Here is a 72089-nt window from a genome sequence, read left to right on the forward strand (position 1 = left end):
AAGCGTTACTGGGCTGGCCTGCTGCGTTTTAAACCTCGCGGCCCATTAGTTTTCCCGCCTAAGCCCATTTCCCCTTTTTGAATTAATTTGTTTCAGCAATTAATCAATACTGGTCTGTCCTATAAATTGAATAGTTCAATTTCTACAAACTCAAATTTAGCAAATCAAAATGTTCTGGAAAGCTTATGATTTGCTCTAACAAACCACACTGGATTCAACCCTATAGGTTGTGTAGTTTTTGAATAGCAAAAATAACAAAACAGATACTTTTCTGTATTCAAATAAATCTTAAAAATCAACCAATTTGAATTTTGAAGTGAATCCAATTGCAATAATTCACATTTAACAAACTCTAATTTACTATGTAAAAATATGATATATGTTCTGTACATGATCATGGGCTAAAATTAAAATATTGGCTATGTAGTCAATACTAGCCCATTTAAACTATTTCAAATTTTAGGAATTTAAATCTATGAGGTGTAGCACCTCATTTAAAGCATTCTCACAAGTGATATGAAGTAATGTGTTGACCTTTAAATGCTTAGGCTCATACTTGCTCACTTGTAGAATTTAAACCAACATAGTATTTAAATTGCAAAGGTTATTTAAAACACATGAGATGATGAATCCCATTTAAATCCCTTTTCTCAAATACTAAGTGTGAAGTGTTGACCTTGGTCAACATGGGATCATCCCTGGTTATTTAAGAATATTAAATCACCTCAATAGTAGTTTTTATTTAAATTAGTTACAACTATGTGTTAAATCATATGAGAGGTATTCCTCTCATTTAAATCTTGTTCTCAAGTAATTCAACATGAGGTAGTGACCATGGTCTATATACTCTCATATTGAGTTATTTGGTGGCATTAAATCACTACCATGTTAGTATTAAATTGCATGAGGTATGGAACCTCATTTAAATCATTTTTCTCAAATGATAAGTATGAAGAGGTTGACCTTGGTCAACCTAGGTCATATACTATTCATAAGAGAAATTAAATCTTAAGAAGAATTCAATGAGAGGAAATTATTTCTCCAAACCAAAGAGAAACCCTAATTCCAATTTTCAATGAGAGGAAATTATTTTCCTAATGATTAAATAAATAAACCCTAGAATAATTTTTGGATAAATGTTAAGTAGTGATGCTAGATCCTTTGTGTGAGCCAATAAGGATAATTAAGATTACTTAAGTGTTGTTTGGTGATTGTATCCTCGTATTCGTTTATAGACGCTAGTACCGGAGACTATCAAGAGGAAGAGGTCTTCTACCAAGAGGAAGAGTAAGAAAACTTTGATCACATCACCAATCAAGGCAAGCTATTACCAATGCAAGCTAGACTAATGCAAACCATTTTGGTTGCAAGTTTATATTCTTGCAAAGTGCAAAGCTCTACAAGAGCAAGGCACCATTACATTTTTACCTTATGAACCTATCCCAAGTTTTTACCTTACAAGCTTTATTTGATTTTATTCATCAAAGTTACTTTTTGATTTATGATTCACTTGGTTGAATTATATAGTAGTACAAGAGAATCACACTTAGCCTAGCAAGCTCCAAGATACTTAGCACCCCTCATAACTAGTGGCTAGTGCTCAATATTAAAAGTGACTACTCTAGTTGGGAACTTGTGAATTGAAATGACTTTGAAAACCTTGGAATGATGAGTCATTCTATTGAGAGATTTTGAAGGTGAATATGACTGGTGAATGACTTGGTGAATTTTACAAAAACACTGATGGTTGGGTTCGGATGCGATACCATTCCAATTTTACAAGTACCCCCACTATACCTGAATCTGGTAAGGCTTGGCTGGAAACTTATGTATTTTAGTATGGGTTCCCTCTGAACAAGCGTCATAGGGGTTATGCCGAGGCTGCCTCCGTACTGGTGAAGTGATGTGAAATGACGTGAAATGAGGTGAATGTCCGGCCCAAGCCCTGTGCAGTTCCCAGGCTTACCGCGTGTCTTCAATGGGAGGCCAAGCTCATGGGGAGAGGTGCCTATACTAGAGTATGTAAATGAAAGGTTAGGATTGGTAGTTCGCGTACTGCGTACGATAAATCAGGGCCAGTTACCCCTGACGAACTATTGCAATTGTTGTGGCACAAGTGTACACCCTCTGCAGAGTTAAACCTATTCGAATAGCCGCGTCCGCGATTATGGACAGTTGGAAAGGCCATACTGTTCCGTCATCAGAACTTTTCTAAAAATATGAATGGTGACTTGTGATTTTGAATTGAAAGGTGACTTTGACTTTGAATCACAACTGAGTTGTGGGAATGACACTAATGTTCCCACTTGAGTTAGTTAAGCAAATGAAGAGGCTTTGATTATTAAAGTGTTTATGAAATAAAACTGGCTTTATGCAAATGAAACTAGAGCTTAGAACCCCCTTACTATAGTTGATAGTATTTACCTTAGTATTAGTTTGCGAGTACTTTAAAGTACTCATGGCTGTGTCCCTGGCTATTCAAATGGCCAGACTATGAAGAGGAGTACCAGAACCCGGAAGAAGGACAGCAGGACGTCTACGACAACTAGGATCACTCCTGACGTCAACAGTTGCCTGTGGAATAGATGGACTGCTACTACGCTACTTCGCTTCCGCTATGTGTTTTGTAATTGATCAATAGATCTTCTATTATTGTAAGGAGACTGGATCATGTGATCCTTTATTTGTAAGACGATTATGGTATGTAATGAATGATGTGTTGTGATATCAATCTATTATGTCTCGCAAAAACAATATTCCTGGGATTGCGATGAATGGCATAATAGGCATCTGGACTTAAAAATCCGGGTGTTGACAGCCTTACCCGTATCAATGTCTTCTAAACCTTCTGGAACTCATCTTCGCATCCTACTTTCACCCTGGTGCAGAATTAGGTGTTTAAATGATTTTTATCACGTCAAAATACCATAAAATGGTAGTTTTTATTAATATTTCATCATCTACTTATTTTTTGAAGATCATGTTTAGACAAGCATAAAAGGACGCGGTAGCGCGGTGAAATAAAAAAATCCTGTAACTACACAATGGTAACTTAACAAAATAATGGTGTAAAAATATGCTAAAAATGCACTCATCATGGAGCTTCTGAAGTGGTTGTGGAGCTTGCCATCTCCGGAGTGGAGTGATACGTCTCCGACGTATCGATAATTTCTTATGTTCCATGCCACATTATTGATGTTATCTACATGTTTTATGCACACTTTATGTCATATTCGTGCATTTTCTGGAACTAACCTATTAACAAGATGCCGAAGTGCCGATTCTTTGTTTCTACTGCTGTTTTTGGTTTCAGAAATCCTAGTAAGGAAATATTCTCGGAATTGGACGAAATCAAAGCCCAGGGGCCTATTTTTCCACGAAGCTTCCAGAAGTCCGAAGACGAAACGAAGAGGGGCCACGGGGTGGCCAAACCCTAGGGCGGCGCGGCCCCACCCCTGGCCGCGCCGGCCTGTGGTTTGGGCCCCCCGAGCCGCCTCCTGACTTGCCCTTCCGCCTACTTAAAGCCTCCGTGACGAAACCCCCAGTACCGAGAGCCACGATACGGAAAACCTTCCAGAGACGCCGCCAACGCCGATCCCATCTCGGGGGATCCAGGAGATCGCCTCCGGCACCCTGCCGGAGAGGGGAATCATCTCCCGGAGGACTCTACGCCGCCATGGTCGCCTCCGGTGTGATGTGTGAGTAGTCTACCCCTGGACTATGGGTCCATAGCAGTAGCTAGATGGTTGTCTTCTCCCCATTGTGCTATCATTGTCGGATCTTGTGAGCTGCCTAACATGATCAAGATCATCTATCTGTAATTCTATATGTTGCGTTTGTTGGGATCCGATGAATAGAGAATACTTGTTATGTTGATTATCAAAGTTATATCTACGTGTTGTTTATGATCTTGCATGCTCTCCGTTACTAGTAGATGCTCTGGCCAAGTAGATGCTTGTAACTCCAAGAGGGAGTACTTATGCTCGATAGTGGGTTCATGCCTGCATTGACACAGGACAAGTGACGAAAGTTCTAAGGTTGTGTTGTGTTGTTGCCACTACGGATAAAACATTGATGCTATGTCTAAGGATGTAGTTGTTGATTACATTACGCACCATACTTAATGCAATTGTCTGTTGCTTTGCAACTTAATACTGGAGGGGGTTCGGATGATAACCTGAAGGTGGACTTTTTAGGCATAGATGCAGTTGGATGGCGGTCTATGTACTTTGTCGTAATGCCCAATTAAATCTCACTATACTCATCATGATATGTATGTGCATGGTCATGCTCTCTTTATTTGTCAATTGCCCAACTGTAATTTGTTCACCCAACATGCTGTTCGTCTTATGGGAGAGACACCTTTAGTGAACTGTGGACCCTGGTCCAATTCTCTTTACTGAAATACAATCTACTGCAATACCTGTTTTACTGTTTTCTGCAAACAATCATCTTCCACACAATACGGTTAATCCTTTGTTACAGCAAGCCGGTGAGATTGACAACCTCACTGTTTCGTTGGGGCAAAGTACTTTGGTTGTGTTGTGCAGGTTCCACGTTGGTGCCGGAATCCCTGGTGTTGCGCCGCACTACATCCCGCCGCCATCAACCTTCAACGTGCTTCTTGACTCCTACTGGTTCGATAAACCTTGGTTTCTTTCTGAGGGAAAACTTGCTGCTGTACGCATCACACCTTCCACTTGGGGTTCCCAACGAGCGTGTGCTTTACGCGTCATCAAGCTAAATTTCTGGCGCCGTTGCCGGGGAGATCAAGACACGCTGCAAGGGGAGTCTCCACTTCTCAATCTCTTTACTTTGTTTTTGTCTTGCTTAGTTTTATTTACTACTTTGTTTGCTGCACTAAATCAAAATACAAAAAAATTAGTTGCTAGTTTTACTTTATTTGCTATCTTGTTTGCTATATCAAAAACACAAAAAAATTAGTTTACTTGCATTTACTTTATCTAGTTTGTTTTATTTACTGTTGCTAAAATGGCCAACCCTGAAAATACTAAGTTGTGTGACTTCACAACCACAAATAATAATGATTTCTTATGCACACCTATTGCGCCACCTACTACTACAGCAGAATTCTTTGAAATTAAACCTGCTTTACTGAATCTTGTTATGCGAGAGCAATTTTCTGGTGTTAGTTCTGATGATGCTGCTGCCCATCTTAATAATTTTGTTGAACTATGTGAAATGCAAAAGTATAAAGATGTAGATGGTGATATTATTAAACTAAAATTGTTCCCTTTCTCATTAAGAGGAAGAGCTAAAGATTGGTTGCTATCTCTGCCTAAGAATAGTATTGATTCATGGACTAAATGCAAGGATGCTTTTATTGGTAGATATTATCCCCTGCTAAAATTATATCTTTGAGGAGTAGCATAATGAATTTTAAACAATTAGATACTGAACATGTTGCTCAAGCTTGGGAAAGAATGAAATCTCTGGTTAAAAATTGCCCAACCCATGGACTGACTACTTGGATGATCATCCAAACCTTCTATGCAGGACTAAATTTCTCTTCACGGAATTTATTGGATTCAGCTGCTGGAGGTACCTTTATGTCCATCACTCTTGGTGAAGCAACAAAGCTTCTTGATAATATGATGATTAATTACTCTGAATGGCACACGGAAAGAGCTCCACAAGGTAAGAAGGTAAATTCTGTCGAAGAAACCTCTTCCTTGAGTGATAAGATTGATGCTATTATGTCTATGCTTGTGAATGGTAGGCCTAATGTTAATTCTAATAATGTTCCATTAGCGTCATTAGTTGCTCAAAAAGAATATGTTGATGTGAATTTTATTAAAAATAACAATCACAATGATTCTAGGCCATACCCTGCTAATGGTAATTCTTATGGTAGATATGCTTCACCTAATGAAGAAAAGATGCTAGAAATTGAAAGATCCACCAAGAGCTTTATGCAATCACAATATGAGCAAAATAAATTGTTTACTAAAACTATGAATGAGCAATCTACCTTGTTGAAGAATATAGGGAATCAACTTGAAAATCTGAATAGGGAGATCTCGGGGTTGCAAACTAAACTTGCTAATGCTGAAACCCGAATCTCATACATGTCTGCATCACAATCTTCTTTAACTAATAAAATGGATGCTAAACCTGAGGATTTAGATGATAAAATTACTACTACAGCAAATGCCATTCAAGTTAGAATTAATGAGAATATAAGATTAATGGCTGAACTGCGTGCTAGATGGGATAGAGAAGAAAATGAAAAACTAGCTAAAGAGAAGAATGTAGCTAAAGTTTGGACTATTACCACCACTAGTAATGCTAATGCTACACATGTTGCTGCACCTCCTACTAATACTAATAAAAGAATTGGTGTTAGCAATGTTTCCACTTCTAATGCAAAGCGCGAAAAACTGCCTGAAACTGCTAAAACTGCTGAAACTGCCTGTGATAAAGCTGCTGAAATTTTTTCCAACATTGGGGATGATGATCCCATTGCTTTAGATTATAATGGTTTGAATTTTGATGATTGCCACATCTCTGAAGTTATAAAGTTCTTGCAAAAACTTGCTAAAAGTCCTAATGCTAGTGCTATAAATTTGGCTTTCACGCATCATATTACAAATGCTCTCATTAAAGCTAGAGAAGAGAAACTAGAGCGTGAAGCCTCTATTCCTAAAAAGCTAGAGGATGGTTGGGAGCCCATAATTAAGATGAAGGTTAAAGATTTTGATTGTAATGCTTTATGTGATCTTGGTGCAAGTATTTCTGTTATGCCTAAGAAAATTTATAATATGCTTGACTTGCCACCGCTGAAAAATTGTTATTTGGATGTTAATCTTGCCGATCATTCTACAAAGAAACCTTTGGGTAAAGTTGATAATGTTCGCATTACCGTTAACAATAACCTTGTTCCCGTTGATTTTGTTGTCTTGGATATTGAATGCAATGCATCTTGTCCCATTATATTGGGAAGACCTTTTCTTCGAACTGTTGGTGCTGTTATTGATATGAAGGAAGGTAATATAAAATATCAATTTCCTCTCAAGAAAGGTATGGAACACTTCCCTAGAAATAGAATGAAGGTACCTTTTGATTCTATTATGAGAACAAATTATGATGTTGACACTTCGTCTCTTGATAATACTTGATACACACTTTCTGCGCCTAGCTGAAAGGCGTTAAAGAAAAGCGCTTATGGGAGACAACCCATGTTTTTACCTACAGTACTTTGTTTTTATTTTGTGTCTTGGAAGTTGTTTACTACTGTAGCAACCTCTCCTTATCTTAGTTTTGTGTTTTGTTGTGCCAAGTTAAGCCGTTGATAGAAAAGTAAGTACTAGATTTGGATTACTGCACAGTTCCAGATTTCTTTGCTGTCACGAATCTGGGTCCACCTCCCTGTAGGTAGCTCAGAAAATTAAGCCAATTTACGTGCATGATCCTCAGATATGTACGCAACTTTCATTCAATTTGAGCATTTTCATTTGAGCAAGTCTGGTGCCATTTTAAAATTCGTCAATACGAACTGTTCTGTTTTGACAGATTCTGCCTTTTATTTCGCATTGCCTCTTTTGCTATGTTGGATGAATTTCTTTGATCCACTAATGTCCAGTAGCATTATGCAATGTCCAGAAGTGTTAAGAATGATTGTGTCACCTCTGAATATGTTAATTTATATTGTGCACTAACCCTCTAATGAGTTGTTTCGAGTTTGGTGTGGAGGAAGTTTTCAAGGATCAAGAGAGGAGTATGATGCAACATGATCAAGGAGAGTGAAAGCTCTAAGCTTGGGGATGCCCCGGTGGTTCACCCCTGCATATATTAAGAAGACTCAAGCGTCTAAGCTTGGGAATGCCCAAGGCATCCCCTTCTTCATCGACAACATTATCAGGTTCCTCCCCTGAAACTATATTTTTATTCCATCACATCTTATGTGCTTTTTCTTGGAGTGTCGGTTTGTTTTTGTTTTTGTTTTGTTTGAATAAAATGGATCCTAGCATTCACTTTATGGGAGAGAGACACGCTCCGCTGTAGCATATGGACAAGTATGTCCTTGGTTTCTACTCATAGTATTCATGGCGAAGTTTCTCCTTCGTTAAATTGTTATATGGTTGGAATTGGAAAATGATACATGTAGTAATTGCTATTAATGTCTTGGGTAATGTGATACTTGGCAATTTTTGTGCTCATGTTTAAGCTCTTGCATCATATGCTTTGCACCTATTAATGAAGAAATACATAGAGCATGCTAAAATTTGGTTTGCATATTTGGTTTCTCTAAGGTCTAGATAATTTCTAGTATTGAGTTTGAACAACAAGGAAGACGGTGTAGAGTCTTATAATGTTTACAATATGTCTTTTATGTGAGTTTTTCTGCACCGGTTCATCCTTGTGTTTGTTTCAAATAGGCCTTGCTAGCCTAAACCTTGTATCGGGAGGGAATACTTCTCATGCATCCAAAATACTTGAGCCAACCACTATGCCATTTGTGTCCACCATACCTACCTACTACGTGGTATTTTCCGCCATTCCAAAGTAAATTGCTTGAGTGCTACCTTTAAAATTCCATCATTCACCTTTGCAATATATAGCTCATGGGACAAATAGCTTAAAAACTATTGTGGTATTGAATAAGTAATTATGCACTTTAGCTCTTATTAAGTTGCTTGTTGTGCGATAACCATGTTTACTGGGGACGCCATCAACTTTTCATTGTTGAATTTCATGTGAGTTGCTATGCATGTTCGTCTTGTCTGAAGTAAGGGCGATCTACACTGAGTTGAATGGTTTGAGCATGCATATTGTTAGAGAAGAACATTGGGCCGCTAACTAAAGCCATGATCCATGGTGGAAGTTTCAGTTTTGGACAAACATCCTCAAATCTCTAATGAGAAAAGAATTAATTGTTGTTGAATGCTTAAAGCATTAAAAGAGGAGTCCATTATCTGTTGTCTATGTTGTCCCGGTATGGATGTCTAAGTTGAGAATAATCAAAAGCGAGAAATCCAAATGCGAGCTTTCTCCTTAGACCTTTGTACAGGCGGCATAGAGGTACCCCTTTGTGATACTTGGTTAAAGCATATGTATTGCGGTGATAATCCAGGTAGTCCAAGCTAATTAGGACAAGGTGCGGGCACTATTAGTACACTATGCATGAGGCTTGCAACTTATAAGATATAATTTACATGATGCATATGCTTTATTACTACCGTTGACAAAATTGTTTCATGTTTTCAAAATCAAAGCTCTAGCACAAATATAGCAATCAATGCTTTTCCTCTATGAAGGACCATTCTTTTACTTTCAATGTTGAGTCAGTTCACCTATTTCTCTCCACCTCAAGAAGCAAACACTTGTGTGAACTGTGCATTGATTCCTACATACTTGCTTATTGCACTTATTATATTACTCTATGTTGACAATATCCATGAGATATACATGTTACAAGTTGAAAGCAACCGCTGAAACTTAATCTTCTTTTGTGTTGCTTCAATACCTTTACTTTGAATTATTGCTTTATGAGTTAACTCTTATGCAAGACTTATTGATGCTTGTCTTGAAGTGCTATTCATGAAAAGTCTTTGCTTTATGATTCACTTGTTTACTCATGTCATATACATTGTTTTGATCGCTGCATTCACTACATATGCTTTACAAATAGTATGATCAAGATTATGATGGCATGTCACTCCAGAAATTATCTGTGTTATCGTTTTACATGCTCGGGACGAGCAGAACTAAGCTTGGGGATGCTGATACGTCTCCGACGTATCGATAATTTCTTATGTTCCATGCCACATTATTGATGTTATCTACATCTTTTATGCACACTTTATGTCATATTCGTGCTTTTTCTGGAACTAACCTATTAACAAGATGCCGAAGTGCCGATTCTTTGTTTTCTGCTATTTTTGGTTTCAGAAATCCTAGTAAGGAAATATTCTCGGAATTGGACGAAATCAAAGCCCAGGGGCCTATTTTTCCACGAAGCTTCCGTAAGTCCGAAGACGAAACGAAGAGGGGCCACGGGGTGGCCAAACCCTAGGCGGCGCGGCCCCACCCCCTGGCCGCGCCGGCACGTGGTTTGGGCCCCCGAGCCGCCTCCCGACTTATCCTTCCGCCTACTTAAAGCCTCCGTGACGAAACCCCCGGTACCGAGAGCCACGATACGGAAAACCTTCCAGAGACGCCGCCAACGCCGATCCCATCTCGGGGATCCAGAGATCGCCTCCGCACCCTTCCGGAGAGGGGAATCATCTCCCGGAGGACTCTACGCCGCCATGGTCGCCTCCGGTGTGATGTGTGAGTAGTCTACCCCTGGACTATGGGTCCATAGCAGTAGCTAGATGGTTGTCTTCTCCCCATTGTGCTATCATTGTCGGATCTTGTGAGCTGCCTAACATGATCAAGATCATCTATCTGTAATTCTATATGTTGCGTTTGTTGGGATCCGATGAATAGAGAATACTTGTTATGTTGATTATCAAAGTTATATCTACGTGTTGTTTATGATCTTGCATGCTCTCCGTTACTAGTAGATGCTCTGGCCAAGTAGATGCTTGTAAACTCCAGAGGGGAGGACTTATGCGCGATAGTGTGTTCATGCCTGCATTGACACCTGGGACAGTGACAGAAAGTTCTAAGGTTGTGTTGTGCTGTTGCCACTAGGGATAAAACATTGATGCTATGTCTAAGGATGTAGTTGTTGATTACATTACGCACCATACTTAATGCAATTGTCTGTTGCTTTGCAACTTAATACTGGAGGGGGTTCGGATGATAACCTGAAGGTGTACTTTTTAGGCATAGATGCAGTTGGATGGCGGTCTATGTACTTTGTCGTAATGCCCAATTAAATCTCACTATACTCATCATGATATGTATGTGCATGGTCATGCTCTCTTTATTTGTCAATTGCCCAACTGTAATTTGTTCACCCAACATGCTGTTCGTCTTATGGGAGAGACACCTTTAGTGAACTGTGGACCCTGGTCCAATTCTCTTTACTGAAATACAATCTACTGCAATACCTGTTTTACTGTTTTCTGCAAACAATCATCTTCCACACAATATGGTTAATCCTTTGTTACAGCAAGCCGGTGAGATTGACAACCTCACTGTTTCGTTGGGGCAAAGTACTTTGGTTGTGTTGTGCAGGTTCCACGTTGGCGCCGGAATCCCTGGTGTTGCGCCGCACTACATCCCGCCGCCATCAACCTTCAATGTGCTTCTTGACTCCTACTGGTTCGATAAACCTTGGTTTCTTACTGAGGGAAACTTGCTACTGTACGCATCACACCTTCCACTTGGGGTTCCCAACGAGCGTGTGCTTTACGCGTCATCATGGAGAAAAGGCTAGACATAAGGGAAAGGCCTTTTTCCTTCGTGGTATTGGCTTGAGAAGAAGGTGAACCTTCGTGGCGTTCGAGATACCTTCGTGGTAGCCCTCATCTCTCCAACGTGACGTACCTCACCTTGTGTGGGGAACACGTGAATACATCTTCGTGTCCCTGTACCTAGGTTATCTCTATACTCGAGTTTACTTTTCTTGTGATAGCCATCGTGCTTGAAGTACATATATATCTCGCTATCACTTGTATTACATATATCTTGTGCCTATCTTGGTTATCTAAGTTGTTGATGTTGCACTTAGTTGAGCGTAGCATATTTAGGTTTTGTGCTTGTAAAATGAACGTTAGCTTAATTCCGCTTTCTTACAAGCCAAATTCGTAATAGTTTTTAAAACGCCTATTCACCACCACCCTCTAGGCGACATGTGTCCTTTCAGGTGTGGTTGCCGATGAAAATCGAGCTCCGACTCAGTGATGGTGGTGTATATGCGTCGTTACCTCGTTGAAGTCATCGTTTTTGCAGTATGCGTCTACTAACTCGTGTTGCTCTGAGGAAAACCCTAGATCTGGTGTGGTTACCCGGCATACCACTGCATGGTGTAGTATGCAAGTCTGATATAACACCAATGAAACATCGTTCCACTAGTATTACATCGCTCAGAGTGGTACAACAGAAACACATGCGGGTCCAAGGTATGTCTATAGAATTACAACATCGACTCTGTTACATAAGATCATCACAACCTCCTACTTTACAATGAGGTAAAACTGCAAATAAACTCCAGAAGAACGACTCGTAGTCTAGTCTTATCACGAACTCTTTTTGTAGAGTATTTAACTAGCTATAGAGGCTATGAATAGATTATAGCTAAATAGGAGCTAGGTTTAGGAATCTAGTTCCCTTCTATGGCTAAACTAGGTTTTCTCTTTGTTGGATGTGGTATCTGACTCCTCTGACAGGGTCCTGTCTCTTGAAGTAGTTGTTTACTCCTCGGTCTTCGAGTTGCACTGTAGATCCTCCTTCGATGCCTCCATATCTAAGCAGGGGATTTAAGAGTGGGATGAGTACGAGCGTACTCAACAAGTTCATTATAGGAAAGAGGTGTTTAATGCACTAGCTACGGCATTAGACCAGAAAGTCTAATACCAATGCAGGTTTTCATAATCATTTCTTCAAAAGGTTGCTTTTATTCAGAAGAACTATGTCCGTCAGCCTTCACCGGTTTACTAGAACTTCATGGAGCTCCTTTCCGGCCGCGTTCGCAGTTCCATATCCCGGAACAGGGAGTGACAGGTCACGGTTCTTTACACTCTACAGAGGTGTGTTGCTTTACCCATAAGAGATCTTAACCTTGGTGCCAACCGGGGGCGACCCGTCCACACTTCCTTTGGTGTGAGGCCCGGTATAAGGTCTAGCCAATCATGTTCCTCCGCTACCTCGAACACCCACCCGTTGTTGCATGCCCCGACCCTGGGTCCATGCCGGTCCCATTATTCCTGTAGATTTCAAGGTGGACCCCGACCACGACGACAGTGCTGGGCTCTACCATACACTCCTACGCCGGTAGCTGCAACCCATCATAGACCGCAATACCGTGGGGACTTAAGGCTTCCCCAGCCTACCGCTTGTTCTTCGAGCGACAAGTGTCTACGGACAGTGCCGTGGGGACTTAAGGCTTCCCCAGCCTACCGCTTGCCACTGACAGATACAAGTGTCTACGGTAAAGCGCATCCGTTGATGAACGAGAGGTGGAAACACTTTTGACTACTCCGTCCCACTCCGGATCTTATGGTTAACACGGGTATTACGGCACAAGAATCACTGGCGACATTTGTTGTTTAATCCTAGATGGATATAAACCCTTGCAATGGAACCTCCACCATATCAACACAATCCATGGTTCCATTGCCCACCACATAGTCATATTCATAGTTATGAAAGTAGTGGTTTTGGTTTTTTATGCAATAGTGATAATCATAGTACTTTGCAAGTAATTTGATAAAGATACTCAAATGACATGAGCAAGCGATGAACTTGCCTTTCTTGACTGCAAGATTATGCAGACAAGGTCTTCGATACGTAATAACTCCAAATTCTGAAATAGCATCATCGTCCGGTAAGGACGATGTTTAAAAGATTGGCAAGGATGCAATAATGCATAAGTATAAGATGCAATCGCTCTAAGCGTGTCCTAACCCCGATGATTTAGGATTAGTGAGTGGTAATGATTAGTGTAGGGTGTTGCACTTTTAGAACGATTCACAAACAAGGTTCTTATTCAGGGTTGTGTGGTTTTAGAATAATAAGCATGTGGTAAACTGTATAGTAACAATCATACACACCAAGGAATTGTAGTTGTATAATAAGTGAACAGCAGTTGTCAATTTTAAGTCCTATAGTGCATGGTTGATGATTACTTATTATATACTTCAAAAGAATAACTTTTGAAGAACATGTTCTTAAATAAAGACAAAGTATGATAATTAGATTGGTGGGGTTCTATGATTGACTATGGTTTCATCTAGTTTCTGAAGTTAGTATTAGATGGATCACAACCTAGTTGGATTCATCAGCTACTAGGCTTGTATTGTTGAATTAAGCCTAAACATCTTAATTACCAATAGTTGCTATCAAGGTTGATGCTACCTTGCTGGTGATAGATGGCTATTGTCTGTAGGTCCTATTAGGCAGGTTTGATGGTGATTCTTTATTTTCTTCAAAAGAGTAACTTTTGAAGAACATACTTCTTAAATAATAAGAAGTATATCAATTAGGGTTGAGGTGGTCTAGGTTTTACTGTTGGTTCTATTAAATAAGGAATAATTGGCTCCTTAAATAGGATGGTTCATAAGTATCTCACACTAGTAGGGTTTAGTGGAGTAGGGTATGTAATGTAAAATAGTAGGTATGGTTGCTATTAGGGTTCATCACACTGGTGTGATGCTAAATAAGGATAAACAAGGATGATGGCTTTGGTAATAGGATCTAGGGTTTTCACTTGGTTGACCCCACTTGATTAGTTAGGTCTGATGAGGATGAACACATGGGATACCCATATATTAGTGATAGGTCTTCTACATTTTATGTGTACAAGACAAGTATTTAGTTGCTACTATGGTTCTATGATTTGGAAAGAAGGTTCCATGATCACATGGTCTAACCTAGGGTTTAGGTTAGAAGCAAACTAGGATTCATATGAATTAATGGAGCTAGGGTTTGGTGCATAATTGAATTAGGGTTTTAGGGTTCCACATAAAATTATGAGGTTATCACTTGGTTTATAATGGAACTAGGGTTTCCTAATTAATTTAAGGTTTTAGGTTTCACATGAAATGATAAGTTCCTAGTTTTCTACCATATGGAACTAGGGTTGTAATATTACTATTAGTTCATAAGTTAATAACTTCAATAATAAAGTTGAAGTTATTAATAACTTCGGAATAAAATAATATTCAATTTGGCTTTTTATTATTTTTAAACAATTAATAATTAGGGTAATTATTAATCAGGTTTTAAATCCCTCTAATAATGATTTAATAAATAATAAATAAAGAAAATTATTTTTAATGTTTTCTTTATTTATTTACTGGTTTTTAGTTACTTTTGGAAATTTTATTAATTATTGAATTTTACTTGGATTTAGAATTAAAAGAAAAGGCTTAAATAACAAGTATTAAACAATTAAATTTTTATTAAAAATAAAAATTTCGTTTTATATTTTTATTGGATAGATTTTATTTTTAGGATCATTTTGATTTCTCATTTGTATTTTTATGAGTTATAATTAATTTTCTAAATTCATTCAAAGTTTCAGACATTATTCTGGTTTTTAAATAACGAAAATAATACTAGATGTACCCGGTTCTTATCTAACCGAAGTCATTGACAAGTGGGGTCTATGCCACCTCAGCGACAACGTGGCACAGACCAAGTCAAAATTTGACTGGCTGCGTTGCTCGCCACCGGCGACGATATGGTGACGGCCTCCGTCGTTACAGAGCCGTCGCGACCCTACGGCGCGCGCGTTCGAGCCGCCTTGATGTGGTGAGGCGAACGGGCGGCGCCAGTGACCAAATGGTCACCGGAATCGGCCACGACGCATGGTGCTGCGGCGGCGCTAGTCCGACAATTTTCAATCACGGCCTAGGGACGTCGATTCTACGAAATAGGGGATGCTAGGGATGCGTGGACTCACCCCAGAGCTGATGGAATGCTCGAGGAAGACGGGGGTGGTCGGAGTTGAGCTCGGGGACATGAATTCCGGCGGGCTCCGACGAAAGGGAACGGCAAATTCTTCCGATTGAGCACGCCGTTTCTCGATTCCTTGTGGGGGATGGGCAAGAAGAGTACGGCGGTGACGATGGTGACCTCAGCTTGACCTGAGGAGGTCTCCATCGCCGGCGATTGAGGATGGCTGGTACAGCTAGGTTTCCGTTTTGGGGAAAAATGGGACAGAGGAGGAAGAAATCGAGCAGCTAGGGTTCGTCCAGGGTTTTATACCGCGCGGCGGAGCACGCCACGCCACACCATCGAGCAAGGGAGAGCCGCCAGCGAGAGGGAGAAAGGGAGCACGCCATCTCGCTGTCGTCCATGCGTGGAGAAGGGGATGAGGACGAAGCCCCTGATGGCGTGTAACTCACACGTTCGTTGGGAACCCCAAGAGGAAGGTATGATGCGCACAGCAGCAAGTTTTCCCTCAGAAAGAAACCAAGGTTTATCGAACCAGGAGGAGTCAAGAAGCACGTTGAAGGTTGATGGCGGCGGGATGTAGTGCGGCGCAACACCAGGGATTCCGGCGCCAACGTGGAACCTGCACAACACAACCAAAGTACTTTGCCCCAACGAAACAGTGAGGTTGTCAATCTCACCGGCTTGCTGTAACAAAGGATTAACCGTATTGTGTGGAAGATGATTGTTTGCAGAAAACAGTAGAACAAGTATTGCAGTAGATTGTATTTCAGTATAGAGAATTGGACCGGGGTCCACAGTTCACTAGAGGTGTCTCTCCCATAAGATAAACAGCATGTTGGGTGAACAAATTACAGTTGGGCAATTGACAAATAAAGAGGGCATGACCATGCACATACATATCATGATGAGTATAGTGAGATTTAATTGGGCATTACGACAAAGTACATAGACCGCCATCCAGCATGCATCTATGCCTAAAAAGTCCACCTTCAGGTTATCATCCAAACCCCCTCCAGTATTAAGTTGCTAACAACAGACAATTGCATTAAGTATTGCGCGTAATGTAACTAGTAACTACATCCTTGAACATAGCACTAATGTTTTATCCCTAGTGGCAACAGCACATCCACAACCTTAGAACTTTCTGTCACTGTCCCAGATATCAATGGAGGCATGAACCCACTATCGAGCATAAATACTCCCTCTTGGAGTTACAAGCATCTACTTGGCCAGAGCATCTACTAGTAACGGAGAGCATGCAAGATCATAAACAACACATAGACATAACTTTGATAATCAACATAACAAGTATTATCTATTCATCGGATCCCAACAAACGCAACATATAGAATTACAGATAGATGATCTTGATCATGTTAGGCAACTCACAAGATCCGACAATGATAGCACAATGGGGAAAAGACAACCATCTAGCTACTGCTATGGACCCATTGTCCAGGGGTAGACTACTCACACATCACTCTGGAGGCGACCATGGCGGCGTAGAGTCCTCCGGAAGATGATTCCCCTCTCCGGCAGGGTGCCGGAGGCGATCTCCTGGATCCCCCGAGATGGGATCGGCGGCGGCGGCGTCTCTGGAAGGTTTTCCGTATCGTGGCTCTCGGTACTGGGGGTTTCGCAACGGAGGCTTTAAGTAGGCGGAAGGGCAGGTCAGGAGGCGGCACGAGGGCCCCACACCACAGGGCCGCGCGGCGAAGGGGGGGCCGCGCCGCCCTATGGTTTGGGCACCTCGTGACCCCACTTCGTCTCCTCTTCGGACTTCTGGAAGCTTCGTGGCAAAATAGGCCCCTGGGCGTTGATTTCGTCCAATTCCGAGAATATTTCGTTACTAGGATTTCTGAAACCAAAAACAGCAGAAAACAAAGAATCGGCACTTCGGCATCTTGTTAATAGGTTAGTTCCAGAAAATGCACGAATATGACATAAAGTGTGCATAAAACATGTAGATAACATCAATAATGTGGCATGGAACATAAGAAATTATCGATACGTCGGAGACGTATCAGCATCCCCAAGCTTAGTTCTGCTCGTCCCGAGCAGGTAAAACGATAACACAGATAATTTCTGGAGTGACATGCCATCATAACCTTGATCATACTATTTGTAAAGCATATGTAGTGAATGCAGCGATCAAAACAATGTATATGACATGAGTAAACAAGTGAATCATAAAGCAAAGACTTTTCATGAATAGCACTTCAAGACAAGCATCAATAAGTCTCGCATAAGAGTTAACTCATAAAGCAATAATTCAAAGTAAAAGCATTGAAGCAACACAAAGGAAGATTAAGTTTCAGCGGTTGCTTTCAACTTGTAACATGTATATCTCATGGATATTGTCAACATAGAGTAATACAATAAGTGCAATAAGCAAGTATGTAGGAATCAATGCACAGTTCACACAAGTGTTTGCTTCTTGAGGTGGAGAGAAATAGGTGAACTGACTCAACATTGAAAGTAAAAGAATTGTCCTCCATAGAGGAAAAGCATCGATTGCTATATTTGTGCTAGAGCTTTTGATTTTGAAAACATGAAACAATTTTGTCAACGGTAGTAACAAAGCATATGTATCATGTAAATTATATCTTACAAGTTGCAAGCCTCATGCATAGTATACTAATAGTGCCCGCACCTTGTCCTAATTAGCTTGGACTACCGGATCATCACAATGCACATGTTTTAACCAAGTGTCACAAAGGGGTACCTCTATGCACTTTGTACAAAGGTCTAAGGAGAAAGCTCGCATTGGATTTCTCGCTATTGATTATTCTCAACTTAGACATCCATACCGGGACAACATAGACAACAGATAATGGACTCCTCTTTTATGCATAAGCATGTAACAACAATTAATAATTTTCTCATATGAGATTGAGGATATTTGTCCAAAACTGAAACTTCCACCATGGATCATAGCTTTAGTTAGCGGCCCAATGTTCTTCTATAACAATATGCATGCTTAATCATAAGGTGGTAGATCTCTCTTACTTCAGACAAGACGAACATGCATAGCAACTCACATGAAATTCAACAAAGAATAGTTGATGGCGTCCCCAGTGAACATGGTTATCGCACAACAAGCAACTTAATAAGAGATAAAGTGCATAATTACATATTCAATACCACAATAGTTTTTAAGCTATTTGTCCCATGAGCTATATATTGCAAAGGTGAATGATGGAATTTTAAAGGTAGCACTCAAGCAATTTACTTTGGAATGGCGGTAAATACCATGTAGTAGGTAGGTATGGTGGACACAAATGGCATAGTGGTTGGCTCAAGTATTTTGGATGCATGAGAAGTGTTCCCTCTCGATACATGGTTTAGGCTAGCAAGGCTTATTTGAAACAAACACAAGGATGAACCGGTGCAGCAAAACTCACATAAAAGACATATTGTAAACATTATAAGACTCTACACCGTCTTCCTTGTTGTTCAAACTCAATACTAGAAATTATCTAGACCTTAGAGAAACCAAATATGCAAACCAAATTTTAGCATGCTCTATGTATTTCTTCATTAATGGGCGCAAAGCATATGATGCAAGAGCTTAAACATGAGCACAACAATTGCCAAGTATCACATTACCCAAAACATTAATAGCAATTACTACATGTATCATTTTCCAATTCCAACCATATAACAATTTAACGAAGAAGAAACTTCGCCATGAATACTATGAGTAGAAACTAAGGACATACTTGTCCATATGCTACAGCGGAGCGTGTCTCTCTCCCATAAAGTGAATGCTAGGATCCATTTTATTCAAACAAAACAAAAAACAAAAACAAACCGACGCTCCAAGAAAAGCACATAAGATGTGATGGAATAAAAATATAGTTTCAGGGGAGGAACCTGATAATGTTGTCGATGAAGAAGGGGATGCCTTGGGCATCCCCAAGCTTAGACGCTTGAGTCTTCTTGATATATGCAGGGGTGAACCACCGGGGCATCCCCAAGCTTAGAGCTTTCACTCTCCTTGATCATGTTGCATCATACTCCTCTCTTGATCCTTGAAAACTTCCTCCACACCAAACTTAGAACAACTCATTAGAGGGTTAGCGACAATAAAAATTAACATGTTCAGAGGTGACACAATCATTCTTAACACTTCTGGATATTGCATAAAGCTACTGGACATTAATGGATCAAAGAAATTCATCCAACATAGCAAAAGAGGCAATGCGAAATAAAAGGCAGAATCTGTCAAAACAGAACAGTTCGTATTGACGAATTTTATCGAGGCACCAGACTTGCTCAAATGAAAATGCTCAAATTGAATGAAAGTTGCGTACATATCTGTGGATCACTCACATAAATTGGCATAATTTTCTGAGTTACCTACAGGGAAAACATCCCAGATTCGTGACAGCAAAGAAATCTGTTTCTGAGCAGTAATCCAAATCTAGTATGAACTTTTCTATCAACGACTTTACTTGGCACAATAAAACACTAAACTAAGATAAGGAGAGGTTGCTACAGTAGTAAACAACTTCCAAGACACAAAATAAAAACAAAGTACTGTAGGTAAAAACATGGGTTGTCTCCCATAAGCGCTTTTCTTTAACGCCTTTCAGCTAGGCGCAGAAAGTGTGTATCAAGTATTATCAAGAGACGAAGTGTCAACATCATAATTTGTTCTAATAATAGAATCAAAAGGTAACTTCATTCTCTTTCTAGGGAAGTGTTCCATACCTTTCTTGAGAGGAAATTGATATTTTATATTACCTTCCTTCATATCAATGATAGCACCAACAGTTCGAAGAAAAGGTCTTCCCAATATAATGGGACAAGATGCATTGCATTCAATATCCAAGACAACAAAATCAACGGGGACAAGGTTATTGTTAACGGTAATGCGAACATTATCAACTTTCCCCAAAGGTTTCTTTGTAGAATGATCAGCAAGATTAACATCCAAATAACAATTTTTCAGCGGTGGCAAGTCAAGCATATTACAGGTCGTTTGGTATCCATCATTTGAGCCTAGAATCCTGGAATTCATTTTAAAATTCCATATGTGGGCTGTTTGGTTGCCACAGAATTGGGCCATCATTTCATTTAGGAAATCCAGCAAAGTGATGCCATGTGTAATCACAATTCCGAGTAGGAACCTGTCATTCACAATTCCTGTGGCAACCAAACAAATTCAATATTGAATTCTACTGTCATTTACAATTCATGTGGCAACCAAACAAGTGTCCATTTCTGAAATTACAATGTAAATGAAATGAATACATGTATTCATTTCAAAATGCTACAAATGAAATGAAAACCTGGCTTCCAAACGACTTTATAGATTTTCTTAGGCATAACAGAAATACTTGCACCAAGATCACATAAAGCATTACAATCAAAATCTTTAACCTTCATCTTAATGATGGGCTCCCAACCATCCTCTAGCTTTTTAGGAATAGAGGCTTCGCGCTCTAGTTTCTCTTCTCTAGCTTTTATGAGAGCATTTGTAATATGTTGCGTGAAAGCCAAATTTATAGCACTAGCATTAGGACTTTTAGCAAGTTTTTGCAAGAACTTTATAACTTCAGAGATGTGGCAATCATCAAAATTCAAACCATTATAATCTAAAGCAATGGGATCATCATCCCTAATGTTGGAAAAAATTTCAGCAGTTTTATCACGACGCTTTCAAATGATTTTAGCAGCTTTCAGCAGTTTCTCGCGCTTTGCATTAGAAGTGGAAACATTGCTAACACCAATTCTTTTATTATTATTAGTAGGAGGTGCAGCAACATGTGTAGCATTAGCATTACAAGTGGTGGTAATAGTCCAAACTTTAGCTACATTCTTCTCTTTAGCTAGTTTTTCATTTTCTTCTCTATCCCACCTAGCACGCAGTTCAGCCATTAATCTTATATTCTCATTAATTCTAACTTGGATGGCATTTGCTGTAGTAGTAATTTTATTATGATGATTCTCATTAGGCATAACTTTCGATTTCAAAAGATCAACATCGGCAGCAAGACTATCGACTTTAGAAGCAAGTATATCAATTTTCTCAAGCTTTTCTTCAACAGATTTGTTAAAAGCAGTTTGTGTACTAATAAATTCTTTAAGCATAGCTTCAAGTCCAGGGGGGTGAACTCCTATTATTGTTGTAAGAATTCCCATAAGAATTACCATAGCCGTTGCCATTATTATAAGGATATGGCCTATAGTTGTTACTAGAATTGTTCCGGTAAGCATTGTTGTTGAAATTATTACTTTTAATGAAGTTTACATCAACATGTTCTTCTTGTGCAACCAATGAAGCTAACGGAACATTATTAGGATCAATATTAGTCCTATCATTCACAAGCATAGACATAATAGCATCAATCTTATCACTCAAGGAAGAGGTTTCTTCGACAGAATTTACCTTCTTACCTTGTGGAGCTCTTTCCGTGTGCCATTCAGAGTAATTGATCATCATATTATCAAGAAGCTTTGTTGCTTCACCAAGAGTGATGGACATAAAGGTACCTCCAGCAGCTGAATCCAATAAATTCCGCGAAGAAAAATTTAGTCCTGCATAGAAGGTTTGGATGATCATCCAAGTAGTCAGTCCATGGGTTGGGCAATTTTTAACCAGAGATTTCATTCTTTCCCAAGCTTGAGCAACATGTTCAGTATCTAATTGTTTAAAATTCATTATGCGACTCCTCAAAGATATAATTTTAGCAGGGGATAATATCTACCAATAAAAGCATCCTTGCATTTAGTCCATGAATCAATACTATTCTTAGGCAGAGATAGCAACCAATCTTTAGCTTTTCCTCTTAATGAGAAAGGGAACAATTTTAATTTTATAATGTCACCATCTACATCCTTATACTTTTGCATTTCACATAGTTCAACAAAATTATTTAGATGGGCAGCAGCATCATTAGAACTAACACCAGAAAATTGCTCTCGCATAACAAGATTTAGTAAAGCAGGTTTAATTTCAAAGAATTCTGTTGTAGTAGCAGGTGGAGCAATAGGTGTGCATAAGAAATCATTATTATTTGTGGTTGTGAAGTCACACAACTTAGTATTTTCAGGGTTGGCCATTTTAGCAATCGTAAATAAAGCAAACTAGATAAAGTAAATGCAAGTAACTAATTTTTTTTGTGTTTTTGATATAGCAAACAAGATAGCAAATAAAGTAAAACTAGCAACTAATTTTTTTGTATTTTGATTTAGTGCAGCAAACAAAGTAGTAAATAAAACTAAGCAAGACAAAAACAAAGTAAAGAGATTGAGAAGTGGAGACTCCCCTTGCAGCGTGTCTTGATCTCCCCGGCAACGGCGCCAGAAAAAGAGCTTGATGGTGTGTAACTCACACGTTCGTTGGGAACCCCAAGAGGAAGGTATGATGCGCACAGCAGCAAGTTTTCCCTCAGAAAGAAACCAAGGTTTATCGAACCAGGAGGAGTCAAGAAGCACGTTGAAGGTTGATGGCGGCGGGATGTAGTGCGGCGCAACACCAGGGATTCCGGCGCCAACGTGGAACCTGCACAACACAACCAAAGTACTTTGCCCCAACGAAACAGTGAGGTTGTCAATCTCACCGGCTTGCTGTAACAAAGGATTAACCGTATTGTGTGGAAGATGATTGTTTGCAGAAAACAGTAGAACAAGTATTGCAGTAGATTGTATTTCAGTATAGAGAATTGGACCGGGGTCCACAGTTCACTAGAGGTGTCTCTCCCATAAGATAAATAGCATGTTGGGTGAACAAATTACAGTTGGGCAATTGACAAATAAAGAGGGCATGACCATGCACATACATATCATGATGAGTATAGTGAGATTTAATTGGGCATTACGACAAAGTACATAGACCGCCATCCAAAGATGCATCTATGCCTAAAAAGTCCACCTTCAAAGTTATCATCCGAACCCCCTCCGGTATTAAGTTGCTAACAACAGACAATTGCATTAAGTATTGCGCGTAATGTAACTAGTAACTACATCCTTGAACATAGCACTAATGTTTTATCCCTAGTGGCAACAAGACATCCACAACCTTAGAACTTCTGTCACATCCGTCCCAGATATCAATGGAGGCATGAACCCACTATCGAGCATAAATACTCCCTCTTGGAGTTACAAGCATCTACTAGTAACGGAGAGCATGCAAGATCATAAACAACACATAGACATAACTTTGATAATCAACATAACAAGTATTCTCTATTCATCGGATCCCAACAAACGCAACATATAGAATTACAGATAGATGATCTTGATCATGTTAGGCAGCTCACAAGATCCGACAATGATAGCACAATGGGGAGAAGACAACCATCTAGCTACTGCTATGGACCCATAGTCCAGGGGTAGACTACTCACACATCACTCCGGAGGCGACCATGGCGGCGTAGAGTCCTCCGGGAGATGATTCCCCTCTCCGGCAGGGTGCCGGAGGCGATCTCCTGGATCCCCCGAGATGGGATCGGCGGCGGCGGCGTCTCTGGAAGGTTTTCCGTATCGTGGCTCTCGGTACTGGGGGTTTCGCAACGGAGGCTTTAAGTAGGCGGAAGGGCAGGTCAGGAGGCGGCACGAGGGCCCCACACCACAGGGCCGCGCGGCCAAGGGGGGGGCCGCGCCGCCCTATGGTTTGGGCACCTCGTGGCCCCACTTCGTCTCCTCTTCGGACTTCTGGAAGCTTCGTGGCAAAATAGGCCCCTGGGCGTTGATTTCGTCCAATTCCGAGAATATTTCGTTACTAGGATTTCTGAAACCAAAAACAGCAGAAAACAAAGAATCGGCACTTCGGCATCTTGTTAATAGGTTAGTTCCAGAAAATGCACGAATATGACATAAAGTGTGCATAAAACATGTAGATAACATCAATAATGTGGCATGGAACATAAGAAATTATCGATACGTCGGAGACGTATCAGCCCCCTCTTCGTTGATTTTTTTTTTGTTACGAACAGGTATGGTGGGTTGGGTTTTGACGGTGGACTGGGCTGCTATTGGGCTGCTCTGTAGGTTGTGCTGTTGGGCTCGTTCGGGCTGTCAAGGTCCAGGTGAGGCAGGTAAGCCACCTCTTCTATTTTTTTCTCTTTTCTTTTCTGTTTTATAATTTTCTGTTTTATATTTTCTATTTGAATCAGATTTGGATTCAAATTTTTATTTGCAGGTTTCTTGTTATGTTCACTGAATTAAGATATAGTGCAATGACTATTACACCCTTCTTTATTTGAAACAAATATTAATATTTGATTATATTACATACTTGCGGGTTTATTCAAATTAGCCAATAGAGATGAGTTTATATTCTCATTTTGTAATTTCCTTTTTCTTGTGAATTAAATCCATTGGAATGATTAGAGTTAATACTTTGAACCCAAAGTATTTCATAGATGGTTTTTAGTGCTTGGTTTCTATTTGAAGAATTTGTCACTTGCACATAATTTTATGTGAGCACTTGCTTGTTAGAGTCTTGTAGGTTTTTATTATAACCATATTTCAAAGGTAGCACTAGGATTATATTTAATAACACCTTGAAATATAAATACTACTCTCATCATGGTTTGGTCTAATTATAAGGATAAGTGGTTGATCACACATATGGTTTGAATTATAGTACTTAGCATCATGTGAATCTTAGGTTCAATATTTGAAGCATAAGATTTAGCTTGTGATCAATTCTAGGATTTTAATGAGGTTCACCTAATGGCATGTGGGTGGGAACTCAAATGTGCACTAGGTTTATATTTGTGATCACCCAAATGATGCACCTACTAGGGTTAAGACATAATTATAGGTTGTAGATATGGAATGACACCATAGTGCATTGGCTAGGGTTTAATCTCCCCTAACCATGATAAGGTGGTGGCTTACTTAACATTTATTTCTTATGTGCTTCTCTAATTACTGAGGATTTGAGAATTGGTTTTATCTTCTACCAATTAACTTCTATTATTATCCCTAATTTATCATTAAAGTAACTACACTAGTTATAGTTACTTTTGTAGTTAATTTTGGTCATATGGATGTGTGGTTTCTCACCAAATAAAGTATAGTGTTTAACTCTAAGGTTTTCTTAGGTTCATTAATTTATGAAATGTAGATATGGTAGGATTCTAATTATTATCACCAAATGGTTCACAAGTTAAGGTTGGGATATATAAGCCTAGGTTTGCTTACTAGTTACCTCCCTATAATTTCATGTGGTGAATAATATCTACTTATCCTATTAGGGTTTAACTTATCCTCACCTATTTCCAAAGTATGTTCATATATTAGGCATGATCCACTTGTTCTTAATATCTCTACCTCAAGTTCTTAGGGTTTATGATTATCACTCAATTTATAATGATCAAGGTTTGGCTTCCTAAGGTATCTCTCATTAAATGGGTTTCTTACTTCTATGATCAAGCATTGTCTTGATCAACTAAGGTATAGTACTTCTAGTTTACCTTCTTGAATGGGACTACTATGGTGGCCTTATTAGTTTATATCCCAGGAGAATGCCTGAGATATTATGTTAGGGTTCTATGGTATGTTCACAAGATCTCATTAGATAGTAAAGGGTTAAGTCTCCACCTAGATGCTTGGTTGGATTAGCCTCCCCCTTTCTTTACCAATTAATGGACATGGTATTATTCCATGTGATATTAGGTTGTCTCACCACTCCAAGATGAAATGGTTAATCTACTAATACTTTAGTTCAAAGGTTGTCCTTTATTTTTAAATAGGTCAAGCTAGAATTAGTATGAATGGTCTCACTCATTTGGGAATGACTTGAGTAATACTCTAGGGTTCCTCTTGAAGATGATGATTAGAATACTTGGATGTATATCCAAGGTTTAGCTCAAGGTTTGTTATTGCTTTTCTAATAATTATTATAAAACTCTCACATCTCTAGGTTTGATGTATAATAATATGGAATAGGGAAGGATATATACTTATTGAGTTGATCCCCTTGTCTTGTTTCCAAGATTGAAATAGAATGAATACCATGAGGTTCATGGTAGGATCAAGGATTAGTTTAAGACATGGAAAAGATAAGTGAAGAATGGTTTCTCCATTTGTTGTTACTTGATTTCCTAATAGATGTATGTTCATATGTTATGGCAAGGATTACCATATTATAATCTTTTATAAGATCAAGCAATTGATCATTGAGTAAAGTGTTGTTGTGTTGATTATTAGTTCCATTTGATCTAACCCCTTAGATCAAATCATCTCTACCCAGAACAATGTTTTAACCAAAGTCACATTGAGGTTCATAGCGCTTGACTTGATGAGCTACTTCAATTCCACCAAGGTCAAGTGAAACTTCAGTTACTGTGACTGTTTTACTTTAAAGCGCGAAAATTCCCCGGATTTTCTATGCATGAATGCAATGCACACATCTGTTTCCTCTATTTTTGTAACCCCAATACCTGGGATATTACAGTCTCTACCCCTTAAACTAAACTTCGTCCTCGAAGTTTGATCTGTCTCACGTTTCCGAAGTGTGGATCTGACTTGTGCAGACTACAACTTTTCTCGAACTCCGTGGTGATCTCACTGGATATAATTGAATATATCCCTTATCCAGATTCTTCCTAGAATCCATTAGTGTTTGACATCAAACAACTATTACTTCCTTTACTTCCATGATTTCCTCCAATATTATAAGCTTGTTTCCTTTCTCATTGAAGACTCAATGATGGAACTTCTTCTGGTGCTGCTAGTCTTAACTGAAAACTGATTTGATAATACACTCCTAATTGATAAATAGGTCCTTGTTTTCCCTTACTACCAAAACTGCAATAATGGTACTAAGTAAGGTACTTAACATGGAGATGATCATGGTGGTTTATTCCTCTAAGAATGGAGTAGACTCATTTAGTCCATCCAATCATGGTTTATAGTTGATACCTATAACTATTTTGTGTTCTTTAGGTTCCATGAAAGGAATCATTCTATTAGTCTTTGATATTGGTATGTTCAATCTTCTTCATTCTTTGACCATCTTGGGCTTTATTGGTCTACGGTATTTCCTTCGTCCAACTTCATTAACCTTAGTTTTCTTGAGCTATCGTACTTCTGAGTAAATCTTACTCACTTTCTCAAGTTATAGTCCACTTCTTACTTCCTCGAGGTATAAACCTCGGCTTCTGGTCTGACATCCATCTGAAAGTAATGTTCAACGATCTTACGAAAATAAGATCGAACTTCCTCTCAGTTCAGACCTTCTTCTTATATCCTACTCAAAGTATTGAATCGTGGTACATCCAACTCAATCTTTACTCTACCCCTTAGAGTTTTCTTATGTTCTTCAACTCCTTTTCTTCCAACTATTGGACTTATGACTAAAATATTGGTCTAGGTCTAACTTATAGTTTGTACTTCTTCTAAGGTCTCACGAAGAATGTTTGTGGTATATCCACTCAGTTGTGGACATCCAATGTGAATCCTTCGACTAAATGATTATAGGTCATTGTTATTTGGCTAACAAAGTTTTATTTGTTCACAATTTCTTGGTACAAATAATCCAATTATGGACTACTTGATATCAATTGTGGCTATTTTTTATCTAAAAAAATGTACTCTATTATATGTTTTGATCAACTGGACGAGACATTTTCTACTCTATCTCGCAGTATTGATTCTATACCAATTGGGGTCTTTTGATATCAACTATGGTCTTCTTATATCTGTTATGGTTTCATATATCATCTTCCTTTATACAAGGTTTATTTTGCAAGAAAACCACTAGCTGACACTATGAATAAGTGATTTCCCATGCATTACCTCTTCTGTGTTGACTATGGATCTGCTTGAGCTTCACCATAATCACCAGATTTTCTCACCTTCATGCTTCTTATGTACTAAAGTACTCCTCTGTTGAGGTAAAGCATGAATTTTGATTGGTACTTCCTTCTGAATATTGTGGTTACTTCCCACAACTTTGGTTCCTTCTTCTGATAATCCTTCATCTTGTCTTCGGAATCTTCACAATTCGTCACTTCCTCACATGTTTACCATTACCCTCTAGATCTATAGCATCAAGTAAGAACTTGATATTGCAACATGCATTTGCATATCAAAGTCAAACTTCATGTATGGATCTAGTCAAACAATGAAAATCCAAGAAAATCCAAGAAGATTCAGCTTTGTGCATATAATACACACCATCATAAGCCTGAATATAATAGTTGAGTAAGATATCTCTAAACATCAGGCTCTGATGTGTGGTATATAACACCACATAAGATAGGTTTATATCGTGATACTTAGCACATATAGTTGGCATTCTACTATTTGTCTTGACATTTACCTGAATTGCACAATTGCAATGAGATAAACTTGAAACAAAGTGGTCTAGGATAGTTAAGGTTAACCTAATTTTCTTTGTAAGTACTTCTTAACTTTCATTTTATTGAGGACTATCTCACATGATATGTCTAGGTTCTAACATTGCTACTCTAAACACATAACTATGGAAATATAGCTCTTATACTTCCAAGTGTTTATACTGTCATAAAACTATGGTCATGATGTGCTTGGCACACTTCTTATTGTTTTGGAACACAATTCTTGCACTGTTGTTGATCAACTGGCTTCTTATTGTACTTCTCCTAAATATTTATGAGGCTCTAGTACATCACATAATGATTCTCAGATGAATCGTATATGATTAGCAACTCTACCTTGTAAGTAGACATATATTATTCCTATCACTCTTCCTTATTTCCCATGATTGACCCATCATGATCTATATTACTCATATCACTTGTTTGTATCACTTATTATCAGTTGTTTCACAAGTCTAGATAATTTTACTTACTCATTACTTATTTGGTTCTTCATCTTCTATTAGGATATCTTAATTATCTTCATCATTTGATATTACTTCTAGTCCAGGTCTGAGTAATTCTTATTTAACTATAACTAGCAGAGCGTCCCTCGCAAATGCGAGGGCGTCGTCTTTACTCTTTTAAGAGGCTTTGGAAAATTAAATGTGGTTTCATAGGTATTTAAATTGCATACTGAAAATTATATGATTTGGTAACCATCACACATGTTTTTGTTGTAAATAATACTTCTCGGTTCACATTGGTGACATGATATTCCACATTGGTGACACGATACATCTCTATCCATATTTTACTATCTATTTTATTCCCACATTTTCCATACTGTATGCCACTAAAAACAATACAAAGTTAAGACAATTTGATGATATTATTTTCTCTTGGATAAATTCCTTAACAGGTTTATTTGTCGGTTGTCAAAGCTAGGTCAAGTATCACTCCATATTTTCCTGACCATCGTTTATCATTTTTTTAAAATAATATCTCTACATTATACTAATATTTAATAAACATCCTCACACCTGGTCACGTGTATTTCTTGTATGTCATGTAACATTACCAGTTTACCACGTGGTTTGAATATCATAGTTCCAGCCTCTTAAGCAATTGCTACTTTTATTCTGTAATTTAATCTCATGCGCTCCAATGCGCGGACATCATTTCTAATGTTATTTTTGACAACCTACATTATAAAATATACTTAAGCCGCATATAAAAGATGTAGGGTATTTTCATTGTTTTGAATAATATACTTAAGCCGCATATAATCACCTTTCCCTCACTATTGAAAAGCTGATTGAAAGAAATGTTAGCATTGGCATTAGTAGATAAAGAAAAACTTCGTCTAGAAAAAATGTCATGGTTCATGTATATTTTGGTTTGTATTTGGCATACTTTATAGATAGTAATGAAAATACCTTCCTAAATTACCGGCCTCAAGTGGACACTCATGTAGAAATGGCAATATGTACTATTTTATCCATGAGCAGAAAAGAAGGGCACACTAAACCAAGCTTCGTTTATATCTTTGAGTCACTTTAGCTCTTCAGAACATGGCTTCGTTTGTAACTAAGCTTCAGCCACTAAAAATAGGGGAGCATCGTCAGCATTGAAGAGAAAGGTACCTGAATTTTAAGTATTAGATGAGGACTGCTAAATGAGTTAGAAGAACAAATGGAAAATGCAAAGGCAGAAAGATGGATTGGAACTATAAAAATAGCACCGTCCTGTTGGATGGCGCATTACGCCCTCAAACCCGTCCTTGTTTAAGTTGGTCAAAGCAAGGCCCAGGTCCGGTTGATTGCAGTCCATGTGGTTGTACTTTTTCTCCAGGTCGTTGATCACACTTCAATAAAAAAATCTAAGGAACATCAGGAGCACAGGTAATGGCTATAAGCAAAGAAATGACTAATTAAGCACAAATATTTACAGGAGTATGAACCAACATTAAAAGTAGGCAACCAAGTAGTTTTTATTCAGCAGAACCTAACATCCTTTAATGCTACATTCGATAGAATTTGCACTGATATTGTTGAAATATAATTCTCCAGATTCTCTTGGACAAAGAAAGCGCAAATAACAAACTAAAATATAACTGTGACTGGATGCATCATCCAAAAAATTATTAATCCAGTAATCAAATGGACACACTGAAAAAATAGAAGCATTATTAGTTTTTCCCTCATACATAGATGAAATTAAATTGCAAACTGAAAACGAATTAAATAAAATTATATGAGAACTTGAAGTTTAATATGACTCGCTGAGATTCCGCCACCACCTGCTAAGGCTATACTTTCACCTGTTTGTTCTCACTGTCGACTATTTTTTCCAGCGACGATCGGCACACTGCGTCGTCCCGATGATACACCTCCAGATCACGGTAACTTTGTCTTCCTCCATCTCTCCAACGATTTAAGATAGTAACAAAAATACAATAGTTCAATCTATTTCAGGGAATCATGGATAGAGAAAACGAATAGAAGTCGCGGCATGCTGCTTAGTGAATGTGTCGGTTTATGTTCATCCATTCTCTGCTACAGATTCCCGCTTCAGGGAGGAAGTTCCCAACGAATCACTGCAGCTTTCCGGTACTTAACTCAGCATTATTTTTCAGGTTTAAATTTAACCAACAGTAAAGAAAATTGAATTTAATCACTCACGCATGCAATTGTACGTAGACGTTTAGGAGGTGCTCCAACGCAGAGCCATTGTTCAGCACTCACGTGTAGCTGCAGATGCGGAAAAGACACAGACGCACAACGTTAAGCTTTTGTATTTGGTCCGTTCCGTTTAGGGCGATTTGACGGGATTGACTACAACCGAGCTGCCGGCTGCCCAGTGCCATGACCCATGGGTGGTTACACCCTGAATCTGTTCGACCTGCAGAACTGTAATGAAGAATAAACGTGTGATTGTGTGAAGCGGGTTAAAATTTAAACATCAGCAAAAAAAAATAGTCACAAACGCATGCAACATAGTAGTAGATGTTTAAGATGACTTCGAATTCTGAGCCATGGTTCAGCACTCACGTGAAGCTACAGATCGATGCTGCAAAGGCACGGACGCATAACGTCAAGCTAAGGGAATTCTAAGGGATCGGCTGGCCGTTTGCGCCCTGGTGCCATGAGCGGTTATTTCCTCGATCTACTCTGGTATACCTGCAGATTGGTAAATAGAGAAGAGACGTATGAATCGCTAGTTTAGAAAATCCAATAGGTCGGCTTACTTGTGCGAGGATCCAATCAGGTCATGACGATCTAGTTGAGCCAGAGGAGTGGGTAAGACGCTTTAGCTTAATGAGAAGGATCGAATACCCATGGCACTCGAAGACGGGCGTGGCGGCTGCGTGATGACGCCGAGACGACAACCTTGCTAGGTATTTTATCTAGACGATGATCAAGAGGTGCGGGGAAAATAACCTGATGGCATTGGTGGGTAATTTGTTTGAAGTTAGATCTAACGGATGTGCTATTCTATTTCACTAAAATTAAAGGTCAGATGTTTCTAATTTTTGTGGTAATTTCTAGATGATTCTCTAATTTCTGGTGAGCCCGTAATTTACTTTTAATATATAATAGATAACATGTGTTGGTACACATCTTCCAATAGGATATCTTCCTTATGGTTGTATTCTCTCTTTGGACTACCATGTATTGTATACCAACTGTGATCTACTCATTTATTGTTTTGAGGACTTAATGGTATACTACATATTTGGGAGTAGCTGACTAATTTTACTTTATGTTAGCAAGCTAGGTAAGAAATGTTGACTCAAGTGTGTCAGGATTATTCACAAGTGAATACCCATCTCAAGTCATAAAAATATTTGGTTTCCCTAGGTCAACTTCCTATAGACACTAACAATCCTATAGGTCTCCTTTTAAAGGGTTTTAATCCTAGGGTCAAAGCATTTGCTCTGATACCAACTGTGGTTACCCGGCATACCACTGCATGGTGTAGTATGCAAGTCTGATATAACACCAATAAAACATCGTTCCACTAGTATTACATCGCTCAGAGTGGTACAACAGAAACATATGCGGGTCCAAGGTATGTCTATAGAATTACAACATCGACTCTGTTACATAAGATCATCACAGCCTCCTACTTTACAATGAGGTAAAACTGCAAATAAACTCCAGAAGAACGACTCGTAGTCTAGTCTTATCACGAACTCTTTTTGTAGAGTATTTAACTAGCTATAGAGGCTATGAATAGATTCTAGCTAAATAGGAGCTAGGTTTAGGAATCTAGTTCCCTTCTATGGCTAAACTAGGTTTTCTCCTTGTTGGATGTGGTATCTGACTCCTCTGACAGGGTCCTGTCTCTTGAAGTAGTTGTTGACTCCTCGGTCTTCGAGTTGCACTGTAGATCCTCCTTCGATGCCTCCATATCTAAGCAGGGGATTTAAGAGTGGGATGAGTACGAGCGTACTCAACAAGTTCATTATAGGAAAGAGGTGTTTAATGCACTAGCTACGGCATTAGACCAGAAAGTCTAATACCAATGCAGGTTTTCATAATCATTTCTTCAAAAGGTTGCTTTTATTCAGAAGAACTATGTCCGTCAGCCTTCACCGGTTTACTAGAACTTCATGGAGCTCCTTTCCGGCCGCGTTCGCAGTTCCATATCCCGGAACAGGGAGTGACAGGTCACGGTTCTTTACACTCTGCAGAGGTGTGTTGCTTTACCCATAAGAGATCTTAACCTTGGTGCCAGCCAAGGCGACCCGTCCACACTTCCTTTGGTGTGAGGCCCGGTATAAGGTCTAGCCAATCATGTTCCTCCGCTACCTCGAACACCCACCCGTTGTTGCATGCCCCGACCCTGGGTCCACGCTGGTCCCATTATTCCTGTAGATTTCAAGGTGGACCCCGACCACGACGATAGTGCTGGGCTCTACCATACACTCCTACGCCGGTAGCTGCAACCCATCATAGACCGCAATACCGTGGGGACTTAAGGCTTCCCCAGCCTACCGCTTGTTCTTCGAGCGACAAGTGTCTACGGACAGTGCCGTGGGGACTTAAGGCTTCCCCAGCCTACCGCTTGCCACCGACAGATACAAGTGTCTACGGTAAAGCGCATCCGTTGATGAACGAGAGGTGGAAACACTTTTGACTACTCCGTCCCACTCCGGATCTTATGGTTAACACGGGTATTACGGCACAAGAATCATCAAGACATTTGTTGTTTAATCCTAGATGGATATAAACCCTTGCAATGGAACCTCCACCATATCAACACAATCCATGGTTCCATTGCCCACCACATAGTCATATTCATAGTTATGAAAGTAGTGGTTTTGGTTTTTTATGCAATAGTGATAATCATAGTACTTTGCAAGTAATTTGATAAAGATACTCAAATGACATGAGCAAGCGATGAACTTGCCTTTCTTGACTGCAAGATTATGCAGACAAGGTCTTCGATACGTAATAACTCCAAATTCTGAAATAGCATCATCGTCCGGTAAGGACGATGTTTAAAAGATTGGCAAGGATGCAATAATGCATAAGTATAAGATGCAATCGCTTTAAGCGTATCCTAACCCCGATGATTTAGGATTAGTGAGTGGTAATGATTAGTGTAGGGTGTTGCACTTTTAGAACGATTCACAAACAAGGTTCTTATTCAGGGTTGTGTGGTTTTAGAATAATAAGCATGTGGTAAAATGTATAGTAACAATCATACACACCAAGGAATTGTAGTTGTATAATAAGTGAACAGCAGTTGTCAATTTTAAGTCCTATAGTGCATGGTTGATGATTACTTATTATATACTTCAAAAGAATAACTTTTGAAGAACATGTTCTTAAATAAAGACAAAGTATGATAATTAGATTGGTGGGGTTCTATGATTGACTATGGTTTCATCTAGTTTCTGAAGTTAGTATTAGATGGATCACAACCTAGTTGGATTCATCAGCTACTAGGCTTGTATTGTTGAATTAAGCCCAAACATCTTAATTACCAATAGTTGCTATCAAGGTTGATGCTACCTTGCTGGTGATAGATGGCTATTGTCTGTAGGTCCTATTAGGCAGGTTTGATGGTGATTCTTTATTTTCTTCAAAAGAGTAACTTTTGAAGAACATACTTCTTAAATAATAAGAAGTATATCAATTAGGGTTGAGGTGATCTAGGTTTTACTGTTGGTTCTATTAAATAAGGAATAATTGGCTCCTTAAATAGGATGGTTCATAAGTATCTCACACTAGTAGGGTTTAGTGGAGTAGGGTATGTAATGTAAAATAGTAGGTATGGTTGCTATTAGGGTTCATCACACTAGTGTGATGCTAAATAAGGATAAACAAGGATGATGGCTTTGGTAATAGGATCTAGGGTTTTCACTTGGTTGACCCCACTTGATTAGTTAGGTCTGATGAGGATGAACACATGGGATACCCATATATTAGTGATAGGTCTTCTACATTTTATGTGTACAAGACAAGTATTTAGTTGCTACTATGGTTCTATGATTTGGAAAGAAGGTTCCATGATCACATGGTCTAACCTAGGGTTTAGGTTAGAAGCAAACTAGCATTCATATGAATTAATGGAGCTAGGGTTTGGTGCATAATTGAATTAGGGTTTTAGGGTTCCACATAAAATTATGAGGTTATCACTTGGTTTATAATGGAACTAGGGTTTCCTAATTAATTTAAGGTTTTAGGTTTCACATGAAATGATAAGTTCCTAGTTTTCTACCATATGGAACTAGGGTTGTAATATTACTATTAGTTCATAAGTTAATAACTTCAATAATAAAGTTGAAGTTATTAATAACTTCGGAATAAAATAATATTCAATTTGGCTTTTTATTATTTTTAAACAATTAATAATTAGGGTAATTATTAATCAGGTTTTAAATCCCTCTAATAATGATTTAATAAATAATAAATAAAGAAAATTAGTTTTAATGTTTTCTTTATTTATTTACTGGTTTTTAGTTACTTTTGGAAATTTTATTAATTATTGAATTTTACTTGGATTTAGAATTAAAAGAAAAGGCTTAAATAACAAGTATTAAACAATTAAATTTTTATTAAAAATAAAAATTTCGTTTTATATTTTTATTGGATAGATTTTATTTTTAGGATCATTTTGATATCTCATTTGTATTTTTATGAGTTATAATTAATTTTCTAAATTCATTCAAAGTTTCAGACATTATTCTGGTTTTGAAATAACGAAAATAATACTAGATGTACCCGGTTCTTATCTAACCGAAGTCATTGACAAGTGGGGTCTATGCCACCTCAGCGACAACGTGGCACAGACCAAGTCAAAATTTGACTGGCTGCGTTGCTCGCCACCGGCGACGATATGGTGACGGCCTCCGTCGTTACAGAGCCGCCGCGACCCTACGGCGCGCGCGTTCGAGCCGCATTGATGTGGTGAGGCGAACGGGCGGTGCCAGTGACCAAATGGTCACCGGAATCGGCCACGACGCATGGTGCTGCGGCGGCGCTAGTCCGGCAATTTTCAATCACGGCCTAGGGACGTCGATTCTACGAAATAGGGGATGCTAGGGATGCGTGGACTCACCCCAGAGCTGATGGAATGCTCGAGGAAGACGGGGGTGGTCGGAGTTGAGCTCGGGGACATGAATTCCGGCGGGCTCCGACGAAAGGGAACGGCAAATTCTTCCGATTGAGCACGCCGTTTCTTGATTCCTTGTGGGGGATGGGCAAGAAGAGTACGGCGGTGACGATGGTGACCTCAGCTTGACCTGAGGAGGTCTCCATCGCCGGCGATTGAGGATGGCCGGTACAGCTAGGTTTCCGTTTTGGGGAAAAATGGGACATAGGAGGAAGAAATCGAGCAGCTAGTGTTCGTCCAGGGTTTTATACCGCGCGGTGGAGCACGCCACGCCACACCATCGAGCAAGGGAGAGCCGCCAGCGAGAGGGAGAAAGGGAGCACGCCATCTCGCTGTCGTCCATGCGTGGAGAAGGGGATGAGGACGAAGCCCCCTCTTCGTTGATTTTTTTTTGTTACGAACAGGTATGGTGGGTTGGGTTTTGACGGTGGACTGGGCTGCTGTTGGGCTGCTCTGTAGGTTGTGCTGTTGGGCTCGTTCGGGCTGTCAAGGTCCAGGTGAGGCAGGTAAGCCACCTCATCTATTTTTTTCTCTTATCTTTTCTGTTTTATAATTTTCTGTTTTATATTTTCTATTTGAATCAGATTTGGATTCAAATTTTTATTTGCAGGTTTCTTGTTATGTTCACTGAATTAAGATATAGTGCAATGACTATTACACCCTTCTTTATTTGAAACAAATATTAATATTTGATTATATTACATACTTGCGGGTTTATTCAAAATAGCCAATAGAGATGAGTTTATATTCTCATTTTGTAATTTCCTTTTTCTTGTGAATTAAATCCATTGGAATGATTAGAGTTAATACTTTGAACCCAAAGTATTTCATAGATGGTTTTTAGTGCTTGGTTTCTATTTGAAGAATTTGTCACTTGCACATAATTTTATGTGAGCACTTGCTTGTTAGAGTCTTGTAGGTTTTTATTATAACCATATTTCAAAGGTAGCACTAGGATTATATTTAATAACACCTTGAAATATAAATACTACTCTCATCATGGTTTGGTCTAATTATAAGGATAAGTGGTTGATCACACATATGGTTTGAATTATAGTACTTAGCATCATGTGAATCTTAGGTTCAATATTTGAAGCATAAGATTTAGCTTGTGATCAATTCTAGGATTTTAATGAGGTCAACCTAATGGCATGTGGGTTGGAACTCAAATGTGCACTAGGTTTATATTTGTGATCACCCAAATGATGCACCTACTAGGGTTAAGACATAATTATAGGTTGTAGATATGGAATGACACCATAGTGCATTGGCTAGGGTTTAATCTCCCCTAACCATGATAAGGTGGTGGCTTACTTAACATTTATTTCTTATGTGCTTCTCTAATTACTGAGGATTTGAGAATTGGTTTTATCTTCTACCAATTAACTTCTATTATTATCCCTAATTTATCATTAAAGTAACTACACTAGTTATAGTTATTTTTATAGTTAACTTTGGTCATATGGATGTGTGGTTTCTCACCAAATAAAGTATAGTGTTTAACTCTAAGGTTTTCTTAGGTTCATTAATTTATGAAATGTAGATATGGTAGGATTCTAATTATTATCACCAAATGGTTCACAAGTTAAGGTTGGGATATATAAGCCTAGGTTTGCTTACTAGTTACCTCCCTATAATTTCATGTGGTGAATAATATCTACTTATCCTATTAGGGTTTAACTTATCCTCACCTATTTCCAAAGTATGTTCATATATTAGGCATGATCCACTTGTTCTTAATATCTCTACCTCAAGTTCTTAGGGTTTATGATTATCACTCAATTTATAATGATCAAGGTTTGGCTTCCTAAGGTATCTCTCATTAAATGGGTTTCTTACTTCTATGATCAAGCATTGTCTTGATCAACTAAGGTATAGTACTTCTAGTTTACCTTCTTGAATGGGACTACTATGGTGGCCTTATTAGTTTATATCCCAGGAGAATGCCTGAGATATTATGTTAGGGTTCTATGGTATGTTCACAAGATCTCATTAGATAGTAAAGGGTTAAGTCTCCACCTAGATGCTTGGTTGGATTAGCCTCCCCCTTTCTTTACCAATTAATGGACATGATATTATTCCATGTGATATTAGGTTGTCTCACCACTCCAAGATGAAATGGTTAATCTACTAATACTTTAGTTCAAAGGTTGTCCTTTATTTTTAAATAGGTCAAGCTAGAATTAGTATGAATGGTCTCACTCATTTGGGAATGACTTGAGTAATACTCTAGGGTTCCTCTTGAAGATGATGATTAGAATACTTGGATGTATATCCAAGGTTTAGCTCAAGGTTTGTTATTGCTTTTCTAATAATTATTATAAAACTCTCACATCTCTAGGTTTGATGTATAATAATATGGAATAGGGAAGGATATATACTTATTGAGTTGATCCCCTTGTCTTGTTTCCAAGATTGAAATAGAATGAATACCATGAGGTTCATGGTAGGATCAAGGATTAGTTTAAGACATGGAAAAGATAAGTGAAGAATGGTTTCTCCATTTGTTGTTACTTGATTTCCTAATAGATGTATGTTCATATGTTATGGCAAGGATTACCATATTATAATCTTTTATAAGATCAAGCAATTGATCATTGAGTAAAGTGTTGTTGTGTTGATTATTAGTTCCATTTGATCTAACCCCTTAGATCAAATCATCTCTACCCAGAACAATGTTTTAAGCAAAGTCACATTGAGGTTCATAGCGCTTGACTTGATGAGCTACTTCAATTCCACCAAGGTCAAGTGAAACTTTAGTTACTGTGACTGTTTTACTTTAAAGCGCGAAAATTCCCCGGATTTTCTATGCATGAATGCAATGCACACATATGTTTCCTCTATTTTTGTAACCCCAATACCTGGGATATTACATCTGGGTATCCCGGATTGGACGATGGCGGCGCTTTCAGCGTCGTTTTCCCTCATGAAGGCATTGTTTTTGGAGCAGTTGCTGGATGGAGGTGACAAGAGGTAGGGCGGTGTAAGTCTACCTCATCGATGACGGCGAGACCTGGTGGCATGGTGCGGCGGGGATTTAGTGCCAAACATGACGTGATGGACTCGCGTAGGACAGTGGCACAGTCTGGTGCCGTGGCGGCATCGACGATGGGCCTGACAAGGTCAACGCATTGATCCATGTCCTGAAGATGGATCAGTGGTAGATGGTTGTGGCGACATCTCGAGCATGTGCAACTATGCATGCCGAGGATCTATTAGATCGGTTTGTGCTCCCATCTCGGTGTTGGACGGCTTATTGAAGCTTCTGATTTTTAGATGATGTGAGTAGGTCTAAGATCATGCAACACGATCTCAACATGGCCACCCCATCATTAAATTTGTAGGTGTTGCTATAGCTGTCACTACGGAGGTGGCTTCGGGCTTATCTTGGTTTTCTTTTTGTAAACCCATATTAAATAATATAAATAAACAAGGCTATATGCATTATTTTGATGGAGAGACCTAGCTATATCCATTTCAGGAAAGAAAAAAAGTAATTAAACTATTTTTATCATTTTCGTCGCAAAAATAGAGAAAAGAAGAGGTTTGTACCCGCGACTCGTTCCAGAAACTGGTGAGAAGAACCGCTTTCTTATATTTCTTGCTATAAGTGGAAACCAATATTAAAAGCCGTGACACGTGGTTTCCGTGCATCCCAATTCCCGATACATTGAGAAGATGCCGATGATATCTTCTGCCTCCACGTCCCATCTCATCACTTCCCCTCTTGTCTCAGAACCCTAGCGCCGCACTCTGCCTGAGAGAGTCCTCCTACGTTTCCGCGCAAGGTAAAGCCTCCAATCATCTCGTCTCCGACCGTCTCTTGGCGCTCGGGGGCCGTGCAATTCTTTCTGCTCCGCGGCACGGACTGCTGCGGATCTTGACTTTTCTTGGTGGTTTGTGTAGGTGGTGGGGAATTTTCGATTTGATTGGATTGGAGATGGCGGAGAAGGAGGTTGGCCGGATCTTCGTGGGCGGGCTGTCGTGGGACACCACGGAGCGCACGCTTGAGCGAGCCTTCAGCGATTTCGGCAAGGTCATCGAGACGCAGGTATAACACCCATATTCCTGTATTCCTTTCGTTCGAATGTACTGTGCACGGTCGTGTGACGATTTCTGTTACGGATTAATTTGGTGGGGATTGGTCGTTTAGTTTGTCTTGGTGACGATTTGACCAATAATTACTTTCATCTGTAAGTTGGTTTGTCCTATTTCTGCGCAGAGATTGTTCGTTTAACTGATGTTCGCTGCTAGTCCCCTTTGTTATATACCTCAGAACTTGATGGCCGGATGCGTTAGTTGAAAACATAATCTTTAATTAAAGAGCCATATGGTAGCAGTCAAAGCATTTTCCATTAATAAGCCGAAAAGTTAAACCTTTGTGATATGAGTTATATCATAAAAACTGTGGTTGGTTTATCGATGGTGAATCTGCTCTTTGGTTATTTGCTAACTTACTAATTAGTATGTTTAGTTTGCAGAGTCGATAGAATTTTGATTGCTTGCTCGTCGTAGCATGTTAGTTGGTGTGTCAATTAGTTGCTTAGGGGAGCCTGGAGGCTCCGTTCTGAGAAACCATTTTAGGTTGGACAAGACTTACTTTCTTTGCAGTTCATTTCGTGTTAGATGGAACCATATAATTCGAAAGTACCATGATGTTTATATCATGCACTTGTTTCTCAGCAATCTTGCTAGAATAGGTGGCTTTACTAGTATTAGTAAGATATCAAGGTTACCTGCTTGTACTACACGCTCTTGATTTTCTCTTGTCTTCTAATTTCAATCTAACAGCAGTTACAGATTCACAGAGCCTGCAGTCACTCCAGTTCTATATTTTAGGAAGTTAATGAAGTTGAAGGAAATGAAACATATTAACCAATTTGAGCACATGGTTATGTATTTTTTAGGTGATGGGTCCAGTAAAATTCATTTGAAGTAACTGTACAGTTAAGCCAATTTGTAGGATCTGTTTGTGGGCAGATGCAGAGCTCCTCCGTTGCTGTGGTATGGTAGTGTTTAAGCTAACTGATATGAGCATGAGGTTACATCAAATGAATTTTCATTGCCATGGCTAATGAATACTGTGGAGTGCAACATGATTGCAATGTTGGATATGAACTTAGCAAAAACTGCATTGTGGCAATGTTCTGGATCAGTTCTGATACGAAAAGGCAGATGCAGAGTTGCGTGTTGTCCTTGATTAGTGAGATGTTGCAGGTGACTGTACAGAGTAAGTGTTGTGTGCTTGTTGGCTCTACAGTCACTTGGAAGACCATTATTCTCAGCCTCCAAATGCCTCTTTTCTCTTCAAAATGGACATTCTTAGCTGTGCACATCAACAAAGAACAGTGAATGATAAGAATGTTCTAGTTATTGCAGCTATGCTGTCCTGAAGGAATGTGGCCGACTAACTAAGTTCCTATCATGGTCTTACTAGAAGTTCAGCTCTAAAGTTACTGATTTGTGCCTGTAGTGCCGACTGAAGTAATTGTCCTCGTCCAGTTTTCTGGGCGTGGAGTTTACTGCTTCAGCACATGAGCAACGATGCAGAAGTGCTCAATTTGCTTTGGCAGTGCCATTGATATCCTCTATGACTCATTGATGACACCACAATGTCGCATGCTTCCAGTTCTGACCTGTGCCCATAGTATGCCTTCTGGATATCACTATGATACTGTGCTGTTGGGGCAGATAAAGCAGATACTGATGTATTTAGTTACAACAATTGAGCAGTGGCATAGGGACTCACTGTGTTCTCTTACAGTTTCCTGAGATAGTTTCACTGGTTGTCATGCTTGAAATATGCATCAGCTGTTAGTCATTTCATGTGGCCCAATTTGCATATTCATGTTAGTGTTAGTATTAGGATTTTTTGGCTGTTCACTATTATATGCAGTTGCTATCGTCCCATCAGTTCACTTTCGTTGTATGTATAGGTCGTAACGGAAAGAGAGACTGGCCGCTCCCGTGGGTTTGGGTTTGTCACATTTTCTGAACCTCGGGCTGTGGATGCTGCAATCCGGGAAATGCACAATGGAGAACTAGATGGTCGGACCATTTCTGTGAACAAGGCTCAGCCTAGGTTGAGCACTGATGATGGTGGCTATGGATATGGGGGTGGTGGTTACTCATCTGGTGCTAGAGGTGGATATCGTGGTGCAGCTGACATAGTTCCAGCTGCAAGTGATGAGTGCTTCAAGTGTGGACGTTCTGGACACTGGGCCCGTGAATGTCCTTACGCAGATGGAGGTAGACCTGCAAGGTACTCTCCTCCTTCCAGGTATGGCAGTGGTGCCGGTGGGCGTGGTGACCGCTTTGGAGGACCAGATCGTTATGCTAATCGCTATGTTGATGACCGTTATGATGGTGGTCGCTATGCTGATGATCGTTATGGTGGTGGACGTGATCGCTATCCTCCAGCTGCAGATCGCTTTTCTGGTGACAGATATGGTGGTGCAGATCGCTATGCATCAGGTGGCTTTGCGAGGGAAAGAAGTTATGAGAGAGATGGAGGACGGCCAGGTGGAAGTTACTACCGTGATGAACCCAGAGCCACTGGTGGTTATGGCAGGAGTGGTCCGCGTGTGGCAAATGGTGACAGATATGGGAGTGGTGGACCTGCTCGTGTTGGTGGAAGTTACCGAGACAGGCCTGCTCCCTATGATCGCCCCAGTCGTGGAGCTCGCTCTTATGATGACCGCTACTGATGAAGGTTACCTTGGAGCAGAGCAGAGCAGAGCAGGGTTTTAAATATAAGGATTTTCCAGTTTCTATTTTATGTGGCTTCGCTATGTTGATGCTTCATTCAACTCTTAAATATCGTTCTTCAGAGCAGTTTGTTTGATTACTCTTCAGTCCATATGACAGTATTCGGTTATTATTATGTCAGAACTGTACACTCTTAGGCAGTGGGTGGTTCTGCTTCCTTGTTATGGTATTATGTAACTATTCTGCAGTCTAAGATTGAGTTGTACTGTTTTAATTTCGACTTCCCTTGTCGGCATTGTCAATCTTCGAGACTACCGTACCAGTTTCAACCAACGTTGGACCTGCTTATCCGATTTCAGATGTGTGGTGAAATATGGTGATGATACTGTACATGAGATCGTGTGCCATCTGTTGAAAGGAATGCAATGTCTGTATTTCTCTAGGTCAATCAGCTCCTTGTTGGGTTGTTTTTGGTACTGGGCGGTTGTTTTTGGTACTGAGCTGTCAACACAGAACAGGACAGCAAACCTGAGCCGATGCAGTTTGTGGAACTGAATGCTTCTGGTGATTTGTGCGTGTACAGTTGAATGACTGCTGTTTAGCAAGACCATGAGCAAGGTAAATCCCCTTGCTCTCCAAAGTTCCACTGGCAATAAGGTATCCCTATATGGCTGAGACTGTTGAAGCTTTGCAAAAGGGCTTGATGTAGAAAATCTGCAGCATGTTTGGTGTAAACAAGATTCGAAGGGACTTGGTCCTGCTGGTTGAAATTCCGTTTTAAGAAAAAAAATGGAGTTGCTTCTGAAGACAACCTTTTACGCTTACAGTATCTTAATTACGATTGTATGCTTGTGTCTGCCTTGTTTGGAAAATCTGTAAACATGTGGTAACGGCTACTGCAAAATAAGAACTTGATCTTGTGTTGGTTCTTTTGGCACACGGAGCCATACGACGGGAACACATTATGATGTGTTTCACTGTACGCCTATGCATCCAACTACACATGTATGAATTATGTGGAGGTTTGAAGCCCTCACAAAACTCCTTTGTTTTGAAAAAGGGCAAAATCTTTGCCCTATTCATTCATTATCAGGAAGAAGTTTAAGTTTGTTACAGCCTAGCCAAGCTCGGGATACAACAGAACAGTTTATTAGCAAATTGTATAACATGAGGAGCTATTTGTACCTAAACTGGAGCCTGTGTGGATGGCCTGGTTGGCCTACCGTCTCATAGAGCATTAGCTTTTTATTTCAAGAGTACATAGAGCATTTGTAACAAAGATAGTTTGAACCAAGACAGTTCTAGTTTCTTCTTCACAGTTATTTTATTTCCTTATTCTGATGTCCATATGAACAGATGTTTACGGTACTCAAGACACTAACAACAGCAAGAATCTTATGGGTTTCCTTTATCGGCTACCGACCAATCTTGCCATCATGACAAGCTCCCATCTGTTATTCCCTTCGTTTGTCCCAAGTACAACTCTATTCTCTCAAGTTGATTTGGGTCGCCGATAAGATCAATTAGCTATCCTGTTAATGACAGAAGCAGTAGCGTAGTCAGGGAAACTATTGGTATGAAAGTGTAATTCAGCTTCCATTCAACTTAACGATAAAGGAAGGCTACCTTTTCTAACTACAGCGCAGACTGAGGCAGAACCTTGTATGGGTTCAGGATTGAGTTAGGGTCTACTAACTTCTTGATGGAAGCCATTAGTTGCACCTGATCACAAGACAACATTAGCGGTGAAGATCAGTTAACAGGACAGTTAGCTAGAAGGTTTCTTTTGGAAAAGCAGTTAGACTAGTGTTGTTTCTGGAGAATAGTAGAGAGCTCATACTGAAATGTATTGCTAACATTAAGCATGCTAAGCGCTCCTCATCTAGAGTTGTAGAAAAGCGAACGTTACTGAAAACCTAAACCTGTCCAGATCATACAGGCTAAACTAAATCTCCCTCATAAAGATGTGTTGCATACAACTTTCATGCACAAATAGATGTGAACAAGGCCATATGAATAAAAGTCATTTGATAAGTAACATATTCTCACACCTAGCACTAAAGTGCATCATAGTCCAGCAAGTAGCAGATTCACAAAAATAACTCTCAAAAACAGTTGAACACAATTTAAACATAATGCAAGCTACAACAAGATGATATTTAAATACTTACGGCTTCTGGTGACTTGCTGTAGTGAATCTTCTCAGCTTTCATTTGCCCCAACCCGTGCTCTGCACTAATGCTTCCTCTGTGGCCGGCTGTCCACTCGTAGACAAATGGTTCAATTTGCGCCAGAATCTGAATTTTTTCAGTGAAGGTAAACATAAGAAGCAAGTATCCAACATACATATGTTGAGAAACAGAAGCCAAACGAAGTAAAGGTTTATTTCCAAGTCATATCAGGCATACATTGTCACTGTACTTGCTTGATAAGATGTTTAGATGCAGATTTCCATCACCAAGGTGGCCATAACCCAATACTTCTGCCATATCACCTAGAAAAGAGAGGAACTAGGTTTAACAACACCTCACAGATTATTGATAGCTCAAAGTTGAATATTCACCAAGACGGCTGCGCATTTCTTCCACAATATCATATAGTTTTTCTACAGGTATGGACAAGTCATACTTGTAGACCGCCCCAACTTTGACAGATGCCTCTGATATACCCTGCAACCACAATACATGGTAGTTTCAACGATTATTATTTTGCCACAAATGATGTCGGTATCTGCGTTTGATTTTATTTGGTTTGGTTAAAATAATTTACCTACATAAATTTCCACTTGCAAAAAGTTAAATATGCTTAGATAGACCAAACCTAACATGCCAAATACTTTTCAACCAGATTATGATATTTATATCTGAAACTCGGGACGCATTGACCATGAAACATCACCTTACACATTGAGAACTTATATTATTACACGACAGCATAGAATACTAGCCATGTGGACTGTTGATTGATTATCCACTTTAAGACTGCTCATTTTAGTCATTGGAAAAATGTAAAGATTCAGTGTTTGATGGCAACCTCGCGAATTCTCCAAAAATTAGATGCTTGGCTAATATCCTGTGCTATTACTCCATCCGCTACAAGGCCATCTTCCATTGAGCGCAACAAAAATGCTTCAAGTTTTGCTCTACAAAAGAAAAGCAACATAAAGATAAGTAGACAGCATATGGCACTTAGGAGTTTCCATCACAATAAGCCCAAGATAAATAAATACAAGCCATGCAGGATTGCACCTACACAAGTCGTTTGAACTTTTTTTTAGTCTGCACAAATTATTTTTGGATAGTTTTATGTGTGCCTGTTTGTAGACTGCTTATATGCTACCAAAACTTACTTGTCGTATGATTCATCACTTCCAGTGGTCTCAATTAGAACATAGAATTTGTACGGAGAGAGAGGTAAAGGATTGTGAACTCCTTCCAAATGCGCCATAGCCTTCAAAACCAACAAGCTAACAAATTAAATGTGTATGCTACTATGCTGACAGGATATAAGAAACGTTTCATCTTATACAGCAATACAGTCAAAGCATAGTTTGTTTCTAGTGCTAAATATACAACGAACATATGGAGACACCGTACTGTTCAAGAAGTATTTGTATGCACTTTGTTCTTTAAGATGTGTAACTTTCTTTAAAAAATGCTTATTTAAGTACCAGATCAATACACTGACGATCCATGAACTCGAATGCAGAAATGATCTCACCCAAACCCCTTCTAGCTGCCAGTAGTAATTTCTGGAAACATAAAAGGCAGTAATCACTATCTTCAAGATCATATGTATACAATTGATAACATGTGCCACCAATGTCCAGATATACAAAATGAGTGTTTGCAAGAGACCTGGCAGCTCATGTAGTCATTGCAGGAAAGGAATGCAACATTAGTTGAAGGTAGCTTTGCAGGTGTAAGTATTGAAACTTTAGTGACTATCCCTAGCGACCCTTCACTTCCTGAACCATCAATCATGTGTTTACTACAATGCTCGCCATAAAGCATATTTAATGAACACACCCAGAATGCAGAAAATAGTTTGTATTGGATACTCACCAACAAATAAGTGCTTCAGATCGTATCCAGTGTTATCTTTCCTCAATGTAGTAAGCATGTCAAGGACAGTTCCATTGGCCAGGACGACTTCAAGGCCTGAATAGGAGATAAATAAAATACACAGAGCAAATTTTGTTTCTACTTTTTAGGAAGTACCTAGCAATTTCCAGCCTTACACGTTGCATAGAGTTGAATTTTCTAGGGGATTCTCTCCACGCAGCATCATGATGTCAGTAATTTATGTTGCAAAAGAAATATTCAAACAACAAATATTTTCCTGCTCCTTACAAGACAAACTTAGCAAAACAAAGACTGTAACCACTTTCTTCAGGTAAAACAATATAGAAAATGAGAGTTCAGAAATAGCCGATCTGTGCCCACGGGAAACATAAGGTTGTACTTGTACCTACCAAGTACATTTCCATGAAGTGAACCATAGCGTATGAAACGTAGGCCACCAGCATTAGTTGAAATGTTCCCTCCTATCTGGCAACTACCTTTTGCTCCCAAGTCAAGAGGCATAATAAACCTGAATATAAAGGATAGAAATAATCTTAGGTATTTTGCTTTTGTTTTAAATAGACACATATGGTTATTATAAAAAGGTATACTGCGATGAAATGATTATATGGGCAACAAATGTACTGGCACACAATGAATCCATAGGTGATTACGTAAGTAGGGGTCCCATCAAAAAAGGATATTATATAATCAAGGAACTGAAGAGCATTATGGGCCGTGGTACTCCGTACTCAGTGATAGCCTATACTATTTATGAATTAAACACATCCAATGAAAGATGTATGCACTACAAACTAGAACTGAAACGTAGAGGAAATACCAGAGACGACTTTACCCTTCATTTTCCACGAAGGTACTTAAGTTCTCCAACACGCAACCAGCTTCACAAGTTAGAATACCATTTACCTGATAACATAATAATCATGCTTAGAACCTGACAAGCTCTTTAAAATTATTCAGACAACTTAGAGTTTTGAAGAAGCAATAGATAACAGAATTCAGGACATCAAATCCAAACAATGAAACTGTACCCACATTGTCAAAGGAGATTATTTTGTCCATACCACCAAGATTGACAATCACCTGCAGACACAGGGAGGAATACTTGTGATCTCAGGCCTAAATGTAAGGAAATCAGTAATGGAAGCACAGAAGCAGTATATATAAAGAACACAAAATTTCATAATAGATAAGAAGAAATGTCACATCAACAACTATTAGAACAGGAGGATACTCGAAACCACTAATTGATGCCCCTGATTTGCTAACCAGTCTGGTTGATCCATGTGAATAAATAGTTCATTCTGATGATGCAGCAATTCACACATGCAGCAACTAAAAAGAAATTAGAAAATACAGAATAGATATTTATCTTAAGTACTAGTTTGCTTCTTTTTATAAAGGGTAATAAATATTAATATCAAGCTGATACCAAGTAAATAATTTTCTGATGCGAACATAAGAAACAAAAATTGATTGATCTTATCACTGGAAGAAACTTCCTAATTACCTCATCATGAACGGGCACACTGCCACCTACTAGGCCTGTATTCCCACCCTGAGGAACCACTGCCAATCGTCTGGAGTCGCAATAAGCAAGAACCTTAGAAACCTAGAAAGAAGAATGGTTGAATAAGAGATTCCACATAATTTATTGTTGTGTCGTATCAGGAATGGTAGAGAACTAGAATGACCAGGCAGTATGGACATAGAAATATATTCCTAGATGATACTCATACTTTTTATGTGTGAGGTATTTTTAGCATTCCTTGCATTGTTGTTTGGGAAAAATCTATTAGTTTAGGTCACCAGTATGATGCATGATTTTGTACAGTATATGTTATTATATCCAGAGGCTACAGTGTTTTGCTTATGAAGCACTAAACTCCGTCAAAGCTGATTTTCTGAATACGGCTTTCATGAGACAGCCAATGCATAAATGCCAACAACTTTTTGAACAACGTGCATAATTAATAGTTACTTCGTGTAGGAATACATCAAAAAGATTATATGCATGATAACAGGAATAACTTGATACCATGGATAAGAACCTGTGAATGGACCATAAGCAAAAACATAACTACTGTGCAAATATTGTTCTACAATCAAAAGCAAACAGATTTGATGACTGCATAATGACACCAAAGGTGTCATCTAAATTTTTAAATTTTAAGGAGCATTGAGGTGATTAGATCATTCAGCCACTAGAACAATCAAAATGGTTGCAGCTACTTTAGTACTAGTTCATACATTAAAATTTTATAGATACCTCATTGGTACTTTTTGGTAAAAGCAGTAGCTGACTTGCTCCCTTGTATTTAGCCATCCAATCGACATTTGCAACAGCAACTCTGTCTTTATCCTGAATGACTCCATTGTCACCCAAGATGCTCTTGAAGTAAGAAACGTCATCAGAATTTAGTACTGAATAGGCTGGATTCCTCTGGATGGATTTTGCCGCAGAACCAAATGTACGGCGTTGAACTTCAGATGGATCATTCACACCATGGTGTGCTTCGTTTGTTGCAACACTAGCTCTAGGTCCGCAATAGGGGTGCTGCGGCCGCAGGGTCTGATAGAATCTCTTATGCAGAGTCAAAGCATGGTTTGTCGATCCATATTGAGTGAGGGACGTACCTGCGTATCATCACGTATCATAAGATTTCACCGATTCCGATCAAAATTACATGCTCCGTTGCAAAATGTAAGGTGCATTTTGGTTGTTCAAATTCATGCTTTGACCAAAAACTAATCCAATACTTACCTGGGCAACTTGATGCCATTGGATTGTATTCGAAAGTACTTTTAGTGATTGTGATTCGTAATTATAAAGACATATTGTACAAGAGATTTACGGTCAAAGCTCAAACTGGGACAGCTAAAATGTGCCCTACATTTGCAACTGATGGAGCATAGAGTGTAGCTGTGGAAATCAGCAGAGCTGTATCAAGCTTGGTTTTATAGCAAGTAGTTAGGGTCTAACGACCGGAACTTTGGGAGCAGGGTGAGAGGGTTTAATACTAATCGAGTTCTAACATTGTATCTACTACTAGTAAACTATTGATCACGTATCAGTAATCCGAAGAAAACAAATCCCCAAGTAACCGGATGGAGAGAAAGAAGATACTGTAATATATATCTGGCGTTGATCACTTGCAGCATAGAAAAATCACCAAAACTGAACTCACAGAAGAACCAATCCAAATCCAAGCAAGATATGGTTCCTTACCAACATCAGAAGAAATCGTGCGGCTCCCAACGCTGGCCCAGTCGAGGGGAGGAGGGCGATGGCCACCAGGAGAGGAGAATTCAGTGGTGGGGGCGCGGGGATGAAGGGGCGGGGGAGCCCCTCGGGTGAGCAGGGCGCTGAGGCCAGCCTGCCGGAGAGGTTCCCGGAGGCCGGAGAGGCGTGTTCGGGAGGAGGAGAGGAGGGACAGGATCGCCATGTACCCGGTGGGGAATTCTGGGACGGGTGTGAGCTTGCAGCAGTACAGCTACAAGAAGCTAACCCCGCCTTTGACTCACACTGGAAAAAACAAGTTCGAAAATAATTTTCATCCAACTTTTTTACCCTTTCCGACGGGAATGAACTATATTCCTTTCTGCTCCATCCACTCCCTCCGATCTCTTTTAATTGACTCAAATTTACTATAATTTTATACTAAATTTGAGCTAATTAAAAAGAAGCGGAGAAGGTATTTCAAAGCTGCTTCCTCCACATACACACAGTTAGCGTAAAACTTTGACTTAGACACGCGCGACGTCTTAAAAACATAAGACCAAGTTTAAACGAAACATATAAATCCGTTTCACAATAATATTTGCATACTAGTAAAATTTTAAGGATATTTGGTTGGGGAATATACCGGTAAAAAGGAAAATTGGTTGTTTCAAATTGTTAGGCATTGCCATAATAATCGGTGATGCTTTTGTAGCCTCTCATCTAAACGTGGCCACAACTACCAGTGCCGAACCCTCCGTTCGATTAACTAGTCGGTGCAACTCAGGACAAGGTACATATAAGCTTATATGTATTTTTTCCGCCAAAATATAAGCTTACTTGTATTCATTAAAATATAGTTTAATACACCCACGGTACCTAAACTTGACCCACTTATCTGCCTCGGTCACCATACACAGAAATACGCAAAATGGTCCTAAATATGGCTGAGACCTGAGGGGCCCATCGACGGTCACTCATTGTTGTTCTTCTTTTTAGTGGTTGGAACTTTTCAGGTTATATTCATCCATGTTATGCGGTTGTGTGGTTGTATTGTTTTGATACGACTTTTTCTTTTCTTTTGGAGGGCCTTGATCCAAAAAAAATAAATAAAGGTATTCGCGCTCGCGAACTTGGCTCATAAGAGCATCTCAATAGATGATGTAAAATAGAGTACCAAAATAGGTGTCCGGTGATTTTTACATCACCAAAAAGTGGGGTTTACATCACCAACTCAAGAGGATGTAAAATAGGGAAGGTGTGCTATGTCAAATAGGGCAGCTGTGCAGCGGTAGATGATGCAAAATAGGGCTCCGCTGTCACATGCCGCACCTCATTTTGCATCTTATTTGCACACATATATGAAACACTTAATATGAAAAACATCTCAAATAAATGTAAACAAATAAACATAAAATAGTACTTAGTTATTACATAGCGGTACGCCACACCTCATTTTGCATCTCATTTGCACAAACACTTGATATGAAAAACATCTCAAATAAATGTAAACAAATAAACATAAAATAGTACTTAGTTATTACATCTCATCATAAATAATTCACCAAATAATTCATCAAAGTACCACACGAATCAACACACAAACAACATAACATAGAGATAGAACTAGTTTTTTGTTTGCCATTCCACTTCCACCACTCTTCCATGAGACCGGTTTGAAGCTCATCGTGCACATACGAATCACTAATGTGATGGCAGGTTTCATGGAAGTGCTCAATGCGGTCTCCACCTCGCCGCGATCGAACCTTTTGGCCCGTGAAGTCGTAGACGTCATAGACCTCATCTCTCCCACGTTCATTCTCAATGATCATGTTATGCATGACCACGCACGCCGTCATGATGTACCAAAGGTCCTCTTGATACCAAAACCGTGGTAGCCCTCTCACAGTAATAAATTAGGTTTTCAAAATCCCAAAGGCTCGCTCCACATCTTTCCTCGCCGCTGCTTGAGCACTATGAAATTGGACTTTTTTCTTTCCGTGGGGGTCTTGCATTGGCTTCATAAATGTTGCTCACTTAAGATAGATGTCATCCGCAAGGTAGTATCATGTGGTGTACTTGCGATCATTTGCTTCAAACTCCACTGGTGGTGACTCACCATTTGCTATCTTGGCAAAGAGATGTGAACGTTGAAGAACATTGATATCGTTGCAAGAACGGGTATCCCAAAGAACACATGCCAAAGCCAATTATCCTCATCAGCCATGGCCTCAAGAATGATGTTGGAATCCTTTTTGTGTCCTCTGAACTGTCCATGCCATGTTGCGGGACAGTTCTTCCACCTCCAATGCATGGAATTAATGGAGCTGAGCATTCCGGGAAACCCACGGGTTGCGTTCTACTCCAACAGTTGAGTCGTGTCTTAAGCATTAGGTGCTCTCAAGAACTCAGGGCCAAACACCTCAGCCATGGACAATACAAACTGCTCGACGCACTTGATGCTCTAGCTCTCACCCATTTCCAGGAGGTGGTCATCAACAAGCAGGCCCAGCCCTGGGGCAGGGAGGGAGGGGAGGCCGCCCCGGGCCCTCAGATCCGAGGGGCCCGAAATCTCAGATAGCCGAGGTATATGCAGCGGCGATGGAGCTTCTATGGCGTCGCCATTTCAGCAGGTCGTGTATTTTTCTCTCGCGTAGGATGGACATGAGGATGAAGCGTTATGCTTCCTTAGTATATTAGACCAGAACTTGGGCCTTTTTCCTTTTGCTTGGGCTTTTTCTTCATTGGTCAGCTAATGATTGGCCCCAGAAAAAAACATTAAATCATTAAGTGGGTCTAATCTGCCAATGTAGGACAATGGGACGCTTATAGGGACATCACCCATGCGATCAATCCGAGAACTTCATAATTTGAAGACAACCAGACATGAGAAGCGAGAGATAAATATGTTTTGCTTCAAGCTGCAGCTGTAGGTTGCGATATTTGGAATCATGTAATGTTATTCAGAAGTTACTTTAGTAGTGGCAAATTAGCGATTAACCTATAAAATGTGGGGTGGGACCAGTTGGCTCGACCATCTCCAAGAAATTGACATAGGAAATGTCGCATATACAGTCGATTTAGTTTTCTCACATTACTCGTTGATTTATTTTGTCGGTTACAAACGTGAATTTCAAGGCAATGGTTAGATACAAGTCTAAGTGCCATATGTTCATCATGTGCATCACCGTTTGACCGTCCTTGGCATGAGATAGAGACGACCCATCGCCAACTCTCAGATGACCGATGGCCACGCCGATAGGTGAGAAGCCAAGTTGTCAAAAAGGAGAGCCGCACTATGCCAACGAAAACATGGTCCCATGCGTTATAATCAATAAGATTTATATTAGCATACCACAATGAGTGACTTTACATCTAGAAATGTTAGAAAATAATAATTCAATATGTATTTGTATGCACCTTAAGTACTTACTAATTTACTAGTGATATTAATACATAATTTTTTTTTTACAGTTTTAGTGCTTCTGGGGCCCCAAATTCGAGTCTCGCCCCGGGCCCCTCAAATGCCAGGACCGGCCCTATCAACAAGATCTGCATGAATTCCATATGCCATCATGCGTGATGTCGCGGTTACCTTTTGGTAGGTTCTATGTCCAAGCACCTCGGCACAACTCCACCTCCGCTTGAACAATCGATCATGGAGCTTCAGACATTACGCAATGTGCTTGAACAAATCAATAGGCATCCTGAACCGATGGAGAAAGTATCTCTCAGGATACACCGAATGGTCAAAAACATAGTCGAGCATGAGCTTGTTGTCCTCGCCGGTTCTCCGCCTTCGAATGTACCCATGGCCCCAAACGAAACCACCATATTTTGACCTTTTGTTCTTGTGCATTAACAAGACAATAGCAATGTCCTCCTCCATATCAACAAGCTCTTCATCGAACTATACTCGAACAAAACCATCTACAAGTAAAATCATTGACAATAGCGTTCACGAACTACTTGTATGCATGCCAAATAGATAAAAAAATGAATTTTATCTCCTCAATCCTTTCGTCAAACAACTTGCGAACGGTTGTTGGTCATGGTCGGCGTAGTCACTGTTGGTCGAGTCGTCGGTGACAGAGGCGGACGCCGTATTCTCCTACGTTGTAGTAGTTGAGGAGGGGGCCGCGGTCGACCGGCCGAACCAAGAAAGATCGGCGTCCCAAAGCAGCTCAGCGGACCGCGAGGGCGCAGGTAGCTGCTTGTGTACCCTGCGGCTCGGGAAGTCGACGGAGGTGTGCCAAAGGGGCGTCTGAGCTCATCGGCGACCCCCAAATGGACTTGCGTCATTTCCCAATTCAAGACATGGCGGCCACGGCCATCGTGGGCGGCGGAGAAGACATGCAGAAGTGTAGAGACACTACAAAGAGGACCGGCGGGAAGGGGTGGAGGTGCAGCGAAGCTAATCCGTGTCGATTAAGGTCGCGCCGGTCGATGTCGCCGGCGGTGGTCAGGGGGTAGGTGGAGGGCGAGCGGCAGGAGAGTGAAAAGAAATTTTAGGAATGTCATTGGCCACTCGCGCGCACCTGAAATTTGTTTTGCATCACCACGGTAATGTATTTTACATCGCCCCTTGCCAAAATTTAGGGCTGCTCTAAGGAAAAAATTGCACCACCAATGTGTTTTACATCACATGTTGGGGAGGAATTTTGTAATACATCACCTTTTCTATGATGCCCACCCAGGTGATGTCTTGCGCCACATGCAGGGAGAAGAGAAGATGCTCAGACAAGAACTACTGTAAAACGGGAAGGCAAACTAATTTGTAATTGCCTGAATATTCTGGCTTTGGTAAATAACTAGAGCCAGCCACTGGTGGATAGGGAATTCATGGTTTATTGCTGCAAAGGTTGCGGCTCTTCAGATTTGTCATCTTTGGATGTGTGGTTCCATCTTTTACTCTAGTGCGGTTTTATCATATTCATTTTTTTCCGGTAAAGGGCCATAGCCCCGGCCTCTGCATCGATAGATGCACATGGCTTGCTTTATTAAACCAAGTATCAAGTCACAAATAATTCATCATCACTTATTACAATCACTAAGAAGCTAAGGTCGATACATGAATCAACTAACTGGAAATATGGCAAACAGAAAAGCTATGCACTTGCTATTCTATTAAGATGCCGCCATCCAGTAGCCTGAAAAAAGAAGTCCTGAGGAACCACTAGCATCCGGTTGCATCCAATAACCATACCCTCATGTTGCTCCATTGGAAGAAGTAACACTCATTGCTGAATTGAATGAGCAGCTCGCCGGATAACCTGCAAAAAATTAGTTCCACTTTGTTTGTTAAAGGTAATATCATTTCTAGTTCTCCAAATACCCAACAAAGAGCCGACACACCAATTCGAATTTTCTGTTTATCCTCTTTCCTCACCCTATTCAGCCACCTACCAAACATATTAGTAATATTAGTTGGTGGAGGAATGTTATAAGTAAGGTACATTATACGCCAAATTATCTTCGCAAAAGGGCAATCGATAAACAAATGATTAACAGTTTCCGTGAAATCATAAAAACAACACTTTTGACATCCCTTCAACTTTCGTTTAGCTAAATTATCCTTAGTTAGAAGCACCTTATTACTAAGGAACCACATAAAAATCTTAATTTTTAAAAGAATCTTTAACTTCCATAAATACCTGCGAAGATAGATAGTATGACCATTCATCCAATATAAGTACATAGACTTGAATAAAAAAAATACTTGAATCCGTAAGCTTCCAAATAAACTTATCAGATTCAGATATTAAGTCAATTGTAATTAATCGTTGGCACAGATATAACCATTGCACCCACTTATTATCGTTCAGACCTCTTCTAAAAGAAATATTAATAGGGTTAGTAGCAAACACAGTGGATACTAACACATTTTTATGTTGAACGATATTATATAGTGCCGGATATTGATGAGATAATGGCGTATCTCCCAGCCACACATCCTCCCAGAACCTCACAGATGTTCCATCCTCCACCTTGAAATAACCCCTCTGGAAGAAGTCGTCCCTAACATGCATGAGACCCTTCCAAAAGGGAGAATCAGTCGGTTTGACCTCTACGTGTGCAAGTATTTTATTTTTAAGGTATTTGTTACATAAGAGCTGCTGCCACATACCCTCCTCTGAAAGAAGTTTAAACAGCCATTTGCTTAGTAAACATTTGTTCTTTAATTACAATACCTCAATTCCCAACCCACATTGATCTTTGGTCTACACAGAATATTCCATTTAGATAATCTATATTTCTTCTTGTGTTCATCAGATTACCGGAAAAAATTTGATCTATAATAATCTAACCTCTTCTTCACCCCAATTGGAATTTTCAAGAAGAAGAGCATAAACATTGGAAGACTTGTAAGAACCGAATTAATCAACACCAACCTATCACCATAAGACAACAACTTACTACGCCAGCACCCCAATTTGGAGGCAAACCGGGTTTCAATAGGATTCCACGCCGCATTCCTCAAAGTCCTATAATGTACCGGAGTCCCCAAGTACTTTAAAGGTAAAGTTCCAGACTCACACCCAAAAATGTGCCTATACTGGTCCTCCATCTCCTTTGCCTTACCAAAGGCGAAAATTTCACTCTTGTGAAATTTAAATTTTAAACCCGATAGTTGTTCAAAAATGCATATAACTAGTTTCATATTTAGCAATATCATGTTCCAAAAAAAAAATTGTATCATCCGCATACCGTAAAATAGAGATTCCACCGTCAATCAGATGAGGCAACAAACTCCCCACTTTACCTTCATCCTTAGCCCTAGCAATAAGAATCGCTAACATTATCAACGACAATATTGAAGAGAATTGGGGATAAAGGATCTCCCTGGCGTAATCCTTTCCTAGTTTGAAATTATGCCCAATAACGTCATTAACCCTTATACCAACACTCTCACCTTGCACAAATTGTTTTATTCTATCGCACCAAATAGGATCAAATCCCTTCATACGAAAAACTTGTTGCAGAAAGGACCATTTAACCTTATCATACGCCTTTTCAAAGTCAATTTTAAAAATCACCCCATCGAGTTTTCTTTTATGCATTTCATGTATTTTCTCACTAGTAAGTGTGCACGTGCAACGCACGTCTATACGGTAATAATTAATTCTTACCTATGATGTCTGTCTCATGTTCTTTGTGGCATCCCAAGATCTCTGCTCCCCCCCCCCCCCCCCCCCCCGCCACAGAAGCGGGCAGCTAGTCCTTCTATCCGCGTAAGTGAGATGGCAACATCGGCAAAACTCTTACTTACCCCCATTGGGGCCTTCAGGTCCGCGCCACCGCACCTCGATCTATCGGACGATGTAGTGACTTTCTTACGTCCAGATCAAGACCCTTATTGCGATTGAGAAGATCATCACATGGCCAAAAATATGTGAACCATCTAGCGTCTGTGCCATAGCGCGTTATAAACTGGCATCTTGGCTTTTCTTATATGAAAACAATATTCTCTCCATGACATATCCTTGAAAAAAAAGAGAAACGCCAGCAACATTCTCTGGCGTCATCTCACAAAGAAAGCTCTACCGCCAAAGTTGGTCCCAAACACATATAACTTCACAAGCATCCCGTAAAGTTGCTATGTGAGTCCCATTTTAATGTACATTCATTCACAGCCCCCTTGCACACATTAATGTAAATCCATGGCATGTTCAAAACTAAAACAATGAGATTTGCCTTAATTCGTTGGACAAGAGAACCAGCAGGGCCACACACAAAACAGGAACATACACGCATTAGCTGGAGCAGGCAAATCAATTTACCGTGGGGGTGATATACTCCTCGGAGGAATTACGTGTAGAGCTTGCTGTAATCCTCGGATCAACTACATGTACAGCTTGCCTTCCAGGATATTGATGAGATTGCTGATGCCCTTCTTCTGGCATTCTAAAATCAAATAAATTTTCTACTGATTGATTCCAATGTCTGCATCAATTTTGTTGATAGGGAAATGTTACAATTAAGTGAAAGTATTTTTCTCATGAATACAGTATGCTTAGTAGGTATACCCTTTTGTAATAGAACTACTTAACTCGGAAAATTCTACGCAGCACACACCATAAAATGAAAATTAAGGAACGCATTCAATCCCCGAGCCTTTCTCTGGGCATCAGACAAACTTCTTAGGCGTTGCTGCACTGAGTTGCATGCACAGCAAAAGGACTGTCAACACCCGGATTTTTTTAAGTCCAGATGCCTATTATGTCATACATCGCAATCCCAGGAAATTGTTGTTGCGAGGCATAATAGTTAAGTATCACAGTCATCATTCATTACAAACCATAATGTCTTACAAATTGAAATCACATGATCCATATTACACGAATAGTTGATCTAATGATCAACGAACAAACACAAGTTCATAGCGGAAGCGTAAGATACAAAGACTCTCTAGTCCACAGGCCAACGCTTGACGTTAGAAGCTCCTAGTTGTGGTAGACGTCCTGCTGATCGTCATCCTCGTACTGCTGCTCGGCTTCATATTCTGGCCATTTGAATAGCCAGGGACAAAGCCGTGAGTACTTTAAGTACTCGCAATCTAATACTAAAGTAAGTACTGACATTACTAGTGAGAGTGTTCTAAGCTCTAAGTTTATTTACATAAAGCCAAATTTAGTTGATAAACCTTTTTATAAACAACTCCTCATGTGCTAACTAACTCAAGTGGGAACATTAGTGTCATTCCCACAACTCTGTTGTGATGTAAATTCAAGTCACCGTTCAAGTTCAAGTTCAAGTTCAAAAACACCAGTCACATAGATGTAAATTCTGATGACGGAAACAGTATGGCCTTTCCAATTGTCCATATCCGCGGACGCGGCTATTCGAATAGTTCTACACTCTGCAGAGGTTGCACACTTGTGCCACAACATTTGATTACATCCGTCAGGGATAAAACCCCGAATAATCGTAACTCAGTACGCGGATCATCAACCGTTAACCTTTCACTTACCCACCCTAGTATAGGCACCTCTCCCCATGAGCTTGGCCTCCCGGTGAAAACCAACTGTTAACCCAGGAACTGCACAGGGCTTGGCCGTACAATTCACCTCAATTCACATCATTTCTCAACAACGGAGGCAGCCTCAAGCGTAACCCCTATGATGTGTGTTCAGAGGGAACCCATACTAAGACACATAAATTTCCAGCTAAGCCTTACCCATAATCAGGTGTTGTGGGGGTACTTAATATTGGTAAGGTATCGCATCCAACTCAATCATCAGTTTTACTCATTTTCCCCAAGTCAAGTTCATGTCATATTCACCTTCAAAATCTTTCAATGGAAATGATTCATCATTCCAAGGTTTTCAACATCATCATTTCATAAACACATGTTCCCATCTAGAGTAGTCATTTTTAATTTAGCACTAGCATCTAGGTATGAGGGGTGCTAAGTACTTTGCTTTGCTTCTAGGCTAACCTTGATACTCTTGTACTAATCCAATACTAATCAAGTGAATCATAAATCAAAAGTACTTTGATAAAACAAAAGTAAATAAAACTTGTAAAGTAAAACTGGGAAGTAGGATTATAAACATTAAGTAAATGGGGTAATGCCTTGCCCATGGTGAGCTTTGCACTTTGCAAGAGTATTATCTTGCCTTGGTTGGGGAATTGGTCAAAGTGGTCTTCTTCTCCTTGGAAGTAGACCTCCTCCTCCTCCTGGTACTCCTCGGTACTAGCGTCTAAAATACGAATACGGGGTAAACAATCATCATACCAAACTAATTTACTAAACTAGGCACACTCATGAGCTACACACTTTAAACTAGCATCATACACTAATATTGAGTTGGTGGGTTTGTTCTTCTTATCATTTAAGAAAAATAATTTCCTCTCATACTAATCTTAAATGTTACTTTGAACTATTCAGAGAAATAATTTCCTCTCATTATCTTATTAAGATTTAATTTCTCTTATGCATAATATGTGACTTAGGTTGACCCAAGTCAACCTCTTCACATTTATCATTTTGAGAAAATGATTTAAATGAGGTGAGCACCTCATACAATTTAATTCTAGTATAGCAAAGATTTAATATCACCAACAATTCCTCTAAGACCTAAATGACCAGAGTCTCTACTTCATTTGGAATTGGTGGTGACAAGATTTAAGTGAGAGAAACTCTCTCATGAGATTTCTTAATAGTTTTGGACAATATCTTTGACTAGAGATAGCCATAAAGTCATTTAAATCAACTAAGCCATGATCATTCAAAGTAAGCATGGCATCTTTTTGTAGAAACAATTAGTATAAGTGAAATGTGAATTATTGGAGGTGGAATTAACTGAAAAGCATTTATGGTTGATTTTTAAGAATTATTATAAGGCAGAAAAGTCCCTGCCTTGTTTATTTTGTCACTTTAATTCTACAATAGATCTAGGGTTCTATCCAGTGGAATTGTGTAGATAATTTCCTAAGGTTTCCAAAAATATAAAGTTTGTAAAAATTGGCCTAGCAGATTGGTCCTTAATGAATTTTAAACTTGGCATCAGATTGCAATTTAAATCTAACTGGAAAATTCGAATTCAAACTAGTGGGCTCGCGCGGGAAACTAGCTGGGCTGCAGAGAGAAAAAGGATTTGGGCCGGCCCACTTCGCGTCCAGCGCGAGCAGGCCGTCTGACGGCAGGTCCCATGCGTCAGCGGGTCATAACGACCGAAACGGTAAGTTTCTTTCAGGGCCGTAGGATTAGACGCCGATCGGACGGACGACGAGCATCGTCGTCTCCGACGAGAACTGGCTACTGGCGCGGCGACGGTGGGGGGTCGGAGGCTCACCGGCGGCGCAGCGATGGTCGGCGACGATGGACGGAGAGGTTGTCGATGACGAGGAAGCAGATGGAAGCAGCGGCGTGTCCTGGGGTGGCCTCCTGCTCCGGCGAACTCCGTGTACTAGCGGCAGCGGCGAGCTTACGATTGGAGGCCTCCGGCGACTAATTGGTGAAATTGAGGTGGCGAGGGGAGCTGTGAGGATGAGTGGAGGAGGATGGTGTGCTCAGTTCAGTGGGAGGGGTCCTCCTTTTATAGTGGCGAGGCAGTACCGAAGGGCGGAGCTAGGTCGTCGACGGCGTCGTCGTTCCAGGGCGTCGAAGGGGCAAGGGATGGGCTGGTCTGGTTGCTGGTGTCCTGGCGAGGCTGACGCGCGTGCTGGCGGTGAAGACGAGGGTCTACAGCGGCGGTGAGCTTGACGGGAGCGCGCAGGTCATGGCGGACGGTCGTGGACGCGCTCGTCACCTGCGGCGTTCCCGCGGTCAAGTGGACATGTCCAGGCGCGTCAGGGTGGTGTCGCGCGTCGACTGGCGCTGAGAGCGAAGGCGGAGGTGACGCGAGGCGGTGGGCGTCGTCACGCTCTGGCGCGTCCAGGGCTGGTGCCATGCGCGCTCTGGCGCGTGCATGGGCATGCCTGGGCGTGTCTGGGCACGTCGATGCCCGCGTGTGCATGTGTCGTGGTGAGCAAGGGAAGGCACGGGCTGGCTCAGGAGAGTACGGAGAACGTCCAGGACATGGTGGTTCGGGCCAGAGATGGCCAGAGGTGAGAGTGGCATGGTGGTGGCATGCCATGCCACGGCATGGCAATGTTTGGTCAAGTTGGCCGTGCTCCAGTGCTTGGCAAGTGGTGGAGGTGATGCACTGAGGTGAGAGGAGGGTCCAGTGGTGCAGAGAGGGCAGGGTTGGACCAAGTCCAAGGTAAAAATTCAGTATGGGCACTTGTTTCACCCCTGCCTGCTAGGTGTTTGTCAAAATGGCCGAAAGAAAATGATTTTTGAATTTTGAAATTCTTTTTGGTGGGTTGTAATCATATAATAAAGGGAGTAGAATGGTGGTGGTTTGGTTCAATTTGGAGTTGTTTTGCAAAATCCCAAAATGCATATGATCTTACATATGTTTCAAAGTCCTGACTTTGCTTGCTTGCCATTTGAATTTGAGATAGAGTTAGAGGTGGGTCCCTTGAGCAAAGTTGTAGTCCTTGATGAGATCTTGGAAGAGGTGCAAAGAGTTGGCCAAGTGTAGAAAGAGAAAGTTGAAAACCAGGGGCTCAAAGTGGGTATCATGCTGAAATTGTCACATATGACCATAATCATATGTGAGCTCAATTTTGATTCAAATTTGATTGGAATTGAGTTTGTTTGATTCCAAAGGTGTTAATAAGTGTTTAGTATCCATTTACAACTAATGGTGCAAACCAAAATGGCCTAGATCAAAGATTTGTAAAAATGGCATAGGCCATATGTGGGTGTGAAGTTGATTTTTAGAATTTCTTTTCTATTTTCTTTTTATTTGACTTTGGTTGATCAAGTGATCATTGCTAGGGTTTTAGAATGAGAGTAACACATAAACAAGCATCATGGCAAAAGCACACTCAAATAAATTAATAAGGTGAGCTAATATGCATAGTCCTATATGATGAGAAAAAGTTTTTGTTGGCTCTGATTTTTGGATTCTTGAATTCTCTCTCTCTTGTTCCTTTTATTGAAACTTGGGATGTTACAAACCCTTCCCCCTTACAAAAGATTTCGTCCCGAGATCTAGAGAAAACTAGGTACTAAAGAGATCTGGGTATTCCTTCTTCATGTCTTCCTCGCGTTCCCAAGTTGCTTCCTCTTCGGTGTGATTACTCCATTGTATCTTCAGGAACTTGATACTTCTGGTGCGGGTGGTCCTGAATGCTTCTTCAAGGATGCGAATCGGCACTTCGCGGTAGGTTAGATCCTTGTTGATATCAATGGCTCTGTGGTCGATGTTCTTGAATACTTCGGTCTTCTCCGGCACTTCTAGGCACTTCCGAAGCAGTGAGATGTGAAACACATTGTGTACGGCGGACATCTCTTCTGGCAGTTCCAGCTGATATGAGACTTCTCCTCGGCGACTCAGAATTTTGAATGGTCCGACATATCTGGGGGCGAGCTTTCCTTTGAGTTGGAATCTCTGCATTCCTTTGAGGGGTGAGACTTTGAGATACACAAAATCTCCGATCTCGAATGTCATCTCTCGGCGTCTCTTGTCGGCGTAGCTCTTCTGTCTTGATTGGGCGGTCTTGAGGTACTTGCGGATCTTGTGCACCTTCTCTTCGGCTTCACGGAGAACATCGGGGCCGAAGACTTGACTATCTCTGACTTCCGACCAGTTCAGAGGGGTACGGCATTTCCTTCCGTACAGGGCTTCAAAGGGGGCCATCTGTAAGCTGGCTTGGTAGCTGTTGTTGTAGGATAATTCTGCATATGGTAGGCAGTCTTCCCATTTGGATCCGTACTCTAGCACACAGGCTCTCAACATATCTTCCAGTATCTGGTTGACTCTCTCGGTCTGTCCGTCAGTCTGCGGGTGATAAGCTGTGCTGAAATTCAGACGGGTTCCAAGTCCTTCATGCACTTTCTGCCAGAACCTTGAGGTGAATTGCGATCCTCTATCTGACACAATTGACTTGGGGGTTCCGTGCAGGCTGACTATTCTGGAGATGTATAACTCTGCGAGCTTTGGGCCTTGGTATGTGGTCTTGACGGGGATGAAATGTGCCACTTTGGTCAACCTATCGATGACTACCCAAATGGAGTCATTTCCTCGGCTAGATTTGGGCAATCCTGTGATAAAGTCCATACCGACAGAATCTCATTTCCACTCCGGAATCTGTAAGGGTTGCAACAGTCCTGCGGGGCGTTGATGTTCTGCCTTGACTCGTTGACAGATATCACACTTGGCGATGTAGCTTCCTATCTCTCGCTTCATTCCGTGCCACCAGAATTGTTCCTTCAGGTCTTGGTACATCTTGGTTCCTCCGGGATGAATGGAATACAGTGTATCGTGAGCTTCCTTCAAAATGACTTGCTTCAACTCCGAATCTGACGGTACACACAGGCGTTCGTTGTACCAAAGAACTCCTTCTTCATCTACGGTGAATCCTGGTGCCTTTCCTGCAGCTATCTGGTTCTTGATTCCGTCAATGCTGGCATTTCCCTTCTGGGCTTCCTTTATCTGGCTCATCAAAGTGGGTTGGAGCTCAATGCTGGTGAGGAATCCTTCGCTCACTAGCTCTAGTCTGAATTGTTCAAACTCTTGGTACAGGCTTGGTTGCTCTATTGCGATCATGGAGTTTAACTGTCACGGCAGTCTGCTCAAAACATCCGCTACCACATTGGCCTTGCCGGAGTGGTAGTGAATTTCCATGTCGTAATCTTTGATTAATTCAATCCATCTGCGCTGTCTCATGTTCAGCTCCTTCTGGGTGAAAATGTACTTCAGGCTCTTGTGGTCTGAATATATCTCGCATCGATTACCCATGAGGTAATGACGCCAAACCTTCAAGGCTAACACTACGGCTGCTAATTCCAAGTCGTGAGTTGGATAGTTCTGTTCATGTTGCTTCAGTTGCCTTGACAGGTAAGATATCACTTTGCCTCCTTGCATCAACACACATCCAAGACCAGTCTTGGATGCATCACAATAGACATCAAATGGCTTGGTGACGTCGGGCATGATCAATATTGGGGCTGTGGTTAATCTGAGCTTGAGTAGCTGAAAGCTTTCTTCACATTTGTCATTCCAGTCAAATTTCCGGTCCTTCTTCAGCAGTTGAGTCATTGGTCTTGCGATGCTTGAAAATCCTTCAACGAATCGGCGGTAATATCCCGCTAATCCCAGAAATGCTCGGACTTCAGTCTGGGTGGTTGGGGCTTTCCATTCCTCAACGGTTTTGATTTTTGCGGGATCTACAGCAATTCCTCCTGCAGACAAGATGTGTCCCAGGAAGCCTACTTCTTTCAACCAAAACTCACATTTGCTAAACTTGGCGTACAACTGATGCTGCCTAAGGGTTTCTAGAACCACTTCCAAATGTTGCTCATGTTCTTCTTCGGATTGGAGTAGATAAGGATGTCGTCGATGAAGACAACGACAAACTTATCCAGGAATTCCATAAAGATCTTATTCATGAGATTCATGAAGTAAGCGGGGGCATTGGTCAGTCCAAAGGACATGACATTGTACTCATACAGTCCATATCTGGTGGTAAAGGCAGTCTTGGGAATATCTGTTGCTCGGATCTTCAGTTGATGGTAACCTGTCCTCAGATCAATCTTCGAGAATACTTGGGCACCGGTTAGCTGGTCAAACAGATCTTCTATCTTCGGCAAGGGATATTTGTTCTTGATGGTGACATCGTTAAGCTTACGATAATCCGTAACCAAACGAGTGGCACCGTCCTTTTTATCCACAAACAAAACTGGTGATCTCCAAGGCAACGCACTTGGTCGAATCAGACCCTTGTATAGCATATCATCCAGTTGCTTCTTCAGTTCCACTAACTCTGCGGGGTTCATGCTATAGGCTCTCTGGGCTATAGGTCCTGTTCCAGGGATTAACTCGATGATAAACTCGATATCCCGATCCGGGGGCATACCGGGTAGATCATCCGGAAACACATCAGGGTATCGACAAACGACCCTGATTTGATCCAGAGTTGGCCTAGCTACACTTTGGTTGCAGGTGAAATTTCTGGGTAGCTTTTCAGACAAGTGTTCTATTATTATTCCGGTGCTACTAGTCATGGTGATGGCCTTCTTGGCGCAGTCTATCAATCCATGATGTTTCGCCATCCAATCCATACCCAGGACTACTTCCAATCCTTTTGTTCCCAGAACAATCAAGTTTGCATAAAAGTCTATTTCATGGATTCTGATGGGTACATCTTTGCAAAATTTTCTAGCTTTAGTTGTTGATCCAGGTATTTGAACTACCATGACATGTTTCAAGCTGATTGGTTGAATCTTACTAGTGCACACAAAATCTTCTGTAACGAACGAATGCGATGCTCCAGAATCAAACAACACTCTTGCTGGTATTGAGTTAACAGAGAACATACCCAGCACCACGTCAGGTGCTTCCTGGGCTTCCTCAGCATTCATGTGGTAGAGGCGACCTCCGCGGTTGTTCGGGTTGTTGGGGGCGAACTTCTTGCCGGTGGAGACACGGCGTTGCTGCTGAGCTGGTGGTGCGGGGTTGCCTGCGAGCCTGGCGAGCCTCTTGGGACACTCATTGGAGTAATGCCCCACTACACCACACTCGTAGCAAGTGATGGTGGTCTTGTCCTGCTTGTTCACGACGGGGATTGCATTGCTCCCGGTCCTTGGTGCGGTGTTGGTGTTGTGGTTGCTGTTGTTGTTGTTGGGGGCTCTCGGCGGAGCGCGGTTGTAGTTGTTGTTGTTGTTGTAGTTGCTGTTGTTGTTGTTGTAGTGGCCTCCTGGCCTCGAGTTTCCTCCACTCCGGTTCTGATAACCGGGGCGCGAGTTCTGCATCGGTGGCTTGTTGTTCCTCGGAGGGAAACCTCCGCTTGAGCTAGGGCGATACTTCTGGGGGTGGCTTGATCCACTCTGGTTCATCATGCGGTGCTTGCGGTTCTCGCTGGCTTGGTGCAGTTTGCCATCCATTTGGATGGCGGAGTCAACAAGGGCTTCGAGGTCGGCGAAGGGGATGTTGATCAACACAGTCTGCATCTCATCATGCAGTCCGTTCAGGAACCTTTCCTTCCTCTTCTCAGTAGTGTCGGTCTCATCCGGGGCGTACCTTGACAGTGTGAGAAACTTGTCGCGGTATTCCACCACGGACATCCGGCCTTGCTTCAGTTCACGGAACTCATCTCTCATCTTCTTTATCAGACCCAGGGGCACATGGTACTTGCTGAACTTGAGCTTGAAATCAGTCCAAGTCATAAACTGTCCTGCGTTCATGGCACGGGTGCTTGTCCACCAAGCTCTTGCTGGTCCTGCTAGGTAGTGCGTGGCAAACAGCACTTTCTCATTCTCTTCAACTCCCGCTACTTCTAGATTGTTCTCCATAGTTTGGAGCCAATCATCTGCATCAAGTGGTTCCTCAGTCTTGCTAAAAACTGGCGGGTTGGTATTCTGGAAGTTCTTGAGCTTGGATCCTGGATGATCATGGTGGCCTTGATTGTTGTTGGCAAGCTGTTGAAGTGCTGCAAGGTTGGCTTGCCTTTCGGCTCTTTCGGCTTCTCTACCTTCCAGCATAGTTTGCAACATCTGCATCATTGCTTCTTGAGTCGCGTTGCGCACCGGAGGGGCCATCTGAGCATTGAGATAGATCATGAGATAAGAGGGAAATTCTCTATGGCTTGTTTTATGTTTTTAAGTTCTAAAAGTTTAAAACTTGAGTCTCTTCATGATAACACAAACATACATTCATTCATGACAAACAACACACATTACAAGCTAACACACTAAGGGTTTTAAGAACCCTTCTTCTCCAAGCTACGATACATGGGGCGGGATACAACTCACACCTATGATAGTGCATAAGTGAACTACTCCTCATCCTCATCAACATCGATGGGGGTGTGGTCATCATCTCCGTCGTCCAGGAACTCGTAGTCTTCCCCCTCGGTGTTCTCATCCTCTTCGAAGTCATTGTCGTCACTCAGGTAGTCGCTTCCTCCCTGAATGTCTTCTCCATCTTCCTCCATCTTCTTCATCTGCTCCTCTTGAGCCTTCACAGTGGCCTCGAGTGCTGCTATCTTCGCGCGGAGGCGGGTGATAGTGGCATCCTTCTTCGTCCGCTGCTGGCGAAGAGTCCTGCGGTCATTGGCGAGCATCTTGATGGCGTCACTTTGCTCGATGATGCGGGCGTGAGTCTGGTTGGCGTACTCACGCGCGTGGTCGAGGTCCTGCTGAGTGTGATACAGGATGAAGTCCAGGTGCTCCACATGGTGCTTCAGCTCCGGGTGGGGCGACATGTCCATGGGCTCTCCAGCGGAGTTACGCCTCGCGAGGTGAGAAAAGCGAGGGCTCCTGAGTGCCTCCCCGCTCACCCCGCACAAGCGTGCGAGTGCCTCCTGAAGTGCGCGGGCGAGTCCGTCCAGCCAGTTGCTCTCCCTGAAGGAGAAGAGGATCCTCTCAGAAGTGGGAGTCTCTATCTTGCCCCTCAAGTCAGCGGTGATGATCCACTGCAACTCGCCTCCTGGCTGGTCATTGACCTGCACTCCATGGAACTCCGGGTGCGGGCGACCAAGGTGGTCGGAAAGGGTGTTGAGGTCGTGCTCAAAGACCAAGCTTCCCCCGTTCCCGAGCTAGTAAAACTTCGTGTTCATGGGCTCCATCTGAAAGTGAAGGATTAAGTTAGAGAAGTGAACAAGTGTGGCAAAATTTTAGTTATATTTCTAAGGAAGAGCATGACTTCTTGTTTTCCAAAGAACTCAAAGAGAAGACAAAGACTTAAATTTTCAGAAATACTTCATTCCTTTTTGAAACTAAATTTTCAGAACGTCCATTTCTAACTAGGGTCTCCTAAGGTCAAACAATGGCTCTGAAACCAACTTGTCAACACCCGGATTTTTTTAAGTCCGGATGCCTATTATGTCATACATCGCAATCCCAGGAAATTGTTGTTGCGAGGCATAATAGTTAAGTATCACAGTCATCATTCATTACAAACCATAATGTCTTACAAATTGGAATCACATGATCCATATTACACGAATAGTTGATCTAATGATCAACGAACAAACACAAGTTCATAGCGGAAGCGTAAGATACAAAGACTCTCTAGTCCACAGGCCAACGCTTGACGTTAGAAGCTCCTAGTTGTGGTAGACGTCCTGCTGATCGTCATCCTCGTACTGCTACTCGGCTTCATATTCTGGCCATTTGAATAGCCAGGGACAAAGCCGTGAGTACTTTAAGTACTCGCAATTTAATACTAAAGTAAGTACTGACATTACTGGTGAGAGTGTTCTAAGCTCTAAGTTTATTTGCATAAAGCCAAATTTAGTTGATAAACCTTTTTATAAACAACTCCTCATGTGCTAACTAACTCAAGTGGGAACATTAGTGTCATTCCCACAACTCTGTTGTGATGTAAATTCAAGTCACCGTTCAAGTTCAAGTTCAAGTTCAAAAACACCAGTCACATAGATGTAAATTCTGATGACGGAAACAGTATGGCCTTTCCAATTGTCCATATCCGCGGACGCGGCTATTCGAATAGTTCTACACTCTGCAGAGGTTGCACACTTGTGCCACAACATTTGATTACATCCGTCAGGGATAAAACCCCGAATAATCGTAACTCAGTACGCGGATCATCAACCGTTAACCTTTCACTTACCCACCCTAGTATAGGCACCTCTCCCCATGAGCTTGGCCTCCCAGTGAAAACCAACTGTTAACCCGGGAACTGCACAGGGCTTGGCCGTACAATTCACCTCAATTCACATCATTTCTCAACAACGGAGGCAGCCTCAAGCGTAACCCCTATGACGTGTGTTCAGAGGGAACCCATACTAAGACACATAAATTTCCAGCTAAGCCTTACCCATAATCAGGTGTTGTGGGGGTACTTAATATTGGTAAGGTATCGCATCCAACTCAATCATCAGTTTTACTCATTTTCCCCAAGTCAAGTTCATGTCATATTCACCTTCAAAATCTTTCAATGGAAATGATTCATCATTCCAAGGTTTTCAACATCATCATTTCATAAACACATGTTCCCATCTAGAGTAGTAATTTTTAATTTAGCACTAGCATCTAGGTATGAGGGGTGCTAAGTACTTTGCTTTGCTTCTAGGCTAACCTTGATACTCTTGTACTAATCCAATACTAATCAAGTGAATCATAAATCAAAAGTACTTTGATAAAACAAAAGTAAATAAAACTTGTAAAGTAAAACTGGGAAGTAGGATTATAAACATTAAGTAAATGGGGTAATGCCTTGCCCATGGTGAGCTTTGCACTTTGCAAGAGTATTATCTTGCCTTGGTTGGGGAATTGGTCAAAGTGGTCTTCTTCTCCTTGGAAGTAGACCTCCTCCTCCTCCTGGTACTCCTCGGTACTAGCGTCTAAAATACGAATACGGGGTACACAATCATCATACCAAACTAATTTACTAAACTAGGCACACTCATGAGCTACACACTTTAAACTAGCATCATACACTAATATTGAGTTGGTGGGTTTGTTCTTCTTATCATTTAAGAAAAATAATTTCCTCTCATACTAATCTTAAATGTTAGTTTGAACTATTCAGAGAAATAATTTCCTCTCATTATCTTATTAAGATTTAATTTCTCTTATGCATAATATGTGACTTAGGTTGACCCAAGTCAACCTCTTCACATTTATCATTTTGAGAAAATGATTTAAATGAGGTGAGCACCTCATACAATTTAATTCTAGTATAGCAAAGATTTAATATCACCAACAATTCCTCTAAGACCTAAATGACCAGAGTCTCTACTTCATTTGGAATTGGTGGTGACAAGATTTAAGTGAGAGAAACTCTCTCATAAGATTTCTTAATAGTTTTGGACAATATCTTTGACTAGAGATAGCCATAAAGTCATTTAAATCAACTAAGCCATGATCATTCAAAGTAAGCATGGCATCTTTTTGTAGAAACAATTAGTATAAGTGAAATGTGAATTATTGGAGGTGGAATTAACTGAAAAGCATTTATGGTTGATTTTTAAGAATTATTATAAGGCAGAAAAGTCCCTGCCTTGTTTATTTTGTCACTTTAATTCTACAATAGATCTAGGGTTCTATCCAGTGGAATTGTGTAGATAATTTCCTAAGGTTTCCAAAAATATAAAGTTTGTAAAAATTGGCCTAGCAGATTGGTCCTTAATGAATTTTAAACTTGGCATCAGATTGCAATTTAAATCTAACTGGAAAATTCGAATTCAAACTAGTGGGCTCGCGCGGGAAACTAGCTGGGCTGCAGAGAGAAAAAGGATTTGGGCCGGCCCACTTCGCGTCCAGCGCGAGCAGGCCGTCTGACGGCAGGTCCCACGCGTCAGCGGGTCGTAATGACCGAAACGGTAAGTTTCTTTCAGGGCCGTAGGATTAGACGCCGATCGGACGGACGATGAGCATCGTCGTCTCCGACAAGAACTGGCTACTAGCGCGGCGACGGTGGGGGGTCGGAGGCTCACCGGCGGCGCGGCGATGGTCGGCGACGATGGACGGAGAGGTTGTCGATGACGAGGAAGCAGATGGAAGCAGCGGCGTGTCCTGGGGTGGCCTCCTGCTCCGGCGAACTCCGTGTACTGGCGGCGGCGGCGAGCTTGCGATTGGAGGCCTCCGGCGACTAATTGGTGAAATTGAGGTGGCGAGGGGAGCTGTGAGAATGAGTGGAGGAGGATGGTGTGCTCAGTTCAGTGGGAGGGGTCCTCCTTTTATAGTGGCGAGGCGATGCGAAGGGCGGAGCTAGGTCGTCGACGGCGTCGTCGTTCCAGGGCGTCGAAGGGGCAAGGGATGGGCTGGTCAGTTGCTTTGGTGTCCTGGCGAGGCTGACGCGCGTGCTGGCGGTGAAGACGAGGGTCTACAGCGGCGGTGAGCTTGACGGGAGCGCGCAGGTCATGGCGGACGGTCGTGGACGCGCTCGTCACCTGCGGCGTTCCCGCGGTCAAGTGGACGTGTCCAGGCGCGTCAGGGTGGTGTCGCGCGTCAACTGGCGCTGAGAGCGAAGGCGGAGGTGACGCGAGGCGGTGGGCGTCGTCATGCTCTGGCGCGTCCAGGGCTGGCGCCATGCGCGCTCTGGCGCGTGCATGGGCATGCCTGGGCGTGTCTGGGCACGTCGATGCCCG

General features: G+C 40.9%; 2 protein-coding genes across 2 annotated transcripts; one reads left to right on the forward strand and one right to left on the reverse strand.

The window, feature by feature from the left end:
- The first annotated feature begins 40098 nt into the window (after positions 1–40098).
- LOC127322057 (glycine-rich RNA-binding protein RZ1C) lies at positions 40099–43446 on the forward strand. Its single transcript, XM_051351009.2, has 3 exons — positions 40099–40252; positions 40371–40515; positions 42401–43446. The coding sequence occupies exons 2-3, from the start codon at positions 40405–40407 to the stop codon at positions 43169–43171; spliced, it is 882 nt and encodes a 293-aa protein (XP_051206969.1). The 5' UTR covers positions 40099–40252; positions 40371–40404; the 3' UTR covers positions 43172–43446.
- Positions 43447–44456: 1010 nt separating this feature from the next.
- LOC127322056 (probable D-2-hydroxyglutarate dehydrogenase, mitochondrial) lies at positions 44457–50760 on the reverse strand. The gene is made up of 16 exons (XM_051351008.2): positions 50487–50760; positions 49527–49894; positions 48768–48869; positions 48293–48340; positions 48093–48163; positions 47647–47765; positions 47237–47332; positions 47030–47139; positions 46843–46923; positions 46522–46622; positions 46206–46314; positions 45736–45841; positions 45581–45666; positions 45344–45469; positions 44799–44894; positions 44457–44704 (listed from the first exon to the last, which is right to left on the reverse strand). Exons 1-15 carry the CDS (start codon positions 50701–50703, stop codon positions 44808–44810), a joined length of 1827 nt encoding a protein of 608 aa, XP_051206968.1. The 5' UTR covers positions 50704–50760; the 3' UTR covers positions 44457–44704; positions 44799–44807.
- Positions 50761–72089: the final 21329 nt, after the last annotated feature.

This window comes from Lolium perenne, chromosome 2 (assembly GCF_019359855.2).
Source record: "Lolium perenne isolate Kyuss_39 chromosome 2, Kyuss_2.0, whole genome shotgun sequence".
NCBI lineage: Eukaryota > Viridiplantae > Streptophyta > Magnoliopsida > Poales > Poaceae > Lolium > Lolium perenne.

Coding starts and splice junctions, on each gene's coding strand:
- LOC127322057 (XM_051351009.2), top strand. CDS start 40,405: ATGGCGGAGAAGGAGGTTGGCCGGATCTTCGTGGGCGGGCTGTCGTGG. Junction 40,516..42,400: donor GCAAGGTCATCGAGACGCAG/GTATAACACCCA, acceptor TTGTATGTATAG/GTCGTAACGGAAAGAGAGAC.
- LOC127322056 (XM_051351008.2), bottom strand. CDS start 50,703: ATGGCGATCCTGTCCCTCCTCTCCTCCTCCCGAACACGCCTCTCCGGC. Junction 47,766..48,092: donor ACCTTCGTGGAAAATGAAGG/GTAAAGTCGTCT, acceptor CTTTATATTCAG/GTTTATTATGCCTCTTGACT. Junction 46,315..46,521: donor AGTGATGAATCATACGACAA/GTAAGTTTTGGT, acceptor TTTCTTTTGTAG/AGCAAAACTTGAAGCATTTT.